This window comes from Pelobates fuscus, chromosome 3 (genome assembly GCF_036172605.1).
Source record: "Pelobates fuscus isolate aPelFus1 chromosome 3, aPelFus1.pri, whole genome shotgun sequence".
NCBI lineage: Eukaryota > Metazoa > Chordata > Amphibia > Anura > Pelobatidae > Pelobates > Pelobates fuscus.
The window spans coordinates 27,429,139-27,491,961 of NC_086319.1; the positions used below are offsets into that span (position 1 = coordinate 27,429,139).

At 40.1% G+C, this 62,823-nt stretch overlaps 1 protein-coding gene across 1 annotated transcript; it reads left to right on the plus strand.

Annotated features, from left to right (window-relative positions):
* The first annotated feature begins 4,838 nt into the window (after positions 1 to 4,838).
* Positions 4,839 to 49,429, plus strand: FAM3C (FAM3 metabolism regulating signaling molecule C). Its single transcript, XM_063446833.1, has 10 exons — positions 4,839 to 4,976; positions 33,605 to 33,652; positions 35,864 to 35,968; positions 37,204 to 37,236; positions 38,343 to 38,466; positions 39,572 to 39,630; positions 40,640 to 40,690; positions 45,499 to 45,583; positions 45,916 to 46,042; positions 47,615 to 49,429. The coding sequence occupies exons 2-10, from the start codon at positions 33,640 to 33,642 to the stop codon at positions 47,705 to 47,707; spliced, it is 690 nt and encodes a 229-aa protein (XP_063302903.1). The 5' UTR covers positions 4,839 to 4,976; positions 33,605 to 33,639; the 3' UTR covers positions 47,708 to 49,429.
* Positions 49,430 to 62,823: the final 13,394 nt, after the last annotated feature.

Here is a 62,823-nt window from a genome sequence, read left to right on the forward strand (position 1 = left end):
AGCCTCTAGAGGCGCTTCCTAGAGTTTCACAAAATTCGGCTCCATGAAATGATTTTGGACGTTCTCACGCTTTGCACGAGAATGTCCAGCGTGTTGAAAATCCCTATATGAAAGAATTGAGGCAATGCTTTATTATGGGCAACGCTTAATACACACGTGGCGCTCGTCGTGTCTGCATATTATGTCCCTCCAGCTGACGTTAGAAGAGCACACCCCAGCGCTGAGGGACATTGGTGCTGGAAACGACTACATTTAAAAAATGGTTTTTAACCCTTTATTTTCCACTGGGGGAGGGGCGGCTGGGCCAGAGGGCACAATAGTGTTAAGAATACAGTTTTGTTTTTCTGACACTATAGTTTCCTTTAACAAAAATTAAATATTGCAGGCAGTGAGTATAAATGAAAGAAATGTCAAAATAGTATTTAGCAAAAAAAAAATATTGTTAATAACTGTAACGATGGCATTTATTTAACACAAATATTGTTAACTAGTGTAACAGTGGTGTTAACAGGAATAAAGTGCATAATAGCAGTGTCTATAAAATGCACAGTGTAGTCTTGAGAGACTGGTAGTAACGGCCCCGGCGTGTACAGACACAGGCAGGAGATGTATCAGCCAATCTGGCGTAGGTCCCAGGAGCGTCAAATAAGCAGCTGGAGGTGTGATTGTGGGGTACCTGGAACAGTGAATAACTGTATTCTAGTGTTCTGAATAACACAGAAACTATCACAATGGCTGAATGGGAGTGATCCACTGGGAGGTATCCCTGTGGACAAAATAGGTGACACATACCTTTAATATAAATAATGAACTTTTAATCTAAATAATGGAGGCACTCAGCGGTTTCTGGGAAATGAAATACAATTATTTTAGTTAAAAAAATTAAACTAGGCACAAGGCAACCATTGTGGCAGGATATACTAATATGCCCAAACGCGCAGAACTTAAGTAGAAGATAAAGAAAAGCCTAAGATGTATTACCGGGCCTTGGAACGGCCGGATTTAACGTATAAAAAGAAAAACACAAGACAGGCTGAGGACAAAAATACAGAATACACGAATACAGAACACACGAAACCATAAAAATAGCCAAAGGTCGAGGAATACAGAAGTCAGAATAGTCAAGAGCCAAGCCAAAGGACGAGGAATACAGAGATCAGATAGTCAGTGGGATAGCCAAGGTCAAAATAAACAAGAAACAATACCAGAAATGCGCTCTTGGATAACCAAAATGGAAACCACAACAGGGCACAGAGAAATGACCAAAAAAAGGTTTAAATGTGACAGTGACAGTGAACGTATGTGTGTGACATCACCCACACGTTCCAAATGGTTAGGCACTAGAAGGGTTAATAATAAACCCTAAAAGTTTCTAACTTGCAGCGGCTGCCGTCTCTAATGTTTACAGACCCGGGCGCTGAGGCCCAGGGCGTCGCAGGAGGAGGTAAGCAATAGGCGGCATTCCCATTACCACGTGGGAATGCCACCACAATGAGATGCACCCCCCGGGTCCCAGTCTGCTCCCGGGCATGAATGGACACGGCGTGTGCCTGGGGACAAGGTAAGTATTCGGCGGCATTCCCTTTGTGATGTGGGAATGACGCCGCAACTACGCGCACCCGCCCGGACCCATACCGCTCTCTGTCAGGATCGGACCCAGCGGGCGGCGTGACACGTAATATTATAAAAAAATGAGTCAGAGATACCTTATAGGTTAACAAAAGGTTCATGGAAACAAAAGTATACAACATAAATATAAATAGTATGGACTTGGGTAGTGTAGGACTATAAACACAATCTGTAAAATGTATCAATTCTGCAGACCATAGTGGAACACTTGGAGAGACACCCACATTACACAGACACACCACTTGGCAAGCATCCCGCTGCATGCATCCTGATTTCATTTTATCAGCGACACTTTGAATGAATACTGTTTTTTGTTAATGTGCTGGATTTGTAAATCTGGCACAGATTCAGCTACCTGGTATAAATGTTATCGCTGTTTTACACCTCAGAACTGCTTTTTGCCATCTCTGAGAGTCTGTGCCAGGGAGATGCATTTGTCTCAAGTTACAGAATCCAGCTCTGTGTGTGAGAAGGGAAGTATAATGATAATTGTCTGGTTGTTTCCAAGTGGCTGGAGCACATTGTTGATTGTGTGCCACTGATTTATTACTGACAAGGAATGGTACATCATAACGGCGAGTTCCTTTTAATTATGACTTCTTGGCTTGGCTTCATAGGGAAAACAGATGTAGAAATTAATATGAATGTAAATCAGCGCTTATTAACTGCTTATGGGGTTCGGAAAACGGCATTTAAAGGAACACTACATTGTCAGGAATCCAAACATGTATTATTGGCACTATAGTTCTAAAAGCACTGCTAAAAAAACTCTCATTACTTTTAAAAGGTGTTTTGCTCAACTTTTTTTCCAGAACCGCACCAGTCTTGCTGAGGCTGGCCTCGCCTTCATGGCTGAGATCATCGGATTTGACAATCTCAACCAATCCAATGCTTTACCGTAGGAAGGCATTGGAAGGCTACTGCGCATGCAATGCATAACGCAGCGCTGCGCCAAGCATCTACTTATAGAGATGCATTGAATCAATGCATCTTTATGAGGAGCGTTCACTGCATGGAGATGATAGGCGTCAGTGCTGCACAAAGTGCAGCAGTAACCCAGGAAGCACCTCTAATGGCTGTCTGAGCGACTGAGGAAATTTCACTGTTGTCCCTACGTAAGGGACACCAGGAAATAAAAACTTGGAAAAGAGCCCCAAATCGCAAATGTTCTACTAGATACAGGACTGCTGCTAGGTGTGCATTTAGAAGTGGATATGGATTGGTCAAAACAAAGAGTTGCCTTTAGAATGAGGGGAGCCATTAAAACATTTCAAGTTCCGAGTTCTGCAGTAAATTGTAGGCCAGGTTGGTTGAACTGAAAACTTCTCCAGCTCAGGTATTCCTCCAGAATGGCTATTCCAGCCTGAAATTTTAATTATCTCTCTAAACCCTCACAATTACCATTCACAACCATATGAATTCAAAGTGATTTGCAAACGTGATGATTATAGCAAAGCATTAAAAGCAATGCTTTACTGGGGGATGAAACTTGAAAGCTTGCGTGGTGCTCCATGAACATGTGCATCGGGTCTGCAAAATTCCTCTATGAGAAGCATTGGATTAGATCATCATGGAGCAGGACATGCTTCCTCCAAGACGTTGCAGGAGGTGGACATCATGGAGGAAGACATACTTCCTCCTAGACGTTGCAGGAGGTGGACATCATGGAGGAAGACATACTTCCTCCTAGACGTTGCAGGAGGTGGACATCATGGAGGAAGACATACTTCCTCCTAGACATTGCAGGAGGTGGACATCATGGAGGAAGACATGCTTCCTCCAAGATGTTGCAGGAGGTGGACATCATGGAGGAAGACATACTTCCTCCTAGACGTTGCAGGAGGTGGACATCATGGAGGAAGACATACTTCCTCCTAGACGTTGCAGGAGGTGGACATCATGGAGGAAGCAAATGGGGGAGGACAGAGGTCTCTATTTAACTAGGTACAGGGTTACTATAGCATTAAGAATGCAGGTTTATATCCCCTTTAAGGTTAGAGCAGCCAGCTGGAAGCATAGCTGACTTTTTATTTTTCCAGTTTAGCAATTTTAACCTTAAAAGTAAAATTCACTTTGAATTATTTTCTCACTTTAGCAAAAAAAACCTGCGTGTTTGTGAGGTCTGAAAAATATATCCTGGATCTGAGTGCCTCCACCTTCGCTCTCTGTGCTTGGAGTAATCATTTAACCCCCTTAAGGACACAACGTCTGGAATAAAAGGGAATCCTGACGGAATATTTCCTGCATGTGTCCTTAAGGGGTTAATGTACATTCAAAAGAAAATAGAGCATCACATAACAACATTAACACGCGTTATATAGGTGATTTGTAATGTTTTATTTGACTGTGTAATATCAAGAAATACGATTGCCCACGTACCGATGTATGAACAGACTTCCTTTCGTGTGAACTGCACAGAAGCTGAAAGTTATATAGATACAGTAGCAGCGATAACAGAACTATGTGATGTGATAGAAATCAGTACGTCACTGATTACTTTACACACCCAAGGCTATTACTGTCAGCTTACTGTCTCTGACAAAGTGAAATTCAAAATAGTCAATCTGCAGACAGTCTTCATCTCAGCTGAAATCTGAAATTTAGGCCAAAACAGGCAAGCTGTAAGCATAAATTTGTACTAGATCAGTTTTGTGGTTCTTTTTCCCACTAAATTTTATCATTCAGCTTTTAACTTTGTACAATAATTTTTTGAGTGAATAACCTATATTAGTAAATAACCATGGAAGCCTCACAGCAGAAGGAGGCAGTCTCACACAGTAAAAAATAAATTAAAAAATGATATATAGATTTGATGAGAATAGCTAATGAAAGGGATCCTTTGGTAAACTACAACTCCCTTGATCCTTTGCTGTTCATTGGACTTGGAAAGCATGATGGGAGTTGTAGTTCTACCACTAGGTGGGCCTACCCAAGGACCTCTATCTGGTCTATTATAGCACATATAAGTATTTTTTTGTATAGTAATTATGAGTAGCCATGTCCATGGGCATGCAGGGTCTATTAGGCAGGTTTAGCTTGGTTTTGCCTTTAAAATGGCGAAGGAAGAGAGAGGAGTGTCTGCTCCTACATCAAATTGATGGCAGGGAGGGACAAAGGGGCCTCAGGGTGACTGGCTGTTACTATGTCCTTGCTAATAAAGCTTTGCCAAAAGAAATGACCTCGAGTGTGATGCTAGCGCCGCAAGGCATTCAGGGAGTTGTAGTTTTCGCGTTTCCTGGCTTGGAATCCCGTGCTGGTTGGCAGTGAGCATCGCTGGGAGCGCAGCAGGAGGTCAGCGCGGATTGCAGACCCTCTCCCTGTCACTACAGCCTGCCGGAGCCACCGTGGTAAGGCTACATTGTAATGTGAGGCGGCACACTGGGGGTTAATGGGCATTGCATGTACTTTGATGTCAGTGGAATCCTCAGCTTCCTTTACCTGTTACATGGTATCAGCACAGCTGGTCCATCAGGGTAATCTACATTCTGGCCACCCCTGTCTTCCGGATAAGATATATAGCTGGGGACCTACCTTCTGGCCACCCCTGTATTCTGGATAAGATATATAGCGGGGGACCTACCTTCTGGCCACCCCTGTATTCTGGATAAGATATATAGCTTGGGACCTTCCTTCTGGCCACCCCTGTATTCTGGATAAGATATATAGCTGGGGACCTACCTTCTGGCCACCCCTGTATTCTGGATAAGATATATAGCTTGGGACCTTCCTTCTGGCCACCCCTGTATTCTGGATAAGATATATAGCTTGGGACCTTCCTTCTGGCCACCCCTGTATTCTGGATAAGATATATAGCGGGGGACCTACCTTCTGGCCACCCCTGTATTCTGGATAAGATATATAGCTGGGGACCTTCCTTCTGGCCACCCCTGTATTCTGGATAAGATATATAGCTGGGGACCTTCCTTCTGGCCACCCCTGTATTCTGGATAAGATATATAGCTGGCTGCTGGGGACCTTCCTTCTGGCCACCCCTGTATTCTGGATAAGATATATAGCTGGGGACCTACCTTCTGGCCACCCCTGTATTCTAGATAAGATATATAGCTGGGGACCTACCTTCTGACCACCCCTGTATTCTGAATAGGATATATAGCTGGGGACCTACCTTCTGGCCACCCCTGTATTCTAGATAAGATATATAGCTGGGGACCTTCCTTTTGGCCACCCCTGTATTCTGGATTAGATATATAGCTGGGGACCTACCTTCTAGTTAAGATATATAGCTGGGGACCTACCTTCTGGATAAGATATATAGCTGGGGACCTACCTTCTAGATAAGATGTATAGCTGGGGACCTACCTTCTGGATAAGATATATAGCTTGGGACCTTCCTTCTGGCCACCCCTGTATTCTGGATAAGATATATAGCTTGGGACCTTCCTTCTGGCCACCCCTGTATTCTGGATAAGATATATAGCTTGGGACCTTCCTTCTGGCCACCCCTGTATTCTGGATAAGATATATAGCTTGGGACCTTCCTTCTGGCCACCCCTGTATTCTGGATAAGATATATAGCTTGGGACCTTCCTTCTGGCCACCCCTGTATTCTGGATAAGATATATAGCTGGGGACCTTCCTTCTGGCCACCCCTGTATTCTGGATAAGATATATAGCTGGGGACCTTCCTTCTGGCCACCCCTGTATTCTGGATAAGATATATAGCTTGGGACCTACCTTCTAGCCACCCCAGTATTCTGGATAAGATATATAGTTGTGGACCTACCTTCTTGCCATCTCCCATCTTCTGGATAAGATATATAGTTGAGGACCTACCTTCTGGCCACCCCTGTATTCTGGTTAAGATACATAGCTGGGGACCTTCCTTCTGGCCACCCCTGTATTCTGGTTAAGATGCATAGCTGGGGCCCTTACTTCTGGCCACCCCTGTATTCTGGATAAGATATATAGTTGGGGACCTACCTTCTGGCCACCCCTCTATTCTGGTTAAGATACATAGCTGGGGACCTACCTTCTGGCCATATAGATATCTTCATAACCCTTTTTCTAGCATACGATGCTGCTCATTAATATATATATATATAATGTCATTGGGCTGTTTTTTGCATCCAGAAGGATAATGAGCATCTTATGCTAGAAAAAGGGTTGGGGGTTTACAAGTTTGTATTTTGTGTTATTTGTAGCGTGTCAGTTTATCCCAGAGAGCTGTACAATAAGTACATTATCAGAAACCAGATCAGGTTAACTGAAACCAGTCGCCATACTGGTCCTGCAAGAATACTCCTTTTTAACTTGGAGATAATTATGGTTCTGGGTGGCTAAAACACTCAGAGGCAAACCTCCCTCTAAGAATGACAATGCTTCCTCCTCTGTGATGGATTTGTGTCTGTTCAGTGGAATTAGCTGTTTCACACTATTACCCACTTTGCATAGTAACCAGGAAGAAGCAAACAGTGGTAAGGGAGGACTGCTGAGTGTGACACACGTTCCTGTTTAATATCACCAGTAAGTATATGGGTTAGAGATATATTGGGATCCAGAGATTAAAAGGAACTTTAGGGTCCCACTGCTTTGTTGTTGAAAATGAAATATTCTTCACTAAACTGTTTGTTGAGACCCAATTTACTATATATAGATATAGATATTATTTTTATTTTATTTTTTAAATCCTTACTCAGCTTGTTATTTAGTGAATAAACATCACATTTAGCATAACTATTTAAAGGACCACTATAGTGGCAGGAAAAGCACTATATAGTCCTTTGTCCCCCCCCACTCTCAGGGCCCCCCTCCTGCTGGGCTGAAGGAGTTAAAACCCCTTCAGCCACTTACCTTAATCCAGTGCCGCGCTGGTGACCTCTCCTCCCCTTGCGACGTCAGCTCCCGAGTGGAGCCGAATGTGCATCCCCGCGCGCCTTCAAACCGCCCATAGGAAAGCATTACTCAATGCTTTCCTATGGACGTTTTGCGTGCTCAATGCAATTTTTGCGCATTGAGCGTCGCGGAAGCGCCTCTAGCGGCTGTCAGGAAGACAGCCACTAGAGGCTGGATTAACCCTGCAATGTAAACATAGCAGTTTCTATTAAGCTGATATGTTTACATCTGAAGGGTTAAAACCTGGGGGACCTGGCACCCAGACCACTATATTGAGCTGAAGTGGTCTGCGTGACTATAGTGGTCCTTTAAGGAAACAAGATTTATTTTTTTGTGTGTGCATCTATTATCTTGCGGCATCACACTGTCACAGGGCTGCTACTAAAGTGTGAAGAGTTGAGAATTCAAAGTGAATTTAATTGTCAATGAAAGCGGCAGAACGAAAAACATACTGTGTATTCAGATCCTCTCATTTTGTTTTTTACATTTGTTAATATAGTAGCCTTATAATTCAAATTTTTTTTTTTTTTAAATCACATCAATCTACACTCAATACCCCACAATGACAAGGCAAAAAACATTGGATGTATTTTTTTTTGTTTATTTTTTACACCATTGCAAATATACTAAACAGAAAAAAAAACAGAAATATCACATTGACATCCTTTCTAGTTCTGTCATGCTGAATATGAGCTGGTGGTGGGCAGCCTGTTTCAGGGCTCTCCAGAAATTGAAGTCCAGGCTGTGGCTCAACTGCTCAAGGACATTCACAGAGTTGTCCCTGAGCTATATTGGCATTGTCTTGGCCATATGTTTAGATGTTGGAAGATGGATTTTTAGCCCAGTCTGAGGTCTCGATTGCTCTGGACCAGGTATTCATTAAAGGTATCTCTGTATTTTGCTCCTTTCAGACTTCCCTCACCCCTGACCAGACTCCCAGTCCCCACTGTTGAAAACCACCTCCAAACCACGATTCACCATTGGAATTGTGTGCAGGTGACGAGAGGTGCCTTCTTTCCTCCAGACATGAAACTTTGAATTTAGGCCAAACCTTTCGATCTTTGTTCCATCAGACAATCTTGCTTCACATAGTCTAGGCCACAGGTAGGAAACCTTCTGTATTCCAGATGTTTTTGACTGCAAGTCATAATGATCTATGTTGGCAAAGCATCAGGGAAGATGTAGTCCACATCTTGAGTGTCGAAGGTTGCATATCTCTGGTCTAGATTCTTTTTTGCAAACCATTTGGTTATTCATATGTCTTGCTGTGGGGAGATGCGTCTGTCTGGTTAGTTTTCCTTATAGACTGGAATGGTGCAATGATTTCCACACATGATCATTGGGTTCTTGGTTAACTCTCTTACCAAGGCCTTATCCAGACATGTGCCTCTATGAGCTCGGCAGGCATTTCCTTTTCACATCATGTCTTGGTATTTGGTCTGATATGTATATATAGCAGTGATACCTATCATAACTGGTGTGTGCCTTTCCAAATCATGTCCAACCAATTGAATGTTTCAAATAAAAATGTGGAACTAATGAAGGATGCTGAATGCGCTGTACGTGACATATCATTTTTCCAGTCTGAGTAGTTTTCACTCAAATGTAAGTTTTTGTTTTGATTTTCGATGATTCATATGGATTTAGATATTTTATCTTACAAGTTTTATGACCTATAAATATATTTTGTACTATAATTATGCTGTTTATTTTCATTTTGTGTTACTTTTCTGGAAGTTACCATTGTTCTTGAACTGGTTGAACTAGATACATGATTTTTGTTTTTACTATAACAAACCTGTAGGGCTAAACAAAGCCAGCTGCTTAGTTAACAAATCCTCCTTTTCTAGTTCAATACATTATTGCAACATTTATTTCTAGAGGGCAAATTGTTGGGCACTCAAAGGGAAATAAAAACGAATTGTCTAATCATAGAACAAAGTGATTGAAATGGTTTTAAGTTCAGCTATTTTAGACTAAAATTTCAAAATTCAGTTTGAATTCACAAATTCCATGAGTTTACAACAAATCTAACTTTTGTGAATAATCCAGTTTATATACTCATAGGATTTTATTCACTTAGTTGGGAATTGCACAGAATTGATGGGTTGTACAAATTTTAAGTCACACTTTCCGCTTTGGTTAGTTTGACTTAATATGTGCAAATTCCTTCTCGGTTGTTTAGAGTAGGGATCGACCGATATAATTTTTGCACAACCATTGCAGATTATCGGTCGCCTTTCGGGCTGATTGACGATCCTTCCACTACGTCATCCAGCCCAGTACGTTACAGTAGATTATTCACTGCCTTGCCTTCAGCTGACCTCCACATGCGGTAGGGGTGACGTGAGGTTGTGACGCAGTCCATCATTGGCTGGTGGCTAGTTTAGAGTTCCCCCTACATTAACTTCATCCGTTAACTGCTGTGAGCGCTGCTGTAATCGAGTAATGATCTACCTCAGGGGTGCCAAAAAGGTAGATCCCCAAATGTTTTAGTACTACAGCTTCCATGATGATTTGTCATTCTAAAGGCATGCAAAGCATCATGGGAGTTGTAGTTCTACAACATTTGGGCATCTGCCTTTTGGGTTCCCTGATCTCCTATAGCCAGTCTGAAAATCCATGCCGCAGGGGGAGCAGTGAGAATTAGGGAAGTCCATAAATGCCAGGAATTGCTTTTAAATCCATCAAAATGCCAAATGTACATCTGTAATGCAAGTTCTGGCACATTTCCTCAAAATAATTAGCCTGGGCTGAAAATTAGTAGCCAGACATCATTTCTCAGGTACACACTGCTTTCTCATTTACAGCTTGTCACATTTACACATAAATATTGAACGGGTAGCTGTCAATTCGCAAGTATTTTTAGTATATGTTTGTGAGGTGTCAAAAATATAATTTAAATGTAGAAATCAACACAAGTTTTTCCTGCAACTGGGCTCCTCCATCTTAGTCAATCATTGTTATATGTAAGGTAGCCTTAAAGTGGTCCCTGTCATCCAACACACATTTGATTCCTCCTGACCGCTGCTTTCAGACTAAAGACAGACTCCTGTGCTGGCTTCCGTTTACACGTCACTATGGGGACAAAAGCCACCGGTTTGTGAAGTGCTGCTCCAAGTTATACCCTAAGGTCGATTTATAACCAGTTATTTCAGTGCGCGGCTCTTTAAGACGATGCAGTGTGGAATGTCCCAATGACTGCACTGCTCACTATCATGTCCGTAATTGAAACAAGAAGGTACAACTCACAGACATAGTCCAAACTTTCTAGGGCTGATGTGGACAAAGCATTGCAAGCCTAACACATCATCCACTGCCTGTCACAAAGATCAGGTATTACAACAATGACTGCACAATTGAACAATTAGAAGTGATTGTTTGCTAAGGTAACTTTAAATGGGTGCCTTTGTTATCTGAACTGGCAGTTAGCTGGGAATCAGACCTGCATGATCACCTATTCCAGGTCAGTAATGTCCCAAATGCTTTTCTTGCATGGTTACACTCAATGCCAGGTTACTGGTTTTGGTGGTTACATATTTGCTGTAAGTCTTTATAACTTTTAAGGGTTTTTATTAAAGTGCACCTGGCTGGGAAATATAATCTAGTATCACTTCTTAAAGGATACAATTTAATCAGTAAATAAATATATGTTTATAGCTGGAGATAAATATTACATTTACATTGCCGAGCTCAGGGGACAGGGACACTGCACCCAGTCAACTTCAATGAGCTGAATTGATATGGGTGTCTATGGTGTCCCTTTAAACGGCAGCTTGGAACACTCCACACACATCAATTCAGCCTGGAGGAGTATCTCTTCTTAATTGTGATGTATAACAGTGCTGAAAATCCATTTGAAATAGACACTTCTATAATGTCAGAAACACCTCGCTGGCTGTCAGTGCTGACGTAAGGGGTAGGCACGCTCTGCTAGACTGCGCCTACATTCTCCCCCCAGTGTGTCTGTGGGTGTGCTGCTGTCAAATGCCAGTTTTGTACAGGATTGATTGAATGAGAGTTCTGGGTTGGAAGCTTTCTGTCTGGGCTAAGCCCTCCGGTTGGGAACTTCTAGCCCTCTGTTGGAAGTAGCGAAGGCAGTAAGCGAACCCAGCAGACTCCAAGTAAGAAGTCAAACTATTCTTAAATGGTTTGACTACTTACAATGGGGGGGGGAGGGACGACGACTTCAGGCCACTATTGGCACCATAATCACTATAGCGCTCTGTTGTGTTAAAGCGCTTGGAGTGTTCCTTTAATAAAATGCATAACTGTCAGCAGTGTGCGTATTTTCCTTACTGTATGTGCATTTACAATCTGATTTGGAATAGGATAGTCACTGAGTTGGAGCTCATTGTTGGTCCGTTGTTTTGTACCTGGTGGGAGTGAATGGCTGGTTGGATAAACCACCGTCTTTGGTCTGAATCCGTGGAGCCGTCATGGTTGTAGAAAGGCAGGATTAGAAATGCATTTTAATTTCCGGTGTCAACGGAAGAGAATGTGGCGTTGGCGTGTGCGTGGCTATGTTCCCACCCGCCCATATAAGATCTCGTATGTCATGTTACAAAGTCCAAATAAAACTGTCAGATTCTGCTTGTGTTTTGTTATAGGATGGATTAAAATGCCACATTAAAATCCAGCCTGCATTGTCTCTTTTTATTTGGCAATAAAACGAATTGTACTTAATTAGCTGATGACGGATTCTTCACTAATTTCTATGCATTAATAAATGTGTTTCCCAACCCTTTTTTCTGTACTTGCCAATCCTGAGCACCTGACTATTGGGACACTATCTACTTTTAGAATGTCTCACTGTTTTGTACTACCCTCAGTTCATTCTCTCTTTTTTTTTTTTTTTTTACATTTGTGATACAATTCATAAGACATACTCTTTTTGATTTGGTGGCTGTAGACATTTGGACATATCAAAGTACGCAAACATTTCCCGTTTAGTATATTCCAAAGTTTTTGTCATTCCCTTCCCCCCCTCTATGTGTGTTTCATGTTGTGTTTCCTATGCAATTCGTGGGGAATCCAAGAGGTACCTTGTGCACATTATATAGGCAGTAAATAACTGCATCCTGGTTTCCCTTAGCATTGTACCTTGTTTAATGTGTGGTGTGTGTGACCCATCTATATGTTGGGTGCGCTTTGCTAGTTCATGTCCTCTGTGTTATAGTAACTGTAATATGATTATTTGGTGTGTACTCATGTGTTGTCGTGTGTAGAACGTACATGATCTCATAACCTGGTGGTGGTAACGAGGGTCCTAGGTAGGGGTAGGAAGAGGGGGACAGACTTCAAGTTGTCCCTTTAGTCATTTGTTCCTAGTCCCAGTATTTCGCCTCTTAGTGTCTCTCCGGAGTGACGTGGTCCATTTGACATTAGCATGGTATTCATTTTGGAGACTAGGGGGACCATTTTGGTGATTTCGATTTTGATACCTATCCCACAGGTCCCATACCTCCTTCCAGAACTTCTGTGGAAGTCTGTTTGATCTGGCCAGTGATTCATACATCTTGGTGCTGTCAATCATTATGATACATGTGTGGAGTTGCGATGGCTCCAGCTGTAGCCAAGCCTTGCTGATGGCTGTGAGCACTGCTGAGGTGAAATGAAATATGAGGTACCTCTTGACTTTGGGTAAGTGAGTTGGTATGCATTGCAGGAGGAGAATTTCGGGGATGAGTGGTATGGTGGAGCCTGTTACTTATATTATTAGTGTTTGTGTGTCTATCCATAACTTCTCCAAGACAGGGCACGGCCACCATATATGGAGCATGGTGCCTGGGGATTTGTTGCATCGCCAGCACATCCCTGAGTTCATGTGTTTCATGCGTTTCATGCGTGTGGGGACTAAGTACCAGCGTTATAGTGGCTTCCTTGCTACCTCTAGGTGTGTGGTGCTTAGCGTGAGTTGTTTATTTGCCTATATTGTTTGTGTCCATTGCTCGTGCGTTAATTCCCTGCCTAGGTCTTTTTCCCATGCCTGTACATATGTCAGGTTGTGCGTGTTGAGAGGGGGCGGTAATGGCAGTTGTATAGTGTAGACATAATTTTTTTTTGTTTTGTAGGCACATTTTTTTCTACTTCTGACAGATCATTATCTGTTTCCATTGAGGGAAGCGTTGCTTTGTTTTTCCACAACCAGGAGTTGATCTGCCTATAGGCGAATTCCGCAGAATTTGGTAGGTTGTAAGTGCTTTGTAGGGACTTGAATTAGATTGGTGCTCCCAGTTTATTCTCTTTTGTAAAATGGTTGGCTGGGCATACATACGGCTCTGTATTTCTTAAATTGGCTTTTGTTCCGGTAAACTTTTGTTAAAATTATTAATTTGCTCATTAATATTCCCCCTCCCCCCCCCCCCCCATGTATCGAGTCATAGGAGTTCCATATCCCACCTCCCTTTTTTCTTTTGAAATCTAGTATACATTTATTTTCATTTGACACTTTGTCGGACCTTTGGTTCCAAGGCCTATTCTGAACACTATATTTCTAACATTCTAGAATGGTTTGATTTGGTTGGAGTAACCATTGCTGTAATTTAATCCCCCCTTCACCCCCCCCCCCCCCCAATTATTGGTATTTAAAAAACCCAATTGATCCCATGCGGAGGCTGTGTTCTTCCTGCATACAATGTACATCCCTATTCACATTTGAATAACTGGATTGACTTGTTTTCGGTTCTACTCTAATGGTTATTAAAGTGTAAGCTCAACAGCCGGGCCAAGGCAAACCTTACACTGACAATTCGCCTTGTTGCTTTTAGCTAAAAGGTAAAATCTCTGAGACAGAAAGGAATATTCTTATGAACCTCTACACACTTAGTAACTCTTAAAGGGATGCCCAGACCACTTCATTCCATTGTGTCCCAGTCCCCTTAACCCTGCAATTGTAATGAATGCGGTTTTTGAGAAACTGCAATAATTACCTTGCAGGGTTAACTCCACCTCTAGTGGCTGCCTACCAGACAGCCACTAGATGTGCTTCCGGGTTTTTTGCAGACTTTTGGTCCGATAAATGATGCTGGACATGACATCCAGTGTCTGCTAAAGCCACATAAGAAAGCATGCGCATTAGGTCCCCCCTGCTGGTTGATGTTGACGGAGGAGCGGAAGCGGAGCCTGACCCAGCACTGAGCAACATCACTGCTGGAATTAGGTAATTGACAAAAGGGTTTTTCAACCTTTTATCGGCTTGGGGGGGGTATTATAGTACTTGGAATATAACTCTGTATTCCTAGCACTATAGTTTCCCCTTTATAATAGGGTACACATGGGGATGTTCTCACAACCGCCAGAAAAAATATAGTGCAGTTCTAGGAACAGCTAAGATACTGCGCAGAACCCTCAAACTCCCAGGCCTCTCTGGTAGAGTGCTCAAAAATGAGGAATATATACCACCCCAGGAGGGGTGAGAAAAAAATAAAGAAAATATATATAGAAATTTGTTTTAAACTGGTTTGTAACTTGCTCATTATTTCCTCGTGGATAATGCTATATTAAGAAGCACAGTTTGTGTGTATGCAGCAAGGTATGTGAACAATGAATGAGGCAATGTTAGTTTATAAGTGGGCTAGTCCAAGATAACTGTATGGAAGAAATAGCGATCGCTTTTGTTGCGCTTTTCACATGTTACTCAATGGAGGATTGCGAAAAAAATAAGCAAACAGTGGACTGTTTGCCAAATGCCAAAGTCCCTTTGCTTTGTTATATATTGGGTATTGACTTAGAGTTTGCTTATGCAATTGTTGCAGTGTAAATCTGTTTCCTATGATGCAGCTGGTGAGTGGTTATAACCGCTACAGGTATTTGAGACTTGATGGAAATAGTCTAAACTTGCTGGTCACTAGAGTCTCCTGCTAATATGTTTAGTTGATTTGCTTGTATCATGTGAGGCAAAGCAGTTCTCCCTAAATTGGGTAAAATTAGGAGAAAACACAATTCTTGCATTTAAATGTTTTCTATCTACAATTTACATGACATTGTTTATTTTTAGCATGATGAATTATTGTACAGAAATACATATTTTTCTCTCTGACTCAAAGGCTAGTTGCGTTCGGCTGTCTTGCCTCCTAACAAAATAAGAGGGTGAGCTGACTATAAAGGTGCATGTCGTTGATGGGATCTAGGGGGAGCAGGATTGCCCAAAAAGGGTGCATGTCAGATTGTGGTGTGTCTGGGCTAAATGCCCTGTGTGTGGTTTGTTTGGTGAAAGCGTGTCTCATGATATACTTGAGTCATGCTTTCCTGTGTCCTTACTCATTGGTGTCTCCAGATCTGGGAATAAAACCAGGAGGTTGCGAGGAGCCTAAACTCCTGAGTGTTCTGCCGAATCTGAGATTGAAGGGAGCTATGGTCTACTCTATTACTATTGCTGCGCACTTTGCACGAACAGTCCTGGTCAGCTGCCTTATGTGTATTTACTCTCTAGAAATCTTTGTTGAAAGTGTATATGTCCAATGTCATTTTATATGGGATCTACCTTCGTGTGTGAAGACTGACGTGTTTCTTATCACCGAGCAAATAATAGATCTGCCCTTTACACGTTGTGTAGGTATAATACGTTATATATTATATTTACAGGCGCAATGGTACTATTTATTTAATGGGGATATGTATAAAATACATTTTACATTTAAACATTTCACATTTTTCTTTAACTATATTTAAGTTCTTTGGTGTGAAGGGCTTGTCTGTCAAACCTGTTGTCCTAGTGTACTTAAACTTCTTGGGGCACTAGCACTTCAGAACTCACTCATCTGACAGTGGGAGACTAAGAGCTATGAGCCTTGTTGAATCATGCATAGTTGCCGGCAGTCCCATTTTTTTTTTTTTTTTTTTTTTGGACAGTCACGATCTATCCCACTTTTTGAAGTCAGCCCAGTAATTCTGTCTGTGATTGGTGCTATTTAAAATGATACATTTCAGGTTAATCTGCCAGGCTGCCTATAGAGCTGCTATAGTGTGGTATGTCCCTGTCTAACCTCCTCTCTCCTATTCTAGCTGGACAGTTAACTAGGTAATACCCTTAAATTGGTGTATCCCACCCTCAAATGGTCAATTTCAAAATAATTTGAGGTCTCCACACAATCTACAAGTAGTGTGTGTGTTTGTTTTTTTTGTTTTTTTTTTATGTGAAAATACATCTGCATCAAACGGTTGTTTCGACTCAGCGGGAGTGTGTGTGTGTGTGTGTGTGTGCGCGCATGTGAAAAAGAAAAGAGCATCTAAATTGGAGTTACATTATATCATTAAAGGGACACTATAGTCACCTGAACAACTTTAGCTTAATGAAGCAGTTTTGGTGTATAGAACATACCGCTGCAGCCTCACTGCTCAATCCTCTGCCATTTAGGAGTTAAATCCCTTTGTTTATGAACCCTAGTCACACCTCCCTGCATGTGACTTGCACAGCCTTCCATAAACACTTCCTGTAAAGAGAGCCCTATTTAGGCTTTCTTTATTGCAAGTTCTGTTTAATTAAGATTTTCTTATCCCCTGCTATGTTAATAGCTTGCTAGACCCTGCAAGAGCCTCCTGTATGTGATTGAAGTTCAATTTAGAGATTGAGATACAATTATTTAAGGTAAATTACATCTGTTTAAAAGTGAAACCAGTTTTTTTTCTTTCATGCAGGCTCTGTCAATCATAGCCAGGGGAGGTGTGGCTAGGGCTGCATAAACAGAAACAAAGTGATTTAACTCCGAAATGACAGTGAATTGAGCAGTGAAATTGCAGGGGAGTGATCTATACACTAAAACTGCTTTATTTCGCTAAAGTAATTTAGGTGACTATAGTGTTCCTTTAACCCTTGCAGTGCCAAGGTTTGTTTAACTATTTGCTGGCTACTAGCCCTGCCAGTGGGCATAGTACTTCCGATTAGCATTCACCTGCAAAATAGCAAGTGGACGATAATTTGTGCATGTGGTTCTGAATTTTAGTAAAACTGGTGCTTTGGGAATATTCCGAATCCGATACTTTGTATAAGATTCAGATGTGAAAGCAATACGTTTAATCCAGACACAGAATGCTTTCAGGGCGATTGCTGCAGATTAGTTCGTGCTGACTGAGTTCTGACTGTATTTGGTTTTAGTAAATATGAGAATTGCCATTGTTGTCGGAACTTGTCCGTTTTCACCGGATTTTGTTTAACCCCTTAAGGACCAAACTTCTGGAATAAAATGGAATCATGACATGTCACACATGTCAAGTGTCCTTAAGGGGTTAAACAGATAAATCTGGCGTTTAATGAATAACCCTGTGCATATTTCATTGCCTTGGGAGATGTTATTTGAGTAGTTACCTGCTCTCCAGTTATGTGGCCAACTCCAAGCGTCCTTCTACCAAAGTACAAAATGTGCTTTATTGTAGAATGATTACACCGCAATGACTGCTATGCCAACAGTGGAATTATAGGGGAGTAGAAGGACAATATATATTTTTGGAGGAATGAAACTATGCATTATCCTAGCAGAATTGGCCATTACATTTTTTTTTTCTCATATTTATAGAAGAAGAAGGGGAAAAAAATGTGTGTGTGTGTGTGTGTATATATATATATATATATATATATATATATATATAATGTAATTGCTAATTCTGTTAAGATAATGCATAGTTTCAATTCTCCCCTTTATAAAGTAACGTTTTGTGTACTATGATAGGCAGTTTACTTTCTGCATACTATGATTTAAAGGATTTAATGAGTATGTTGACTGAACTAGTGACCTTATCTTGTGTTGTGGATATTGTCATGCACGTGTGGTTACTTCCTTCTCTCACCTGTTCTTTCAGTACAAGGAAAACTGGTTTCATGTTCTGTGACCTCCGAGAGTAAATTTCCTAAACTGGCTTTATGTGAATATGTCCAGTGCGGTTTGTCTGATTTTGTAACTGTGTATTTGTTGGAGGAGACCTTTTTTTTTTTTTTTTCTTCCACCTTAAATAAACCTGTAACTGTCTCTTCCCTGATGGGGACCGTTCGCCATTCCCTCAGGTAACATTGTTGCAGCACTTAGTGGGTTGAGTAGTGCAGTGGAGGTTAGTGTAAAATACACCCACCTACAAAGCTCTTTCGTTTCCAGGGTGACATTATCGCCTCCAGGAAATCCCACGAGAGTTTTGAGTTTCTAAAATGATTTTTAATTTTACACCTTTCAGATACATATTGTTAAAGGGACACTAATGTCACCAAAACAACTTTAGCTTAATGTAGCAGTTTTGGTGTATAGAATATGCCCCTGCTGCCTCACTGCTCAATCCTCTGCCATTTAGGAGTTAAATCCCTTTGATTATGAACCCTAGTCACACCTCCCTGCATGTGACTTGCACAGCCTTCCATAAACACTTCCTGTAAAGAGAGCCCTATTTAGGCTTTCTTTATTGCAAGTTCTGTTTAATTAAGATTTTCTTATCCCCTGCTATGTTAATAGCTTGCTAGACCCTGCAAGAGCCTCCTGTATGTGATTGAAGTTCAATTTAGAGATTGAGATACAATTATTTAAGGTAAATTACATCTGATTAAAAGTGAAACCAATTTTTTTTCCATGCAGGCTCTGTCCATCATAGCCAGGGGAAGTGTGACAAGGGCTGCACAAACAGAAACAAAGTGATTTAACTCCTAAATGGCAGTGAATTGAGCAGTGAAACCTGAGAAGCATGATCTACACCAGGGATAGGCAACCTTCGGCTCTCCAGATGTTGTGGACTACAACCCCCATAATGCTCTTACACACATAATGCTGGCAAAGCATCATGGGAGGTGTAGTCCAAAACATCTGGAGAGCCGAAGGTTCCCCACCCCTGAATTACACTAATAGCTGCTTTATTAAGCAAAAGTTGTTTAGGTGACTTATAGTGTGTTCCTTTAAACATAGGGGATCCATAAACATATTTAAGATCCTGGATAGTAACAGTCCTCCCTTCCAACAGGTATGTGTGAATGTGACTAGCTGTGTGTATTCTTTCAGCTACATTGAAGCAGGATTTTTTTTTTCTCTTTTGCTGCTGGTTTAGCTGCCAAAGTGACCATCTTTTTCCTTATTTGATTTTCTTCTGACAAGTACATCAGAAACCACTTTTATCATTCCGGCAAGTGTTAGTTGGTATTTCACTTAAAAATAATTGCTATTGATTTATTATTTATTTTATTTTTGCGATGCTTGCTAATGGTTTTAATCGGGTATCTTGTGAATTTGTTACGGATCAGTAAAGGGCTGTGAAATGGAATGGTCATGTTTGGTAATGTCCGCGATATGTGGGGCTACAGACTTCTAAAAATGTTTCTATTTTGGTGTATTTTTTATTTATTTAAGTAAGACACACGAAAATCCTATGTCTAAAGCATATTGCCTATTATTCCTAGTCTGCTAGAGCAGTCATGAGTTTGGGCCCCTATGCTACCCTTTGCTATTTTTTTCTAATTTTTTTTGTGTTTGGTTTTATAACTGCATTTCCTACTAATAACATTATATAACTTAACAAGTAATTTGCAAGACATCGAAAGTTTATTATTTACATAGGCAGATATTAATGTACCTTAGGAGTAATTTACAGCTTAGTTGCTGTGAAAATATAGATTATATACTCCTACACGGCAAACATTGGAGTTTCGCCAGTGGTAAGTGTGCCATAGACTGGGGCGTAATTTGACATTTTACTTTAAACTTGAAGCAGATTTAATTTGTTTGCTTTCTTACATAATAGAACGTGTCAAGAGATAGGTTTTTGGTTTTGTTTTTTAAGTCTCTATCTGCCTTAATGCTGCAACCCTGCTGTGGCAAACGTTACACTGAATGTAAATAGAACTCTGAGGTCAGAAGCTGTTTGAGAATCATTTTTTGCAGAAAAATACTAGACAGGAGGAATACAGAGTTCTGAATCTCTTCCCATACGAGGAGTTGTAGACCTAGGCGCATTTGCAACCAAGAAAGGTATGAAAGTGCAGGTATAAAGGAATATTGTACATTTATTGTATAAATAGATAAGCAAAGTGATATGAACAATCAAACCATTTAGCACTGTGTTTTAGTGAAGACCAAAATACATCATTAGGAACTACATGTGCATCATAAACACATGACTGCACTATTTTCATCCATAAAATTAAATTAAAATACAAAGATCTTAACTAGGATAACGAGTGTAAAATGTACAAGTAGTCATAAACAAGTAAATAAACCCGCAGCTACTTGGTAATATTGTCCTAATACTCCGGACTAATTATCCATCAAAGCGACCCACAAAAATGAGAGTGAAATAGCCCCAACATAAACATATCTGAAGGCAGTAAGTCTGATACATTCCAAAAATAATGTGTAGGTGACCTGCTGGTAGTACTACGTCTGTGCATGTTGATATTGCAGCTGTGCGTCCCAAGAAAGCATGTGGTTGTGGTGCTTGAAGCCTGCAGCTGGTGATGCCTGTAACAAATGTCTGAGAATCCAGAATTTATCAAAGACCATCAGGGGAATTTACTCAACGAGAATATGAATTGTAGCTCTGGGTTAACTGTTACAGGGAAATTTACAAGAACAAACAATATAATTAAAGGAACACTAGGTGCTATTACTCTTCCCTTATCACAATTGCCTCACTCATACACCCGGCACATCTTCGTATTGAGGTCTGCATTCATTCAGTGGTAGAATGACTAGGGACAAGTCCCTGCTAATAGTGAGAGGAGAGACTTGTGAATGCCAAAAGGAGGGCTCTTTATTGATTTATTATTGGAATTCATATAGCCCCAGCTTATTCCACAGCACTTTACAATAAGAGGGGAATTTACCAAATGAGACAATAACAAAGTGTAACAGGAACATTAGGTAGTTTAGGACCCTGTTCACATGAGCTTACAGTCTATAGGAGGTGGGGTATAAAAACACCATAGTAAAGGTATTGAGATAGAAAGCAAATAGACAAGGTGGGAAAGTAGCAGAACTGGAGGTGAAAGTGCAGTGTGGCCTTTTTAGGAGAGAGCGAGAGGATTGAGAGATAGAAGTTACTCTGGGAGGCCATTAGCTTTCCTGAAAAGATGGGTTTTAAGGGAGTTCTTAAAGAATTGAAGACTAGGGGAGAGTCTGACAGGGGTAGGCAGGCTGTTCCAAAGGAAAGGAGGCGCCCGTGAGAAGTCTTGCAGGCGTGAATTTGCATTAAGGGTGCGAGCACCAAACAGGAGAAGGTCACCAGTAGAGCGGAGAGACCGAGAGGGGGCATGCCTATGAATCAGTGAAGAGATGTAGATTTGCTTAGGGCTTTAAAGGACCACTCTAGGCACCCAGACCACTTCAGCTTAATGAAGTGGTCTGGGTGCCAGGTCCTTCTAGGGTTAACCCATTTTTTCATAAACATAGCAGTTTCAGAGAAACTGCTATGTTTGTGAATGGGTTAAGCCTTCCCCTATTTCCTCTAGTGGCTGTCTCATTGACAGCCGCTAGAGGCGCTTGCGTGATTCTCACTGTGAAAATCACAGTGAGAGTACGCAAGCGTCCATAGGAAAGCATTATGAATGCTTTCCTATGTGACCGGCTGAATGCGCGTGCAGCTCTTGCCGCGCATGCGCATTCAGCCGAAAGGGAGGAGAAGAGGAGGATCGGAGGAGGAGAGCTCCCCGCCCACCGCTGGAAAAAAGGTAAGTTTTAAACACTTTCCCCTTTCCAGAGCCGGGCGGGAGGGGGTCCCTGAGGGTGGGGGCACCCTCAGGGCACTCTAGTGCCAGGAAAACGAGTATGTTTTCCTGGCACTAGAGTGGTCCTTTAAAGGTAAGGGTTAATATTTTAAATTGACACCTGTAGGATACAGGAAGCCAGTGTAAGGATCGACAGAGTGTTGAGGTGTGAGAGGAGCGACCGGAGAGAAAGATCAGAGTGGCAGCAGCATTTATCACCGATTGTAGGGGGCAGTATGGCTTCTGGGGAGACCAAATAGGAGTGAATTACAGTAATCCATGCAAGAGATCACTAGAGCCTGAGCAAGCTCCTTGGCAGCATATTGCGTAAGAAAGGGGTGTATGCGGACAATGTTTTTAAGGTGGAATCGACAGGTCTTGACAACAGGTTGGACATGAGGGCAAAGGTGAAGCTAGGATCAAAAACTACCCCAAGACAGCGAGCTTGAAAGGATGGGGTGAGGCCCAACTTGCAGGGAGAGTGAAGGAGGAGGATCGGTGTTATGAGGAGGAAAAATAAGAAGAAACTCCATTTTAGAGAGATTGAGTTTCAGAAAGCGGGAGGACATCCAATCAGAGATAGAAGAAAGGCAATAGGTGACACGTTGTAGGACAGCGGAGGAGAGGTATATCTGGGTGTCGTCAGCGTCCGGTGGTAGTGAAATCCAACTGAATTAATGAGTTTGCCAAGAGAAGCAGTATAGAGAGAGAACAAAAGAGGACCAAGAACTGAGCCTTGAGGGACTCTGACTGAGACAGGATGAGGAGAGGAGGTGTCATTGGAAAATGAGACCCTGAAAGAGCGTTGGAAGAGATAGGAGAATTTATTAGTAATACAAACACTTATGCATGGAGTGGTATAGTGAATTAACCGCTCTATGCTTTTTCTGTTTCTGCTGTGCCCATGTAACTATTGTTGGTGTTATTAAACGAAAAAAAAAGGAAAATAATTAACCAGGGCCAAAATTTCGATATCACAAGGTAGAAGGCACAAAAAAGGGGGTTAACCCCAAATGGTGAAAATCAGAGAATAAAGAAAAAAAAGAAAAAAATGCCATTCTACTTGTGTATGATTTACTGAGAAGATTATAAGCTTAAAAAATAACTTTTAATAAATAAATCTAAAATAAAAATATATCAAAGAAAAATAATAATATGAACAGCAGGAGTGAGTGGAGACTATACAGCGAGTAAAACTCTGTGACTACTTATACAAGCTGTAAAAGTGTATACAGAAGCAATACTGTTTTGCTATAATATAACATCAGGGTATTCCCAAGTAATAGAAGTGATACTATATTATATATCACTAATAGCTGTAACAAGAGGGGGGAGATAAGACGACTGCTAAACCAGTGCTGTAAATAGTTAAAAGATTTATGGATAAGCAAGTCCCTACATGATAGTATAACTAGCGACATGGGTTAACTCCACATACAATAATTGATATTGTTCTATGGTACTTAACCTCAGAAAGATCAAAGATAATGGTTCAGCTAAGACAGATTTCTGACAGACGGCAATTAGCCAGTTAAATATCACAAAAGCTGCCTAGATCATAGCAGCGTATTGATAATAAATTAAAGGTTGCTGTCAAGCAGTGAAGTGAAAAATAAGGGGTTGCTGACCTGGCTCCGTTTTTTCTGCAAGATACCTAGCAATATATTCTAGTGTAACAATGGCTGCCTGCACTGAATGATGTTATCTTATGCTTGACCACAGCGGAGCACAAAGTAGTAGCTCACCTGTGAAGGACTGCTGACAGGCAGCAGTTAACCGGTTAAACGTCACACAAGTAGCCTAAGTGCTAGCTGCATCTAAATAATAGGTCAAAGTGTAAAGAGAGGGTTTTGAACAGGTTGCCTAGGTAGTAGAAAATATACAGACAGTGACAGAGGAAGACATATAGAATAAATATTCCTGAGTCTTGTGCCTTCGAGGGCACCCCTTAATAAAATGCCTGGTCTTTTCAATCTCCCCCTATAAACATAATAAAGGAAAAAGAGAGAAATAAAGTATGTACAGAGTACATAAAATTAGTGTTAAGAGTCTCCAATATGCACTCCTGAGATGCTGGACATGAAAGAACTTGATGTCGGTAATTTAGCAATTGATAAGCAGAGAGTTAGGTGCCGACACCAATAATGTGTCAGTATGTGTCCAGAGCCCCTGACGTGCCAGTGAAGCTCATCAGAGGGGAACCAGATACAGGCAAGTATCGGAGTATTTAAATCATAAGCTCTCAATTGATTGGGAGATTATCAGGATTCTGACCAATAGTAGCTTGGGGAGGGAATCTCAACCATTAAGAAATAATTTACTAATTAACCCTATGTTTACCTGAATCTTATGGTTTTTTACTGAATATTAAAATGATTAATTATATATAAAAAAAAAAAAGTGGAAAAGTGTAAGTAACAGTGGTTATCAAAATGGCAGTAATGCCATTATTTTAACTTATATGTGATTAACAATAGTGACATAGTTAGTTGAACGCAGAGTAAATGGTGAGAACCGCACTCAGTCCCAACAGCCATGGGTGCTCCAGAGCAGAACCAGCAATCCCAGAACAATAATCCAACAAGAAAAACTCACAGGCACTCAAATTTTCAAGCCGCAGGCAGATTTATTGTGACAGAATGCAACGCAACGTTTCGACTGGAAAGGTCTTTTTCAAATAATAATATGAACAGCAGGAGTGAGTGGAGACTATACAGCGAGTAAAACTCTGTGACTACTTATACAAGCTGTAAAAGTGTATACATAATAACACTAATGCTGAAGCAATACTGTTTTGCTATAATATACTTAACCTACAATTAGATGCATAGGCACGTATGATCAACTATGGCATCCTATTCGAATAATCGATGCAGACAATTGGCCGATACTCACCCACAACAAAGAGGTGGCCACTAATCTTTCTATATTCCCAAGTATCACAGCAAGACGAGCTAACAATCTGCGTGACCTGCTAGTTCATAGTCATCTTGAACCAAAACCATCACCTAAGACATGGCTACAAGAAACAAAGGGAATTTTTAGATGTGGGAAATGTAAGGCATGTAGGTTTATCAAACCATCAAAATCAGTCTTATGCACCAATACGCAGAAAACACATCTGATTAATGATTTTGTCAATTGCAGCACCACAAAAGTAGTTTACATCATTACGTGTAGCTGTAAACTACAATATATAGGAACAACCTTCCAAGAACTGAGAAGGAAAATCCTACAACATGTGAATTCCGTCTCAAACCTAAACATTTCCACTCCTGTCTCCAATCACATAAGAAACTTCCATAACTCGGATGCATCTCATCTTACGTTTCAGGTTTTAGAACGTATCCACCTGAACACTAGAAAGGGTAATTTTAATCTCACCCTATTAAGGAAAGAATCCAGATGGATACATGAATGTAAGACCTTATCCCCCTTAGGACTAAATGAAGAATTTCATTTGACCCCCTTCATTCACAAATAAATGCATAATTATTCATTATCAATATTAATTTAGGTCTATTACAAACATTCTCTTTCCTAAAATCTTAAAATCCTAAAAACTTTTATTAATGTTACATTTTAGTCAACAAGTTTAGGAATCCACTAATATATCTGCACTAATCAGTAAATACTTTAGCAGATAAACGTTGCTATGTTCGTTCAACTAATTATGTCACTATTGTTAATCACATATAAGTTAAAATAATGACATTACTGTAATTTTGATAACCACTGTTACTTACACTTTTCCACTTTTTTTTTTATATATATATAATTAATCATTTTAATATTCAGTAAAAACCATAAGATTCAGGTAAACATAGGGTTAATTAGTCAATTATTTCTTAATGGTTGAGATTCCCCTCCCCCCCCCCCCAAGCTACTATTGGTCAGAATCCTGATAATCTCCCAATCAATTGAGAGCTTATGATTTAAATACTCCGATACTTGCCTGTATCTGGTTCCCCTCTGATGAGCTTCACTGGCGAAACGTGTACGTCAGGGGCTCTGGACACATACTGACACATTATTGGTGTCGGCACCTAACTCTCTGCTTATCAATTGCTAAATTACCGACATCAAGTTCTTTCATGTCCAGAATCTCAGGAGTGCATATTGGAGACTCTTAACACTAATTTTATGTACTCTGTACATACTTTATTTCTCTTTCTTTTTCCTTTATTATGTTTATGGGGGGAGATTGATAAGACCAGGCATTTTATTAAGGGGTGCCCTCGAAGGCACAAGACTCAGGAATCTTTATTCTATATGTCTTCCTCTGTCACTGTCTGTATATTTTCTACTACCTAGGCAACCTGTTCAAAACTGTTTGCAAACCCCCTCTTTACACTTTGACCTATTATTTAGATGCAGCTAGCACTTAGGCTACTTGTGACTTTTAACCGGTTAACTGCTGCCTGTCAGCAGTCCTTCACAGGTGAGCTACTACTTTGTGCCCCACTGTGGTCAAGCATAAGATAACATCATTCAGTGCAGGCAGCCGTTGTTACACTAGCACAGGGGTAGGCAACCTTTTAGCAGCACTGTGCCGATATAGGATTGTGATGTCCCGTAGTGTGCCGATCCTATTTTTTTAAATTGAGGTGTGTATGCCGCCGTATTCTGCTTGTTATTTTTACTGTAATTGCTTTGTATCGTTGTATTTGTGCGTATATGAGCTATTATATTGTATATGTTCAGGAGTAGTTTATGGTATCGTGTATGATACATATGAATGTGGGCTGTGTATGAGGGCTGCTTGTGAAATTGTGTGTGGATGGATATGTCAAATTGTGTGTTTGGTAGTGTGTGGGGGCTGTTTGGGGTATTGCATGTGAGAGGCTGCATGTGGGGTTGTGTGCATGTATGTGGATTGTTAGTGGTGTTGCATTTGTGGGGATTGCGTGTGTGTGGGCTGTTCATATTATTTGTATGAGGGGAGGGTTATTCTGCATGTCTGTGTATTTCTGTTCCAGTGGGGACCAGGCTGGCCAGGTACAGGTCAAGAACAGGAGCTGTGATGGCTGTCGAGGGCTGCTCTACTACAGTGTGGATTCCCATTCACAAGTGCTGGGAGGAAGTGATCTGAGATCACTTCCTCTATGTGCTACAATGCATAAATTGAGGATTGTCCTTCACCACCTCTTTGTATTATCAGATATCTGAAGTTTTACTGGGACTCCTGATAGGCCAGAGTGTGTTTGGCTCTAGCAGCCTTGAGTGCCGTGCAAAGACACCTCGAGTGCCGTGCATGGCACTAGTGCCGTAGGTTGCCTACCCCTGCACTAGCATATACTGCTAGGTATCTTGCAGAAAAAACGGAGCCAGGTCAGCAACCCCTTATTTTTCACTTTATTGCTTGACAGAAACCTTTAATTTATTATCAATACGCTGCTATGATCTAGGCAGCTTTTGTGATATTTAACTGGCTAATTGCCGTCTGTCAGAAATCTGTCTTAGCTGAACCATTATCTTTGATCTTTCTGAGGTTAAGTACCATAGAACAATATCAATTATTGTATGTGGAGTTAACCCATGTCGCTAGTTATACTATCATGTAGTGCTTATCCATAAATCTTAACTATTGACAGCACTGGTTTAGCAGTCGTCTTATCTCCCCCCTCTTGTTACAGCTATTAGTGATATTTAATACAGTATCACCTCTATTACTTGGGAATACCCTGATGTTATATTATAGCAAAACAGTATTGCTTCAGCATTAGTGTTATTATGTATACACTTTTACAGCTTGTATAAGTAGTCAGAGTTTTACTCGCTGTATAGTCTCCACTCACTCCTGCTGTTCATATTATTATTTTTCTTTGATATATTTTTATTTTAGATTTATTTATTAAAAGTTATTTTTTTAAGCTTGTAATCTTCTCAGTAAATCATACACAGGTAGAATGGCATTTTTTTCTTTTTTTGTTTATTCTCTGATATTGTTGGTGTTAGTTTTATGGTAAAAGTGTATTCAGACATGGTGCCAACATTGCTAGGCTTTACTGTTGTGTTTATTCTTCTAAATGTAGCACTGCCCTTTGCATTTAGCCAATATTTTGGTTTACGCATTTTCATGAATGAAACCGCCAAGTGTTGTATGCAATGTACAGAGGTCACAATGTTCATTAGCATTTGGCAAAAGAAAAGTTAGCCCTGCTGGGTATCCCATGGACTATCCAGGCTTGCAGTAATGGGCGACTTTTAAGGCCTTACTAGTAGTCTACGACTTAGAAATGTAAGCCTGGATGTATACATCTCTAAGACTCCTGATTTGTAACAGTTTATGGAATCTGCAGGCAAATTCCATACTGGGTACAATGGTAAGGGCAATGTTGTCCTATAAATCTGGACGACCTCCTGATTTCTGGAGAAAATGCAAGTTTGCAGCAAACAAGGGAAAGTCAGATCTTCATACTGCGTTCTGAATAAAGGCCGACACAAGCCTTAAATGTCTCTCTTTTTAATGGATTATTTTGAAATTGTTGGTAGACAGCTGGCTGATCCACTGGAACTTATATCTGTTTTGGTAAAACACCAATTTGAATATAGAATATCACTAATGTGCAAAAGTCTGTTCCCAGACAAATCTGAAAATGTTTGTAGCTTTCACTAGCTTTTTGGCAAAGTTTTAGCAGAGATGTGGTTTTGAAGGTACATCTTTCTGTTGCTAAAGAACCACAATTATTCCAGAACAAATAGACAGGGCAATGCGTGATACTTCAATCCTTTACAATTGCTTTTACTTTCTTTTTTGCCTGTTATTTTGTGTGGTAATATTTTAGAATTCCATTCTGTATGGTTGGGATTATCGTCTGTGCAATTATTTGTTATAATTAGAGGGGAATAATACACAGGTCGCCTCCGTACAGTCTGGGAGTCCTAGTCTCCGGCTGACCAGCATATGTCTTTGTGAATATAACGTGTGTGTGTGTGTGTGTGTTTGTGTATATATGGGTGGTGTTTGTTGTTAGTACAGTATGTATGTAGACCAATTCTAGTGTAACGTTTGAGAAATACTGGATGATATTTTAAGAAATAAAACTGAAAAGATGTGCGCTTTCCAAATGAGGTAATGGCTGACTGAGTGGAAAATATCTTAAAGAATATAGTTTTTGTATTTTTTTTGTTTTGTGTTTTGCCTCCTTGCGGTTTCCACACTAACCAGCCATAAATCCTCTGCACTCAGAGCCTTGGCTGCCAACACATAAATATTATACCAACTCATACCAACTATTTTTCAGAAAAACCTTATATTTCAGTGTTTGTTTTTCTTCGGGGGCTGAAAGACACATTTTCTGACTCCCCCAAAAAACGAAGTACAGAATCCTCTGTGCAAAAACTGAAATGCATTAGTTTCATAACTGATCTGCTTGCACGTGTCTTTGATTCAGTGAACATGACAGGGATTTCAGCCTTGGCCAGTGTCCTACACAGTCCTGCAGTGGGAAAGTTTGGGGGCAAAATGGATTTAGTGGTTCATAGAATAAAGTCGTGACTGAAAAATTTGCTGTTGAGTCAGTTCAGACCTGAATCCATTAATATTTCTATAAAATTATTGAATTTAGTCTATTACAGTTCTGAGCTGATGAGGCATCCAAGCTTGTCTGCCATCTCAAGGTGCCCTTGGTGGTTTAAACGCTTGCCTTTTCCATAGTTGATTAAAGCGTCAAGAAGGAAGACCATCCTCCCATCCCTGAACTACTGTCTTTCCCCGAAAACAAGACCGAGTCTTATATTAATTTTCCCCCCGAAAAATGCACTAGGGCTTATTTTTGGGGGATGTCTCATTTCGGGGGAAAAACGGTAGCAAGCATGTGCTAGAAAGCGGGTCGCCCGAACATAGACCAGTTCACGAAGACATGGAATCCTGCAAATCTGTGATTGGGGAAACTTTCCCAAACATAGATTTGTTTACTCGCAAATGGAATCCCACACATCTGTGTTCAGAGAAAATTCCCTGAAAATAGATTAGCGAACTAGCAACCAGGGCTTATTTTCGTGATAGAGCTTATTTTACAAGCATCCCCCGAAAATTAGCTAGGGCTTATTTTTGGGGGGTGTCTTATTTTCAGTTAAGAAGGGTATTAACAGTCCACATCACTCGTATGGCTGTCTACATTCTCATCTTCAGCATTTGTTGGTGTCACAATGTTGCAGTGAAATGTGGAATAAGATTAATTTGACTGATTTCGTTGGTGTCCTTCATACCAGGATACCTTATTTCTTATATAAACTAGCACTCACACAATTACATGTTGCCATAAGTAGTGAATAAAAAAAAAATCTAATGAAAATAAAGTGCATTCAGACATAAAACCCACTCATACAAGCTGTGTTTGTGTCTGCGTGTAGATGTACAGATTGGATGGGCAGCTGGATCTGAGAGCATTTTGTTTTTATTTGTACACGTCCAATTCTTTCCATCACTTTTATCTGAGTGATAGACCCATTATATGTATTTACTGACCAGACTACCCTTTTTTAATTAACGCATTCTACACAGATCAGCCACACCATTCAAACCACTGACAAGTGCTGTGAATAATATTGATTATGTTATTACAATGGCACAAGTGAATAGTCAGTTCTTCAATTTCATGTGTTGGAAACAGGAAAAATGGGCATGCGAAAACATCTGAATGACTTTGACAAGGGCCAAATAGTGATGGCAAGACGACTGGGTCAGAGCATCTCAGAAATAGCCAGTCTTGTGGGGTGCTCCTAAAATGCAGTGATTAGTATGTACCAAAAGTGATGGAAGGATGGACAACTGGTGAACTGGCGTCGGGATCATGAGCACACAGGGCTCATTAATTCATGTGGGCAGTGAAGGCTAACCAGTCTGGTCTGATCACATAGAAGAGCTACTGTACATGAAAAACTTAATGCTGTCCATTCTAGAAAGGTGTCAGAACACACAGTGCATCGTAGTTTACTGCGTAAATGACTGTGTAGCAGCAGACTGGTCAGAATGCTCATTATGACCCCTGTCCACTGCTGAAAGCACCTTCAATGGGGATGTGAGCATCACAACTGGAACAATGGAACATAGTTGCCTGGTCTGATGAATCACGTGTGATTCATTTACCTGGAGAAGAGATGGCAGATGTCAAGCTGGCAGAGGCGTTGTTATGCTCGGGGCAATGTTCTGCTGGGAAACCATGCCTTCTGGCATTCTTGTACATGTTTCTTTGGCATGTGCCACTTGCCTAGAGATTGCTGCGTAAGTGCCACATGCCAAAGAAACATGCATTTACTGATGGCAGTGGCCTCTTTCAGCAGTAAATTGCACCCTGTGACACTTTCCAAGAGTGGTACTACTTGCCTACAGTGGATACCTATTGTGAAGTATGTTACTGTATATTTTACCTTCTAATTCATAACACTGGGTGTTGTACATGTTTGGTAGTGTTTGCCATTACACGTTTTCTATAGTATTCATTAAACTAAGATTTAGGAAGAATAATTGACTAAGGGACTGCAAATTATAGGACCAAATGGCTAGTCTGCTATTTTTCAATTTTGCCAGTGACTTTACTTAGTAGGCTCCTATAGACTGTAAGCTCGTTTGAGCAAGGTCCTCTTCAACCTATCGTTCCTGTAAATTTTCTTGTAATTGTCCTATTTATAGTTGCCCCCCCCCCCCCCTTATAATATTGTAAAGCGCATCTTCCGGCTCCCAGCCTCACTCTGCGGCGCGCGAGGGAGCTGAGCAGAGAGCTCAGAGGAAGAGCTCCCTCGCCAGCCGCCCGCCCAGCAACCAGCCCAGCAGCCCGACCGGCAGCCCCACTAGACCACAGGGAGATAAAGAACCCCCCCCCAGCATTCCCAAAGGTAAGGAGGCTGGGGGGTAGGTTAAATTAATTATATATTATTATATTATATTATATATTATTATATTATTATATATTATATATAATATATTATATTATATATTATTATATTATATATATATATATATATATATATATATATATATTATATTATATTATAATTATATTATATATTATATTATAATTATATTATATATTATTATATTATATTATATATTATTATATTATATATTATATATCAGAGAGTGTGTGTGTGTGTGACAGAGAGTGTGTGTGTCTGACAGAGAGTGTGTGTGTGTGTCTGACAGAGAGTGTGTGTGTGTCTGACAGAGAGTGTGTGTGTGTCTGACAGAGAGTGTGTGTGTGTCTGACAGAGAGTGTGTGTGTGTCTGACAGAGAGTGTGTGTGTGTCTGACAGAGAGTGTGTGTGTGTCTGACAGAGAGTGTGTGTGTGTCTGACAGAGAGTGTGTGTGTGTGTGTGTCTGACAGAGAGTGTGTGTGTGTCTGACAGAGAGTGTGTGTGTGTCTGACAGAGTGTGTGTGTGTCTGACAGAGTGTGTGTGTGTCTGACAGAGTGTGTGTGTGTCTGACAGAGAGTGTGTGTGTGTGTGTGTCTGACAGAGAGTGTGTGTGTGTGTGTGTCTGACAGAGAGTGTGTGTGTGTGTGTCTGACAGAGAGTGTGTGTGTGTGTGTGTCTGACAGAGAGTGTGTGTGTGTGTGTGTCTGACAGTGTGTGTGTGTCTGACAGTGTGTGTGTGTCTGACAGTGTGTGTGTGTCTGACAGTGTGTGTGTGTCTGTGTCTGTCTGACCGAGAGTGTGTGTGTCTGTTAGCTAGTGTATGCGTATCTGTCAGTGAATTTGTGTGTGTGTGTGTATTTAGAAGGCGGGACAGGGGGGGAAGGGTTGGGTGGGGGTGTCGCAGGGGGGGGAGGGGAAGAGGGGCGCCTGAGTTTTGTCCTGCCTAGGGCAGCACAAAACCAGGATACACCACTGCCTATCACCCCTGGCTCTGGGTTTGCAATGCTCCACTTCAGAGGGAAGATTCCCACACTGATTGAACTCCAAGTGGTGTGCTAACTGGAAACTGGTAGAACTGTGCAATATAGGACAGAGAGAGGCAGGACCTCCATTTGAATAGAATCTTATACAATTTATTTAAAAAACAATGATTAAAAACTCTTACTTTGCAAGTGGTGGATTATGCTGACATAGCTACCCACATAAAAGCATGTAAACAGCAGATAGAAAGTCACTTCCTGGTTTTGTCCGTCCCGATCACGTGATCACTTCTGGGTCCGCCTCTCTCGTGACGTGTGGGTGTAACCGTTGTTTTTTTAATAAATTGTATAAGATACTATTCAATTGGAGGTCCATTTTGTACTAAGATGGCGAATAAAGCCATTTGATTTTATGTATGACTCTGTTTTTTTTTTTTTTTAATGTTTGTAATAATTCTGATATTGAGTGTACCTTGGAGCCTGAAGACAGTGAGTACATGGGCTGCTTTACATACACGGGACTGTTATTATATGAAACCTATATCTGCTCAGAAATGGGGGGGGGATTAGTTGTGTTGAGTTTCTTTATAACAATCTGTTTTTACCTTTTACAGAGTAATTTGAACATTTGAGCAATCAATCTGAAAACATGAGGATAACAGGTATGTTTCCAAATCTCATATATGTATATGTGTATCCTCCTTACGTCTTCATAAAACAATGTCCTGCATTCTCCCTGGATTTAGCAGACTTAATCTGATTTTGTCCAATACTGAGAGGCACAATGGTTTAGGGACCCACTCAAAATGCAATGGTTAGGTGGCTTGGTATGTGTGCGTGGGGGTTTATTTAAATTTTTTATTTTTTTTCATTCTGCTCCCAACCTGCAAGGTTTGTTTAAAAATACTGTTATAGCGAACGTCATAACTGGAGTAGATGTTAAGCTGTTAGTTTCCAGCAATAGACAATTTAAAGTGGATATGGCCAATAACACATTATTATTCTCAGTGAAAAAATAATAGTTAAATAGATACAAGTTAGCATGTGCAACATAGTGGGTTTTATTCACTAAGCACCAAATAGTGGATTAGTGAAATTGTAGTGAAATGATAACATTGTAGCAAAACGCTTCTGATGGGCTATAGTCACAGTTTTTGCTATTTTAGCCCACATTTTATGACGTGTAGCATCACAATGTGGCATAGGAGATCTGGGATTGAAGTGATACACAAAGTACTATAACCGCTACAGTTCACTGAAGTGATTATGGTGCCAGGAGTCTCCAGGACCCGTCCAGCTGTTATCTCCTTGACGGTTTATTAACGACTTGACGCTTATCTGATTGTGTTGTGCACTACTTGGTCCTTCTGGTCTGAGTTTCTATGATAAAGCATTATCCTACCAACCCATGTCTATGGGGACTAATAGAACCATGTCCACTAAAGCATTCTGTAGTTTCTATGGTGCTTGAGGATGCCATTAGGTTGGCCTCCATGAGGTTTAATTTAAATCCGCATTAACATAATGCTTTGTAAATAACTCAAGCCAAAGTGCTTAAGAAGTTTAAAGTTCTCCTTTAGCAGTTTTCTGCCAGTAATTTCACCAAAATTGCAAATCGTTAACGGCTTAAAACATGGCTTCACTTTTGTTCTTTAAGTATATCAAAAGATCTCAAGATTATTATAAAATAAGTTATAAAAATAATAAATGGCAGTTTTGCAAGCTTTGAGGTTATATCACAGTAGTGGTAATAGGTGACATGTACTATTAACCTGTTTTATCTAAAGAATTGATATTGTGTTCCATTCAGTGTGTTCAAGGTGGTTGATTTAGGAATAGTTTACGTGTGTATTTTTTGAGGTATCAAATTTGCCCAGTTATTAGGTTAACAGGGATTATTTAATTTAAAGTAAATGAAGTACAAACAGGAAGTTCTGTATAAGATTTATCCAAATTTGACGAGCTGTGTAAATATTTAACTTTTTTGAGTTGTAGTCTAACCTTCTTCTTACCTGTAATCCGCTAGTTGCTGCTTCTCTCCGCCACTACTTATAATTGGGAAGCTCCATAGCGCTAAGATACAGGGCTCATTTTATTTCACTGGTAATGGGGAAACGTGTGGTTTCAAATTATTAAACTGGTGTGTTTTTAAAAGAACACTATATAGTGCTGGAATGCAGAATTGGGTCACTGGCTCTGTTCTCTCTGGAGATTAAGGTGACTTTGCTCGCCTTTCTCCCACGTCAATCCAGTATTGCAGCAGCTGGTCCACCTCCATAGATGGGATCATCCGTTTTGATTACCTCTGCCAACCCAATACTTTGTCATAGGAAAGCATTGGGAGGCTATTGCACATGCGTGGCAAAATGCTGCACTGCGCCATTCAGCATCTCCTCATAGAGATTCATTGAATCAATGCATCTCTATGGGGGAACGTTCAGCGCCTCCATGCAGGGCGTGGAGATGCTGAACGTCAGTGCAGCACTGACCCAGGAAGCACCTTTAGTTGCCATCTGCCACTGGAAGTGTTACTAGGCAGTAATGTAAACACTGTCTTTTCTCTAAAAAAACAGTATTTACAGTGATCAGCCTGCAGGGACATTCTACAGACCCCAAAACCTTAATGTAGCTGTTCTGGTTACTATAGTGTCCAGGGACATTCTACAGACCCCAAAACCTTAATGTAGCTGTTCTGGTTACTATAGTGTCCAGGGACATTCTACAGACCCCAAAACCTTAATGTAGCTGTTCTGGTTACTATAGTGTCCATTAAGGCCATCTCTACTGCAGTTAATGTACAAATAATTATCTAACAATAGATTGTGATTGAGGCCATAATGCTCCTGACAGTGACTTTTTTTATTTTATTTTAGGTGCAATTAAATTTGTTGTGGCGCTTGCAGTATTTTTGGTGGCGTTTTATGTCATATCACAAGTTTTTGAAGTAAAGATGGATTCAAGTCTCGGCAACATTTTTGGTGAGAAAACGGAGATCCCTACCATCTATTTATTTCATCTCTCTTTGGATTTACATTCCTTGCTTTTCCTTTCTGCTTTCAACCCTGTTTTAATTTTCACCAGTGATACATTGTTTTTTTTTTTTTGTACCAGACCGTGTAGCAAGGTGACCGTGTCCAATATTTTGTTTATCAACAGTAAATTGTTTCCAGTCCAAATAATATGTAAAATGTTAGTGAATTGTTATGCACAAAAGCAAGATCTTGTGGTTTTCCTCCGTAATTTCCTCCAGTATTTGTAAAATGGAGGAAACATCCCCCATATCTAATGATCATTTATCATTATGATGGATATTCCCTTAATCTGGGGTAGGCAACCTGCAGCACACCAGGTGTTGCAGACTTCATCTTCCATGATACTTTGCCAGTAGTAAGAATGTAAGGGTACTATAGGAGATTTAGTGCACAGCATCTGGTGTGCCAAAGATTGCCTACCCTGCCCTAAACCATGAATTTCCAGGAACTGACCAGAAACCGTTTAAAGTTTAGCCAAACAAGGAATATTTTCCACCTTGCCTCTTTCAAGTGAATTTGACATATGCGAGTTTTGTTCCCAAGAAGGCACAGGTCAGTAAACATGATGATTTGTGCAATTCAGGGGAAGGAAAAATGTTTCCTATCTCATGCATAGAGTCCTAATAAAATAGAAATCTCTCCCCGCACCCTGATTCGTCTCCTGAAACTGTCATCAAAACAAAACACTAAGCCCGTAATGAATACTATCCTCGCAACCTACTTTTCTACTCTATCCTTACCTTTTGTGTCACTATACCCCACTCCCTCTAGCATGTAACCTCATTGAGCAGGGCCGTCAAACGTGTCTGGTTACAAATACGTGTCTGTTATTACACCCATTGTACAGCGCTACAGAACTTGTTGGCACTTTTTAAAATAACAATAAATAAGTGGCAATATTTAGTCAGTGAGTGTATGACCCATTCACTTCTATTTTCTGTTCATAAAGGTGCTATAATGTGTTTGCTTATCCTTTTGTATTTTTTTGTATTTTTTTTTCCCCACAATGGTTTAGTTGCAATAGATGGACACTGAATCATGGGAGTTATAGTTCAGAAACATCTAAAGGGCCCGGGGTTTGAGATGCCTGAATTGCTAAATTACAAACTGGTTCAAACTCCTGTGTATTACGTGTATGAGCTTGTTCTATTAGGTGTTTTAATACTTTTTTTTTTTTATAGCCCGGTCAGCACTGGACACTGCAGTCCATCCTGGTAAGTATATGAGAAGTATGAATTTTCCTTCAAAAGGTTCTATTGCAAAGTGAATTTGAATATGTGTGCTACTTACCATTTTACATGAAATTCGTTCTACTCGTGTCATCACTTACAAACGTTCAATTACGGGTTTGCAGGCAGAACATTAAGTGGAGCGGTGCAGTTGTATACCAGGAAATATTTGTGTGACAGTTTTGAAAGGATACGTGGGTGAAAAGTCACAGCAATCACATGATCGTAGTTATGAAACATTTTCATATAAACTGAGCAACATGTGAGAAATCATTGGCATTTTGCAAGAGAGCGCGATTGACTTCCTCCACATATGTGTTGCAAAATCACCATAAATGGACCCCAATTTGTTATTTTATTTTTTTTGATTTTGCAGAAAACATTTGATTCTTAGGGAATTAGCTAAAAATATTATGCCTAACTGAGTCTGCTGTATTACGTCAGAATGTGTCATTATTAGTATCCACCTCCCCTCGTTGCTTGGATGAGATTTCATCCCCTTGCTTATTGTATTTGCTGCATTAGGCATTTAATTACATAAAAGATTCTGTGTTCTGTGCAGAACTATTGTCTTTGTTCAGTTATGCTTGTTGCCCTTTCAGGACCACACCTTGTGGCTGCAATAATTGTTTTTACTAGAACCTGTGAATTGTTAGAGCTTTGCAGGGTATGTACAAAGAGAAGTCATTGCTTGGGTTCACAGAGGCCATCTGCCTTATCATAGATTCAAAGGAGCACATTTTATTGTACTGGTGGCTTTCTAATTATCAAGACTAGGTTTCAGGCTGTACGTATGTGTATAGCCTCCAGTGCTAACCTATAACATTTTAATAGGTCCTTATAGATTAAGTGTTAATTATAGTCTTTTCTTTGGTTGCAATGCTTTCTTGTCTAGTTGGATCCAGTTCTTCTGCATGTTGGATGCTCGGGCTGAGACTCTTAGGATAAATTCTTCCTGAAACTTGTTTTTCTCCCATTTTTTTTATTTTATTTATTTTTTTAACGTACTTTGTGTTTCCAAAATTGATTTTGAACAAATGACTTTTCAGAGTTGCCTCAGGTGTTCTTTAATAATTTTTTTCTGTTTGCAGTTACTAAAGCTCCAAAGTACAAATGCGGGATTTCAAAGATATGTCCAGATAAGCACTTCGCCTTTAAGATGGCAAGTGGAGCCGCTAACGTGGTTGGACCAAAGATCTGTGTGAACGACAATGTGTACGTATTTTATTTAACCGTTGCATTATTTTCTTTGCTGTGCTTATTTCCCCATATTATTTCTTTTAGCATTTTACAGCAGAGTGATTTATTCTTAAGGAACGCTTATTCCTGAGAGTATAGTGTTTAACTTTTTAGGCTCTCCTGGATTGCTTAGGAAAAGGTAGGGTCTGCCCCTGGCGCGTCACTGGCAAGCCACCTCCAGTCCTAACACTCTCAGTCCCACTTTTATGCCTCACATTGTTGACTGCATAGTTTAAAGATGTCAGGATTATGACGTACAACCAATCAATTTGTTTTCCTTTTTATCCCCAGTTAGTCTGGCCTTTACCATGTTGACCATGTAGCGTAAAAACGTGAAAGACACTAAACATGTCGGATCTTTGCTGCTCACTTTGGATGAATACACCACATACTTTGTGTGCAGAGTGCTCAGGATTCTTTTTACATTTTTACAATTTATGTGGTCCTGTTGAACAGGGATCCTTCCTTCATGAACAGTCCCCAAATATTTGGATTGCTAGATGAGTACTTTATGTTCGTAACAAGTTATTTGTACATTGTCTTCATACAGCAAGACTAGTTATGCTCATTCAATCACGCAGATAGTTGAGTAGATTGTAAAGCCTAGCATTTTATTTGCTATTAGAAAACACCAACAAGTATTAGTCTAGTCCAAACCGAGAACCTTTTGGGAAGGGGCCTTTCTAAGTGCTATGGCTTCATGGAAAAGGCAAACTGTGGCGCCACTTAGTGGTATATATTTGTAACTTTGCTTTTCAAGTCTGCCAGTATATTCTCTACATGATTCCTGAATCCATAAGCCTGTATGTTGGCTTCCCTATACCAAGGGCTGAATTATTCCTTCTAATGGTTGCAGCCATATATAAAACAGACCATACTAGGACAATGCATTGTGCGTAATCATCACATCATCCATTTTTTAGGGTTGCAGGCTCTTTGCTAGTCCTACTGAAAGAGAAACATGTATCCCATTTGAAACCTTTAATCTTTGAATTTCCCATTTAGCAGGTATTTCTCTCTCTCTTAAATGATGATTTTTTTTTTTTAGCTCAACTGTTTTGTGGGTTTTTTCTCCTTGCAGTTTAATGAGTGGAGTGAAGAACAATGTGGGACGTGGGATTAACACTGCTTTAGTAAATGGTACGTTAAAATGGCTAATTAGAAGACCTATGAATAGACCATCACATTAAAGCACATTTTGACTTTGTAGTTTTTTTTTATAATGTTTGCATAATGTTTATTTATTTCTCAATATTCTGAAAGTATCCTGTGTGGAATTAATTGTATAGAATTCTAAAACCATCTTATTGATGGTTTGCTATTTTTTTTATTTGACTGGGATGCTGAAAACTGCAGACCAAAATGCTTGACATGGAAATGGCTGACTCCAGCTTTGTTGACATTATTGGCCTAACCTTCGGAGTTCCCTACCGTTATCAACTGTTCATTATGCTGTTTATGTCGTATATCAGCAGAGTGGAATTGTTAGCCTTATATATTTACGTGGCTTTCTAATTGAAACGTGGCAAAGATGTACGGAACCTTTAGACAGCATTGCTTGTCTCCCATGTTTATGCTGCTTGCATTCACGTTTTTACATTACGTTCTATGACCATCTTGCTGTAGATGGAGGACATGCTACGGCGAGGTTCATGCGACAAAGCCAGGTGCACGCAGCATACGCAGACATCACTAGACCTCATTTCCCTTTGTCACACTTAGGCTTATTTACTGAAAAGAGATTTGTCGGGAATTCAAATTGAATTTGAGATTTAGGACCACAGTATACGAACTGCAAGCATCGTGGACTAGGATAATCTTTTCAAATTTTGACTAATTTGAACTTAGAATTAAAATGTATTTTAAATTCCGGACAATTTTCACTTTAGTGAATAATCCTTTGCCAGTGAAATCCATATGAATTGGTGTTTGCTTCATTAAGATGTAAGATTCCACAGCATTTAAGAGTTGTTGTAACCTAAAATAAATATTGTTTAATTTAAGTGGAATTGTTTCACTGAACATTTACAATTCAATTAACTATTTCGTATTCAGTCCACCGTTGATGATAATGTTGCATACTTTGTGCTCCTGTATTTTGGAAAACGTAAAAAACAATTAAATAAATGAAACAATGTATCTTTTCCAGGAAAAACAGGTGCACTAATTGATACAAAATTTTATGATCTATGGGGAGGAGGTAAGAATGCTTTGTGTGTGTTTGTTTATTTTTTTTTCAACATTTTAACCGTCTCAAAATATTTGTAGTTTGGAATGCAAACATTTTTATATGTTTAAAACCATTTTATTTTCATATATGAGAATGTTCTAGACTTGGGTACCGCCTACATTTTCCATTTGAATACAATTCGGCCTTTTGTTTCTGAATGAATTCGGACATTATTTTCGTTTTGGAATTTCATTCAGACAAATGAAATTCTGATCCGTGCCATGATCCACGACTGAATCTTGCATCCATTTAGTAGATATCTCCCGAATTTTGTAGCTTTGTGGTATTGCCATATTTAAGGGTACCGCATTAGAGAGCTGTTTAGCAGAAATTAGAGAGATCTTTAGTAGATCGCTCTTTTTTGGTATCCTTATGGCAATCTTAGAAGGATTAGGGAGCTGTCAACTAAAATCTGAAATACCAAAATGTGAAAAGCCCTTCCTTTTCTTAATTTTTGTCTTTTAGACAACTTTACGAATACTAAGTAAATACGGTAATAAAGCACTCCACCAATCTGGAGTAGTCTCGTAGAGACACTTTAAATCAGTTTTATTTCTTTTTGTTTTGTTTTTTTCTGAAAATCATACAATGTAGAAAAAGTGGGTAAGAAAACACTGGTATAGAAGAAATATTCAAATGGGGAAAGGAGAGTTTAGAAACTGGAAAAAAAACTGCCAATGTTCAGTCAAGCTAAAACATTAAAGGACTGTTAATGGCAGGATGTGAATATGCAGTCCTAACCTCAACATCTGAGGTAAGGGATTTAGGGGTGATTATTTCTGATGACTTAAAGGTAGGCAGACAATGTAATAGAGCAGCAGGAAATGCTAGCAGAATGCTTGGTTGTATAGGGAGAGGTATTAGCAGTAGAAAGAGGGAAGTGCTCATGCCATTGTACAGAACACTGGTGAGACCTCACTTGGAGTATTGTACGCAGTACTGGAGACCGTATCTTCAGAAGGATATTGATACCTTAGAGAGAATTCAGACAAGGGCTACTAAACTGGTTCATGGACTGCAGGATCTTAACATGTATAGTTTGGAGGAAAGAAGAGAAGGGGGATATGATAGAAACTTTTAAATACATAAAGGGAATCAACACAGTAAAGGAGGAGACTATATTTAAAAGAATGAGAACTACCACAACAAGAGGACATAGTCTTAAATTAGAGGGGCAAAGATTTTAAAATATCAGGAAGTATTACTTTACTGAGAGGGTAGTGGACGCATGGAATAGCCTTCCAACCAGGGCTGGTGAAAGGATTTTTAGCTACACAGGTGAAGATGCATTTTGCCCTTCCCCCAACCCGCAAAAAAAAGTGTGTCTTATAACCGCCCCCCCACCCCCCTTTTGAATTTCTTACTTTCTTACCCTCTTTACTGTTTCATATTCCCTTTTTTGAATGTATTATCCCTCTTTAGTGCCTCCTCTGTTTGTCTCTTACTTACACCCATCCCCTTTTTGTGTCTCATATCCCCAGCCCCTTTCTTAGTTTTTTCCTCCACCACAGTCCCTCTATGTGGCCATTTCTCCCTGTAGTCCATTTTGTGTGTCCCTCCCCTCCAGATCCCTTTGTGTGTCTTACACGATCATAGAGGAACACAGACATTGTTTTTCAGGCACACAATCAAACAATGTCATACAGGTACACTGTCATACAAACACAGACATAATCAAACAGAGACATACAGACAGAGAGATACAGTCACACAGAGACATACAGGCAGAGACATGCACACATACAGAGACATATACACACAGAGGTACAGAGACATGCAGGCATCTGGAAACATACATACAAAGACGTAAAGGCATGCAGATACAGACAGACAGACAGACACACATACATGCGTACAGAGGCATACATAAATACATGTGTACAGAGACATGCATGCAAAGACAGACATGCACACAGAGACATCCATACATGCACACAGAGACATCCATACATGCACACAGAGACATCCATACATGCACACAGAGACATCCATACATGCACACAGAGACATCCATACATACATGCACACAGAGACATCCATACATACATGCACACAGAGACATCCATACATACAGGCACACAGAGACATCCATACATACAGGCACACAGAGACATCCATACATACAGGCACACAGAGACATCCATACATACAGGCACACAGAGACATCCATACATGCACACAGAGACATCCATACATGCACACAGAGACATCCATACATGCACACAGAGACATCCATACATACAGGCACACAGAGACATCCATACATACAGGCACACAGAGACATACATACATACAGGCACACTGAGACATACATATATACAGGCACACTGAGACATACATATATACAGGCACACTGAGACATACATATATACAGGCACACTGAGACATACATATATACAGGCACACTGAGACATACATATATACAGGCACACTGAGACATACATATATACAGGCACACTGAGACATACATATATACAGGCACACTGAGACATACATACATGCACACATGCACAGAGACATACATACAATACATAGACAAATGCACACAGAGACACATACAATACATGCACACAGAGAAATAGACATACATGCACAGAGACATATATACAATACATACACAAATGCACACAGAGACACACATACAATACATGCACACAGAGACATACATACAATACATTCACACACACACACAGACAAGCACAATGACATACCTACTGTACATACAGGTCCTTGAGGTGCATGCTGACAGGTGACCGGCTCTGTGGAGTCTTGACTTGCATCCCAGCCCTATCACTGGGCGCCAGCCGCGCTGTGTGGTACACAGGGAGCAGGGATATGATGTCATTCATATCCCCGCCCCCCCCACACAGTCTGCGGCAGACACCTGTGAAGGAGGCTCCTCGGGCAGCAGTAAGGTGGGCGGGTGGTAAGAGGCCGGGCTGAACGGAGGCGCTTGCGCTCAGCTTAATAAAGTACATACATGCACACAGAGACATACAGACATACATGCACACAGAGACATATATACAATACATACACAAATGCACACAGAGACACACATACAATACATGCACACAGAGACATACATACAATACATTCACACACACACACAGACAAGCACAATGACATACCTACTGTACATACATGTCCTTGAGGTGCATGCTGACAGGTGACCGGCTCTGTGGAGTCTTGACTTGCATCCCAGCCCTATCACTGGGCGCCAGCCGCGCTGTGTGGTACACAGGGAGCAGGGATATGATGTCATTCATATCCCCGCCCCCTCCACAAAGTCTGCGGCAGACACCCGTGAAGGAGGCTCCTCGGGCAGCAGTAAGGTGGGCGGGTGGTAAGAGGCCGGGCTGAACGGAGGCGCTTGCGCTCAGCTTAATAAAGTAGCCGGCTGGAGTGGAGCGCAGTGCACTTCCCTCCAGCCGGACAGCCTGACATTGCGCCCCCACGGCCGGTGCGCCCTAAGGCGGCCGCCTGGGCCGCCTTATGGTAGCGCCGGCCCTGCTTCCAGCTTAAGTGGTAGAGGTTAACACAGTGAGGGAGTTTAAGCATGCGTGGGATAGGCATAAGGCTATATTAATTATAAGATAAGGCCAGGGACTAATGAAAGTATTTAGAAAATTGGGCAGACTAGATGGGCCAAATGGTTCTTATCTGCCGTCACATTCTATGTTTCTATGCTTTTTTTTTTAAAAAATTGTTATTTATCTTGTTTCTATGCTTTTGATCCTTCCTCAATTTAGGGAGGTGGAAAGGTTTGTGCTCTGCAAGGATTTTCAGTAACCCAATTTCACTTCATTATCTCCTTTCTTGCAACGTATAAATTAGCATTATTACCTTAAGTCACTCGTCATATTTGGCTACGCTAATTTTGTATTTTTTATTTTTATTTTTTTTCCTTTGTATCTTGGTCTGATGCGTCAAGATACAAATTGGTATGTGATGTCTATGTCTTTGTTTGTTTACGGAGTAGAGATTGTAGCCGTATTAGTCCAGTGATGTAGATGTAAAAAAAACTGATGCAATTCGTATCTTGTAATACCTTTTTTATTGGACTAACAGAATTTTTTTAATGACAAGCTTTCGGGAGAACCTCCCTTTCTCAAGTCTTAAGCATTTCTGAGCAAGACGACACATAGAATTCAAAGTTGAGTTGTGATACAGGGGTTAAAGTGACATGAGGTCAGATAAGACACAGGTTTGATAGAAAATAGACAACATTCTTGCAGAGGGTCATAAATATCTTTCTGAAGATCTGAGTGAGGAAGGGGGGGAGAAAACAAACAAAAAATAAATAAATACTAAGAACGTTGTCTATATACCTGCACTCATGTCACTTTTTAACCCCTGTATTACAACTCAACTTTGAATTCTATGTGTCCTCTTGTTTAGAAATGCTTCAGACTTGAGAAAGGGAGGTTCTCCTGAAAGCGTGTCATAAAAAAATTCTGTTAGTCCAATAAAAAAAAGCTATTACAAGATAAAAATTGTATCTGTTTGTTTACCGATGTACAATAAGCTTGAGCATTTTTCTAGAATATTCTATATAGTGTGTATGGTATATTTACCTGCATATCACATAGACACTCTTAGGATTAATTCGCACAGTATCTGCAGTTCTAGACAAAGTTCTATAGATGTTTAAGTATATTGATAACTTTTTTTTAAATAGCTCCGTATTCTTGCAGTAAGTTTTTCCTTCCCCCTACAACTGATTGGTGTTAACTATTGAAATGCTTTATGTTAAATATACATTTTTCCATTTTTAGATGTTTCCCCTTTTATTGAGTACATTAAAAAAATTGACGATGGAACAATCGTTTTAATGGCAACTTACGATGATGGAGCAACAAAGTATGTATATCACGTTTAGTATATGTTCTGTGAATATATTATATATAAAATATATTCACTATACTGTGTGTATTATCATATCTGTAAGTTTTTTAATACAGCCATATCCGTCAAGTTCTAGATTGTTGGGTCTTCCACTACTTCCGCATCAAGTATCCATAATGCTCCATTGTAATACTGCAGAACATCCAGATTCTATATAAAGACTATCTAATCATACTCTGGAGTTTTTACACTATTGGGTGTTCTTGCGTTGTTTATATCTTTTGCATTCTGTTCATTAATTCCATTTCATGGAATCTGAGTAAAAGCTCTTCGCTTTACTGTTATAGGCTCAATGATGAAGCAAGAAAGCTTATTGCTGAACTTGGGAGTTCGTCGATTAATTCCTTGGCTTTCAGAGACAACTGGGTCTTTGTTGGTGGAAAGGGCATAAAAACTAAAAGTCCATTTGAGCAGGTAAGCAATGCTTGTAGCGCGGCTTTTTCTACAACACTGCCCAGTTATTATGGTTAGCAAAGACTTATTTGACTTGTATATAACTATAAATAGAAATTCATAAATTCCAAGTTGGAATAATATTTTGCTGTATGGAAACCTTCCCATTTTTGTAAGCCTGAGTAAATGCAGAGGACATCTGTTGTCTTGCAAGATCTACCATTGAGTAACTTGCTCGTTTACTTAGATCAGTGGTTTCTAAACTAGTCCTCACGCCTCCCCCTCCACTCCACCAGTCCAGGATTTAGGGGATAAGGAGTTGTGTCTAAAGTGTTTTTAGCAGGAAAAAAAAACACCTTAGATACAACTCGGTAATCCTTAAATCCTGGACTGGTAGGGGGAGCATGAGTACTGGTTTTGGAAACCACTGACCTAGAATGTCATTATTTCAGTAGTTAAGTGGTAGGGCAAATTTGGTGGTGGCTTAAAGTGACACTATGGTCACCAAATAACTTTAGCTTAATGAAGCATTTTGGTGTATAGATCATGCCTCTGAATTCTCACTGCTCAATTCTCTGATATTTAGGAGCTACATCACTTTTTGTTTCTGTTTATGCAGCCCTAGTCACACCTCCCCTGGGTATAATTCACACAGCCTGCATGAAAAAAAGGCTTAATTTTCAACCAGATGTTAACTTGCTTTAGAAGCTTTTATCTCCTGCTCTGTAATTGAACTTTAATCGCGCACACAAGGCTTCTGTAGGGTCTAGAAGGCTATTAACAGAGTAGGAAATGAGGAAATTCTAAACAAAAAGACTGTGGAATAAAGGAAGTTTAAACATTAGATCTCTCTTTAAAGGAAGTGTTTCGGAAGGCTGTGTAAATCATGTGCATGGAGGTGTGACTAGGGCTGCATAAACAAAGTGATTTAACTCCTAAATAGCAGATCATTGAGCATAATCTATACACCAAATCTGCTTCATTATGTTAACGTTGTTTGTCGGCCTATAGTGTCATTTTAAGGTTAACCTTGCACACACACTTGACTGATTTTCCATTAGTCACATGCAAAGGGAAAAAAAACAAAATGTGATTCTTTATTTTTCTTTTAGTGATAAATACACCGAACAAAATTATAAACGCAACACTTTTGTTTTTGCCCCCATTTCTCATGAACTGAACTCAAAGATCTAAAACTTTTTCTATATACACAAAAGGCCTATTTCTCTCAAATATTGTTCACAAGTCTGTGTTAGTGAGCAGCCTAAGGCACACCTGTGCAATAATCATGCTGTCTAATCAGCATCTTGATATGCCACACCTGTGAGGTGGATAGATTATCTTGGCAAAGGAGAAGTGCTCACTAACACAGATTTGTCAACAATATTTGAGAGAAATAGGCCTTTTGTGTACATAGCAAAAGTCTTAGATCTTTGAGTTCAGCTCATGAAGTGGGGGCAAAAACAAAAGTGTTGCGTTTATAATTTTGTTCAGTGTAATTGTAGTTATTTTCTTTATTTGTTATTTTCATTTCAATGTCAAAATAAGAAAAAATAAATAAACTAACCACTGCCTTCATCTTCTTGTTCCCAGCACATAAAGAACAACAAAGATACAAACAAGTACGAAGGCTGGCCAGAGGTTGTAGAGATGGAAGGATGCATCCCACAGAAACAGTCTGATTGAACGCATTACGGAGCAATATTGGACTTGATGTTGGGTGGATGGAGTAGATCTGGGTGGGGAAAATATATATTCAGTTGTAAATATACTGAACAAATTCATCCATCATTGTCGATGTGAGCATAAGTTCGAGATTTATTTATTGCTAACACAAACACGTATTTTTGTAAAAGAAATTTTGAAGAAAAGAAATAGGTCCTGTTCTGGAATAGTTTTTTTTTTTAATTTTCCTCTCGCTCTCTTCCTATTACTGACATTCCTATGACCATCTGAGCTGCCTGATTTCAATGCAAATCCATTGCGTTATTATGATGGCAATACATGGGTATTTTCATTTTAAACTCTGTACATTGCAAAACAAACACAAATGTTATTTCACCAAAGATTGCATATTTTTTTTTGTTCTTAAGGATTCTTGTCAAGCTGCAATAGAATGGTGTGTTTTTTTTTGTTTTTTGTTTTTTGTTTTTTGCATTATTAACTTTTATTAATAATTATTTGGAGAGCTATAATAGCTTGACGTGCAAAACTTGGAATAATGTTGTTACAGATTAAGGAAATAGATTATATTTTAATATAGCTGTGTGTTATGTGTGTGTTTTTGTTTTCCGTTGCTGTTTTTTTTCTAAATCTAATAAATCTATATATTTTTTTTTCTTTTTACCCAAAAACCAATTAAATTACTAGACCAATAGTTGAGGATGTTACTGCTTGTTACAAATAAGCACAATTTAAAAGCATGGAGATACATACAGCCTAACATGCTCAATGATTTGATATTGCCATAAATCTTTTGACGTTTAATTCAATACACCCTATGTTGCACTTGACTCTCATCAAAAGCATCTTAATATGGCAGTGTTAATGAATAGCTACATAATATTTACTTTTTGTTATTTTCATCTCTGTAGTATATAAGCAGCAAAAAGAGTTAACCCCTTATGAGCAGAGGCACCTGTACAAGTTGTAACCAAAAACAAATCCTTGAATTTGACTGTTAGTTCAACCATAATTTTTCTTTTTCATATTATTCATCATTTGATTCAGGAGAAATTGGCTTTCATTTCGCATCCAATATTTTATATATGGAACACAATTTAATATGAATAAAATCTAAAAAGGTGTGCGAAATTAAGAAATATTGTTATAGTCCAAGTTCTGCATGACCTTTTAACTGTGAATGTCATCATATTATTGGCTTTTACTAACACGCATATTTGTGTCTAGCAATGTCTCACAATTACAGCAGTACCTGCATTGTACATATATAGTGCCATTTGTTTGCGCTATATAAATAATAATAATGTACAGGTTTTTTTTTTGTTTTGTTTTTAAAGTTACATTGTCACATTCAGGGCTTGCAAATTAAAATCTTGCTATTAATGTCTGGGTTGTCAAGCAAGTCCCTCAATATATAAAAAGCCCATGCATTCCCCCTGCAGGCAATTTTGTAATCCGGCTGAGTCATGTGATCACACTGTCCTCGCCATCACATGATGCTGTTCAAGGGCTCTGGCTACAAGGGGACATCCTTGATTGGTAGGTAGACCCCCCAATCGTGATTGCTGCAGAGGGTGAGTATTTGGGCTGTCAGGTGGGCCCGATTGTTTTGGTGTGCTTTGCTGCCCTAACAGCGTTAAAGGGTCACTCCACTGCCCACATACAGATTTTTAAAAAAGCATGTTTAGTAGATATACTCTTAATGAAAACTTAATTATGCATTTTTCATTGATTTATATCAATATTTTTTTTTTGTTTATAAATTTTTTAATTTTTTTTTATAAATGTTTTGTTCAACACATCATGTACCTTTTAAATGTGATTGTAGAAAGCCCAAGTTCAGCTTTGGGTTACTGCACTATACAATTAAAGTAACAACTGAAGTATCATAACTCACAGTAGTGGTTATGGTGCCTGGAGTGGCCTTGCGCCACCCTGTCATAAGGAGTCGAACCGTTTTTGGTTGAATGATTTGACTTATTACCGGAGGTCCACTGGGTACCACTTCCACTACCGGTGCCGCAGAACTTGGCTAATTGGCTGAGAGCGATCGGCTGACACATTCAGCCAATGCAAGACAGCAGCGGTGGTTATGGTGCTAGAAGTCTTCCTTTTATGTCAAATTTAATTTTGTATTTTCAGAGCTTTGAAATGTATTTATTGGCCAACAATGAAGTACACTCTAGTGATTCAAAGTTTTTCAGTTTTAACAGTAGCTTACATGACATTCTAATGCTCTTCCCCACTACCTCCTCCTTCCAATTAAGAGGGGGAATGAATTGGCTTGGGAATAGACAGGGAAATGGCAAATGTTTGGACCTTGGTCAAACTAGGAATATTCCCAAATTCCTCATTTTCCAGCTGTTTTTGTATCGGATATCCAGTTCACTTGTCTATTCTGTAGAGTGTTTACGTGTAGTACTGTTATTACTAGACTACAAATTGCATGGGGATCATTTTGACAATAACCATTTTTGATTGTTAGACCCTAACTTATTACAGATAGAAATGGATCACTTTTTACATTAATCTAGTTTTAATTTTTACATTATTTCAGCCTCGTATTTAGGTAATGTTTGTGATTTGCCTAGATTAAATTGGATTGATATGTAAAAAGGTTGGCTTTATTTATGAGCTATTAAGACTGAAACCGAAAATGTTCATTTTGAGAAAGCATTTGGTACATTGGAATATGAATCTAACATTTTTACTAGAAATGATTTTGCCTTATACACCTTGTTCGTAGCATAGGCGCATTTCTATCCATGTCTATTGTCTAAAAATTAAAATGGTTTGCACTATCATTTTCTTTTCTTTTCTTTTCTTAAAAATAAAAACTATTAATGTAATTTATTGTTCGTCTTGTGGTTATCATTTTTCACTTACTAAGATTAATATAGCAAATCTAATCATATTAATGTGGTATTTACTAAATAGATAATTGTGCTGACTTGTGCATAAGTATGGATATATTAAGCCTTACTTCCACAGTTTGCAATTCTGTGAATGATACCGTAAGGTAATTATTAATAGTACAAATGTTGTGCTTGACAATCATCATCATCATCATCATCATCTAGTCCCTGAAGATTAGCGTGTCCTACTTATTTGATTTTGGGAGCTCAATTGAGCATTTCCATTTGGTAAATGAGCAGTTTTGTGATAATCATAGAACCTCTTAAAGGTTAAAACACTAATTTTTATGTGATATTGGAAAACGTTAGAGACCCTATTGTAAACTGACAGGTATATTTTCCACATAAAAAATAGTTTAGTTGACTCCACCAAAAATATACTGCAAATTACAAATTATTTTTTTTTTTATTTTTTTTTTTTTTTATTCTTTATTTTTGGTGCATTGAAAGAGATACAAGCAGTCATATAAATGCCACAACAGCATGAACGATAATCACTGAAACATTGCAATTTCTTTGGAGTTAGGCTAAAGCATAGTTTGCACATTTTGTTATAGAGGGTTAGTGGTCACATCGGTAGTGTTTTCCATGTCTATGGTGAGGGTAGTTTTTAGATTCTTGCTGCCCCGTGGGGTGCTTGGGCGTTAAATCGGCATAGGCATAGAGTTTGGCTTGCTATATCCCCATCCCTTTGCGTGGTATGAATTAAGTTAGGTGCGGTGATAGTGTGGGTATTGGGTTCTTTTAAATGGTCTATGTGTAGACTAATTTAGGTACGGAGCCCGGCTATCTGAGCCTGGTTTAGTTGCATACGTGGGCTGTGTAGTGCCCCTTGGCTGATTTATTGGCTTGAGTGGGTGCTCCGTGTTTGTGTTATGCCCTCTAACCCCAGGGCATTGAGGTGGGGGGGGGGGGGTGTGTATCCGCTTTCCGGGTGCGGGGCCTCCTTCTTATCTCCATCGTTTCTCTATGGGGCCTTCTGGCCGCGTCTAGGCTATAGGGTTGGGTGTGAGTCGGGAGTTTTAAGGGTAACTTGGTGAAACAGTATAGCAATAAACATAATAGGAATTAGGTGTTAGCGTGGTTCACAGCTTATAGTCATTATAGATTTAAAGTTATAGGTCCAGGTTGGTCTTTGGACGATGATGACAGCCCCAGCGTAGTCAGCAGGGCAGGACCTTCTCCTGGGTTAGTGAGCTTGAAGTGGTGTTCGCCCTTAGTCACCCATAGCGCTCTGGGGGTCGCCCATCTATACGGAAGACCTGCTGTTTGCAGAGCGGACGTGATTGATTGCATGCTCTTGCGCCATAGTAAGGTGTCTCTGCTCAGATCTTGGAAAAAGTTGATTTGGTGTGTTTCAAAGACGTGTGATGGTTTCCCCTTAATAGCTGCCATTAGGACTATTTTGTCTGTTAGCGATTGACATCGCAGTATAATGTCGTGTGGGGCTGTCTGTGGTGCTTGTCGTGGTTTGGCGATGCGGTATACGCCGTCGAAAGTAAATTGTTTTGCCTGCTTAGTGTGAAGAAGAGAAGCCACCAGACGCCTTATAAAATGAGGTAGTTCCTCCAATGGCACCGCTTCAGACACTCCTCGTATTTTAATATTTTTTCTCCTGCCACTGTCCTCTAGGACATTGATTTGTCGGTTAACGTTAGCTTGTGCCGTTTGAATTTGGGTGACTGTGTCTTTAAGGGAGGTGAGGTCATGGCGCAGGTCTCTCACCTCTTGTTCCGTCGTCTGTGTGCGGGCTGATACTGCTTGTACCTCCGCTGCTAGCCCTTTCAAATCCGCTTGCCACATTGATTGTAAGTTTGTTTGTGTCACGTCTAAACATTTGATATGAAGGAACACAACTGTAGATTTCGTATAGTTTGAAGTTTTTATTATAAAAGGTAAAAGATAATGGGACGTTAGTCCAATTCACAGGCACTGTAGCTTTAATTAGAAAACGATAACTGAAGTCCACAATTACAGACACTGTAGCCTTAAGGAATAAACGATAACTGAAGTCCACAATTATAGGCACTGTAGCTTTAAGGAGTAAACGATAACTGAAGTCCACAATTACAGACACTGTAGCCTTAAGGAATAAACGATAACTGAAGTCCACAATTACAGACACTGCAGCCTTAAGGAATAACGATAACTGAAGTCCACAATTATAAACAATGTAGCTCTAAGGAGTAAACGATAACTGAAGTCCACAATTATAGGCACTGTAGCTTTAAGGAGTAAACGATAACTGAAGTCCACAATTATAGGCACTGTAGCTTTAAGGAGTAAACGATAACTGAAGTCCACAATTATAGGCACTGTAGCTTTAAGGAGCAAACGATAACTGAAGTCCACAATTATAGGCACTGTAGCTTTAAGGAGTAAACGAGAGTAAATTGCAGATACTGAATCAAATAAAGTCTCTTAGTAGAATTAACGGTTTAGGTGATAAGTAGTTACAATAGCTGTTCCATAACTTTAACTGAAGCAAGACTGATGCAGATAACTGATATGCAGTATGAGTTGAAGTTAGATGTAACGGGGTTGATTTTACCGAAGGACTTTGGAGACCGGTAATAACAGCTTTTAGATGCAACGCTTATCACATTGGTTTTACTTAGCTTCCGGCACATAGAACACTGGTTCCCGAGATCTCCTCAGAGGCGGATGAAGAGTGTTTAAGCTTTAGCCGTGGATGAGGAGAGGTGAAGGGAACTTTGCAGAGTCTTTCAGTCCGGTCTGGTAGCAGAGGCTTTCACAACGAGTTGTACCGGTTGGTAGGTACGGAACATAGTTTAATAATCCAGCGTCGATCAGCTGGTGCGGTCAGATTAAAAAGGCAGACCGTGTCATAAAGAGGTGTGGCTAGGCTCCGTGGAACCAGGAAGTAAGGGAATACCGTAATTAAGGCATGACAGTTTGGAGGCCGATCAGCATTAACTGGATGTCCTTCTTGGAAGCCGGGTTTGAGTCCTCGGCAGTCTGTGTGTGAGAGCTGTCAGTGTCTGCTGTGGCCACGTTATGCATGGAGTCTCCATCTTCTGACCGCTCGGGTGAGGCTGGCATTGTGTTTCGGGTCCGCGGCGGTGGAGGAGACTGTAGCATGCTGCTAATATCTTTATGCGGTATGGAGGTGCCCGAGGCTGGTTTGAGGGATCTCCGTCCCATTTCTTCTGGGGTGTAGAAGTCCTCTTCTGTGTAGCAGGGGTTCGTCCCGAGCCACGACGTTAGCTCCCTTGTGTGGGTCAGGTCGCGTGTGCGGTAGGCCCCAGGTCCTTTGACGCAGTGTTTTGTGCCAGATTTTTGCATGAAAGGCATCTGCCGGTTCCATCGGGTGTCGGGGGTAAGTACCCATTGTTCTTATCGGCTGATGGGCTACTGTTTGTGTGTGAGCCGCTCTGGAAAGCTCTGATAACTCGGAGCTGCTCGAAATGGCGACCTCTTCGCTGCGCCGCTAGCTCCGCCCCCCGGAAATTACACTTTTAATTGTTTCTAGTAAAAAGAGAAATGTAGTTGTCTGTTTACCAGAACCTGTGCCCAAACGTGTTCCTTCTGCTTCACTTGGCCTTCAAATGTTTCCTCTTAGTTTTTGCCCGACTAGTCTCACATCACAAGGAGGCGATGTTCCCAAATAACTCCCACCATTTTTTATGTTTATCAATCAATTTGCTAACTGTAAAATCCAAATATTCAGTTGAAGTAGATTTGGGTGAGGCACGGGATATGTACACTTGCATTTGAAAGAAGAAACATGTAGGAGTAGGTACAATGGGAAGGGTATTACAAAGGAAAGTGAAGATATATTGGAGGAAGATGTCTTTCAGGTGATGTGTGGAGGGATGAGAGTCAGTGAGTAAAAGAACCACTGAAGTCACCCAGACCATTCATCTCAATAATGTGATCTGGGTGCAGTGGTCCTGCCATTTTTAACCCTACTTTGTATACGTTTTAGAGTTAAATACACCTCTATTGACTTGAGAGCCGCTAGAGGCACTTCCTTTTCTAGAACGGAGTGAAACTCCGTCCAGGAATCTAATGCTGCTGATAGCGACATTTTATTGGAAGAATGTGGTGTATGGCCACCCATGCCTAGTTCCAGTCGAAAGCTTGGATGCTGACATCACCGGAGGAGGAGCGGAGGCTTCATCAGAGGAGTCCTGGGACTGGATAGGAGGCGAGTAGTGATTATTTACTGTATTTCTTTCTAATGTCAACAGGGGTGAACAGAAGGGAACCTATAGTCCCGAAATAACGAGTGTTATATTTGGGACTATAGGTTCTCCAACCCCTTAAGGACCAAACTTCTGGAATAAAAGGGAATCATGACATGTCACACATGTCATGTGTCCTTAAGGGGTTAAGTAAAGTGTGGAAGAGGCTGTAATGGGAACTGCAGACAAGATGTAATACATAGCAACCTCCGAAGAGTCTATTTAGGTGGGACAGTCCTTATTTTGGCCTAAATAATTTTGAGATTATGAATAGTGTAAAGTGAACAGAGGTAACAGAGGTAAGGAGTGACTTGGGAAAAGTGGATTCAAATGTAAAACAAAACATTACATGAAAGGGCACCCAAATAAAAGTGTTTTCACAAAACAGTTTTGATTGTAGTCACCCTATCTGGGCTTGTCTTCTCACCAAAAAGACCCCACCAAAAAGCTAAAAGATACCCCTTTTTAATATTTTTTTCTCCCCAGTGACTTTTCACATGGTAACATGTATTTGATTTGTAGCACCTGTGCTTTGGTATCCTGTGTGCAGCCATATTTGACATAAATGTCGCACAGGGAAGAGACTCCCGAGGCCACATGATCCGGTTGCAGGTAAATTCAGGAAATGATGCTTAATAATTCTCGGCGGAATATGTTTTTCTCTTTTGAGTAAACATAAAAAGACAAGAGAGCAGATATGTTTTCCAACAAGATCCTGAGATGATGCATAACACTGTGCAGTTATGGATTCTGGGTCAGGAGATGAAAATGAGGACTTCAATCTCTAATCAGCCTGTAGATGCAGCCCTTCAACATAAGCAGGCATCATATATATTCCGGATTCCAATGACGTTAAATGTGGAACTAGGATAGAAAGCCAGTAAGCTGGTTTGTTCATTAAAGGACCAGTATAGTCACCCAGACCACTTCAGCTCAATGAAGTTGTCTGGGTGCAAGGTCCCTCAGGTTTTAACCTTACAGATGTGAACATAGCAGTTTCAGAGAAACTATGTTGACATTGCAGGGTTAATCCAACCTCTAGTGGCTGTCTTCCTGACACCCGCTAGAAGCCCTTCTGTGACGCTCAATGCGAAAATCGCATTGAGCATGCAGAACATCCATAGGAAAGCATTGAGAAATGCTTTCCTATGGGCGGTTTTTAATGTGCGTGCAGTTCTGGCCACGCATGCGCATTCAGCTTCACTCAGGAGCTGGTGTCAGAGGGGAAGGAGAGGTCACCGGTGCTGGATAAAGGTAAGTGGCTGAAGGGGTTTTAACCCTTTCAGCCCAGCAGGTGGGGGGGACCTAAGTATGATATAGTGCCAGGAAAACGAGTGGTCCTTTAAAGGTACACTTCACACGTAAAGCTCTATGGCTTGCAGAGTTCCTCTATGGGTTTGGATTCTGTCCTATTTGTAACAGTCTCCGTAGAAATCTGCACTTTTATAATTGAGGGCAGCAACACCTGCTAAGCTGTCACTCAGACAGCCAGGGAGGATTTCTTTCGGCAGGTTCGCTGGGCTGGCATGCGGTCGCCTGCCCCCTTCTTATCGAGCTGTATTACATATCAATGCGAAGCATCGGAAAGCTGTGACTGTGCCTATATCTCCACCTCTGATTGATGTATTCCCCTGGGGGAAAAGGAGAGGGCTGGTAAACGCTGCAGAATAAATGCATTTTTTCTTTGAGGGTATATGTCCTAAGTTGATAAATGTATTTTCAATGGAGTGTCCCTTTAACTGGGCATTGGACAAAGATATTGCACATTTTACTCTAAAATAGTGAAGGGAAAATTTATTGAACTTGGTTTTTAGCATGACTAATTTTAGTTAAATCATAAATAACCACAAAGTGTTTTGTATCAGCATTGTTTTTTTTTTTTTTTTTTTTTTTTAAAGAACCATTGTTGAAACATTTACAGATAAACTCTTAGCTTGGCGTCTACATTTTGACCACCATTGGAGTAGACGCATTGTGAGATTACCAAGTAACCATCTGGCTTTGAATTGCAGATTGGCATGTGCATAATTCTCCTAAATTGTGGGTGAACCTGGGGCTCTCACAAGCTGAGCGTAGGCTGTCTTCCTTGCTGCGTTTAGACAGGCCGGCAGTGGGGAAGCTCTGCTGACTCCCACCACGTACAACACCAAACTCGCTGACTGGACTCTCCCTGCACAGCTCTGAGGTTTCGGTTCTAGAAATTGGGTGTTTATGCGTCCAGTGGTGCAATTAGACCACTCTTAAACCTCTGCCCAAGTTGATCCTTAACCCCTTAAGGACACATGACGTGTGTGACACGTCATGATTCCCTTTTATTCCAGAAGTTTGGTCCTTAAGGGGTTAAACTTCCACTCTCAGCTCTGGATAGGTTTAGGTATTAACAGCTCCAGAGCTCATGTCTACCCGGTCAACATTTTATCCATAGAGATTTGACTCCGTTTCAGGCTGTCTGTTATTCTCGATCTCATGACTCGTGATATCTCTGTACTATATTCTTTGCTGCTGACCATGGTACCTCCCTGGTTTGTATCTAGATTACAGACAAAGCTTGGGGATAACCCTTAGTATGGCAGACTATGATTATATCTCCCAAATCTTCCCCAAAAGACTTGATGACTACCGTTGGCACTCACCGCGTACCCCTCCATGTCAAACACCCGAGTGCACCTTTTCCTACTGCCAGTAAATGGTTTCAGAGAACCAGAGATAACTGCGAAGACTGTAGCCCTATTTCTCTGGAACTCTGGCTTGGCCGTGGGTCACCCACTTTGCCCGGTCTACTTCGACCTTTGTTTTTACTCACTTACCGGCAAGCCAGGAGAGCTAATTGGAGCGGAGGTACATGAGACTGTGCTGAATAAACGTTCCCTGAGATGGTATCACTGATAAACTCTTGCAGACTTGGACTCCGTGGTTTGATTTTATATCCCGCCGAACGATGGATGATTGATCACTTATCATCAAACTCACAGTATCTACCAGGAATTTGAGTTGTAGATGGAGAGATCTTGAACCACCTATTTCTTTTCTACCCATGCTATATCCTTCTTTACCCCCAACTTTTGAGGATTTATGTCTTCCTCCTCTCTATGCAGGAGTACAAATTAGATCCAGTGATACTCATCATGGTTTGTTTATTTCCACCTAGCATGGAATGTATAGCCAGATGTTATATTATTGATTACACTGTCTTTGAGCTGCTCAGGCAGGTCCTGTTTCTATACTTTCCATGTTTTGTCTGTTTTTATGTTGGACACAAATATCTTCAAAATTGAGATTGTTGAAAAAAAAAAAGGTATTGTGGGGTTTGTAATGAAAAAAGGGAGAAATCTTTTTTCTTTAATTTTCCTAGCCTTTGTAAGGAGAATTTTAATTCCTAGAAAACATGCTAGGGGGCGCTATAGGACTGCGTGTTATTAGTGTGTAACATATCACAGTGTCTGCATCTTCTTAAACAGTTATGAGAACACAACTGTATGTGCAACAAACCAATAAATATGGATCTTAAAGAAATTTGATATATAAGAAATTACTATATATATATAAAGATGCCAAAATACCAGAGTATTGCAGTATATATATACACACACATTCACTTACTGCTATTCTGTCCGAGGACCAGAGTTAAAATAATATAGGATGGATCTAGCATACACCAACATCATGAACATTGCTGGTATCTATTTCAATAACTGGTTTCCCCCTTTAGGATTAGTATTTGGCGATCAAATCTCCTTCTTTAATACTCTAGCATATGCTGCATCACTTTGTTATTCTTTGTATTTCCAAAATAGTGTAATATAATCACTATGTAGGTGTTACTGTTCTGTTATGGGAATCCTTTTATCTCGTCTGCCCAAATAAAACAAAAAAAATACATGTATCCCTCTGTAACAGATATACCGCCAATGCAAGAACTATTGTCTGCAGCCTTTACAAGCCCTCCACTACTTCACCAGTCCAGACTTTCTGCGGCTGTCCAATCACAGGCTTCGCACTGCACCTCAATGAGAAGTCTTTGCAAGGCAGGTGCTCTAAGCAAGTACCTGCCTCTTGAGTTTAGCTTCACTGAGCTAACCAAACCAGGAAGTAACAGGAACGGTTGTCTGATTGCCATATAGGTGGTGTAATAAGGTTAATTTATAAAAGTGTCAATTTCTATTGAAATCTGCACTTTTTGCAAAATTACAAAGAGAGACCACACTCTTCACACAAAAAGCTATTTGCCACGTGTGTCCATTTAAATTGTCACTTCCTAGGATTGTTATTATATTTACTTATCACTACATATTATATTATCTCTGCATATTATATTTACTATATAACACCTACATTTAACAAATATGTATTTGTGAACAAATTTAAATGTAGAAATCCACATTTCTTTGTCCTGTAAATGGGCACTATTATATTAGCTCAGTGTCAATCATCGTTATAAGCGCCTTCCTGTGCACAGACAGACAGTATAGAGAGAGCATACATAGAATAAGAGAAATGAAACATTGTTTCAATTTATCCCTTTTCATTAGCAAAGTTTGCCTGGGCTCTATCTCGTCTGAACTGGATTGTGATGCAATTTGTGAATCCTTAATATAATTTAAAAGAAAACGAAGCACCATGTGAAACAAAGTAACACAAGTTATAGCTGAGCTCAATGTTTTATTCGATGGTGTAAACTCCAGCGACAGATCCCCCTTTCATTTTACAAGCGCACTGTATTGCTAATATTTCTGCTTTATAGTGCGACTGATTTCAAATGTCAGGGTCATCGAAATCTACAGTTTGTCTGTAAATCTTAGTTTGTCTATGCTCTTCACACAATATACAGCAAAGGCTGAAAAATTTGCAGATGTTGGACGAATAAATGAGGATAATAATAACCAGGGATGGATTCCTAGATATGTTTTGTGGGGGTGAGGGGGTAAATGGATAGATCACCCTGGTCTTTTAGTAAAGGATTTTTCACCAACCCTTGGGTGTAAATGGGATATTTTGGTTCTGTCTTGTGTGTGTCTGTGTGTCAATGTAGGATTTTTAAAATCATCATGACTTGATGATTACTTTAATAAATTAAATGATCTTATCTTGATACCTATGAAAGGCAGACTTTTTATCAGTGGCAGATCTAACAAATAGAGATGGTGCAAGAATTTTTTTACATAGACACAGACACAAAGCTGCACACATACAGATACACAGCTACACACACTGACACACATACAGATACACACACTGACATACACACAAGTAAACACATGCAGATACACAGACACATGCTGGCACATTTAGCAACACAAACCCTGACACACATGCAGATATGCAGACGCACAGATACAAACACTGACCGATACATACAGACACACAGATGCAAACACTGGCACACATACAAATACACAGACACACATACCAACACACGTAAAGACATCTCAAATACACAAACTGACATATATAGACACTCATACAGATACACAGTCACACACATGCATCTACACAGACACAAACACCGAGACACATGCAGGTCAAAATGTACACATTTTTTTAGCCACCCTCCTGTTTCCTACCTTTAGGTTACAGGAGGGTGGCTTCTGCTGGCTGAGGCTGTTTGGGGGGGGGGGGGGGGGGGGGGGTTAGGCACTGGCTCTCCCAATCCACACCCCCTCCTCTGTGCTTTCTCCTGTGTGGCTTGGTATTAGCTGAGAGGAAGTGACCGGCTTTCACTTCCTCCCAGTGCTGCCATTTCATTATTACAAGGGGCCAGTCGCACTGTTAAAGGTTCATAGTGCACGACTAGGCGCCGGAAGACACCCGGCTTCCCAATGAGCCCCCTGAGCATGCACACCACATTCAGGCTGCATTGAGGGTAGTTCCGCAGCTGCTTTGAATAATACATGTTAATAAAGTGAGAGATGTTTCAATTCACTGCAATGCACATTCACCTATAATCTGAATAAACTCCATTGTAGAGCACATCATGGGATGCTTAAAATACTGGAAGTTACATGCTCAGAAGTAATTATAACAGGAGGACACTAGCCGATGTCAAGATGCAATAAGAGCTCCTGGCTTGGAATACAGAGGATTACAGTCTCAGAATTCAGATTACGTGCAGTCACTTGGAACACTGCTTGAGCCAAGCTTTCTCTAAACATCAAGTGTTTCCAAATCCTACTTCATCCACCCAAGCAACTGGGTTTAACACCTGATTCCTCCCAATATATGTCTGTGTATCATCACTCCTGGTCTGTTAGAGAACAAATCTCAGCACACATGGGAAGATGGCACTGTGGATGATGTAGTTTGATACTGTTACAGGCAAGATTGTTATACAACTCATCCTCTAGTAATTTCCACTGGTTGCCCACAACATAGTGAAAAGATTTATTAAAGGGGGGCAGAACACAACAGTCTGATAAATCTCCTCCAGTAAGATAGATAGTTAGATAGACAAACAGACAGACAGATAGATGAATGATGTACATACATTGACTTGCACACAAGGGTTCAGGTCAATAGTTGTACACGATACTTGTAACCAGCAGACAGAACAGAAACCACCAAAAGAACAGTCTGCACTCCACTGGTTGTAGGCAACCAGTGGAAACTACTAGAGCAGTGGTTCTCAACCTATTTCTCAAGGACCCCCTACCAGTCCAGGATTTAGGGATTACCTGGGTGTGTCTAAGGTGTTTAGAAAAAGACAAAACAAAACACCTAAGAGTCTAAGTTTTTTTGTTTTTTTTCTAAGCACCTTAGACACACCCAGGTAATTCCTAAATCCTGGACTGGTAGGGGGTCATGAGGACTGTGTTGAGAACCTCTGTACTAGAGTATGAGTTGTGTCAAAATCTTGCCTGTAACATTAGTATCAAACTACATTATCTGCAGTGCCATCTTCCCATGTGTGCTGAGATTTGTGCCCTGGAGGCTGCAGATATTTTACTGTAACAGACCAGGAGTGATGATTCACAAGTCACAAATACATAATACGTTCCAGTTTAAAATTAAAACTTTACTCAAATCCTGATGATGTCAACCAGTAGACAAATAAAAGTTACGTTTTATTCTCAAGACCCAGGAGTGATATATACATGTATACACACACAGTTGTAATCAAAATTATTCAATCCTCTTTGAAAATCAGGTTTAGTGTCAATATTTATAGACTTTCAGCTGTTTGCAATTTACAAACCAAGCAAAAGCAATTGAAATACCTCAAAACAATGAATGCTACAAGTGGTTTTGAAATTAGACTGAAAATGCAACTTATGATGACTTCTCTAGTCTCAAAATTATTCAACCCCCTGAATAGAATCCCTCGCAACCGCACAAAAATGCAAAATGGGTGTTGTCTCAAGCATACCTGATGCACCTGAGTAAGGGCTTCAAGACTTGAAATATCTGAAATGGCTAGGGGTTTGTTGAGTATCACGTTTGACTGCATGTTAGAAATATGGCTAAGTCAAATGAAGGGCCCACAAAATTAAGAGAAAAGATCACCATCCTTCACAAACAAGGATACAAAAAGAGGATACAAAAAGATAGTGAAGACATTGAATGTTCCTGGAGACACTGTTGGAAGCATAATTCGCAAGTTCAAAGTTGAAGGAACAGTGGTTGCACTACCTGGACGGGGCCAAAAATAGAAGCTATCAATGGCTGCAAACAGATATCTGAGAATGCAAGTTGTAAAAATCCATTGAGTGACTGCAAAAGACCTGCAGTAAGACTTGGTGGCAACAGGCACTGAGGTTTCAATGAGCTCAGCAAGGCAGTACTAAACGCATAAGTATTCCATGCCAGAACTCCAAGACTTACACCACTACTGACCCAAAAGCACACGAAATGTCAACTCTAACATGTTTAAAATCACAAAATAAGCCACAGAAGTTTTAGGATTCTGCTCTGTGGAGCAATGAAAAAAAAACTGGAACTTTTCAGCCCAACGAATGAGCAATATTTCTGGAAGAAGAACAATGAATGAAAAGAACACTCTGTC

Coding starts and splice junctions, on each gene's coding strand:
- FAM3C (XM_063446833.1), top strand. Junction 37,237..38,342: donor GGACACTGCAGTCCATCCTG/GTAAGTATATGA, acceptor TTCTGTTTGCAG/TTACTAAAGCTCCAAAGTAC. Junction 39,631..40,639: donor TAACACTGCTTTAGTAAATG/GTACGTTAAAAT, acceptor TATCTTTTCCAG/GAAAAACAGGTGCACTAATT.